The sequence below is a fragment of the Eriocheir sinensis genome, chromosome 33, assembly GCF_024679095.1.
Source record: "Eriocheir sinensis breed Jianghai 21 chromosome 33, ASM2467909v1, whole genome shotgun sequence".
Classification (NCBI taxonomy): domain Eukaryota; kingdom Metazoa; phylum Arthropoda; class Malacostraca; order Decapoda; family Varunidae; genus Eriocheir; species Eriocheir sinensis.
In genome coordinates, this window is record NC_066541.1 from 6,056,481 (window position 1) to 6,127,149 (window position 70,669).

A 70,669-nucleotide genomic window follows, 5' to 3' on the forward strand; every position below is an offset into this window, starting at 1 on the left:
AGAGAGAGAGAGAGAGAGAGAGAGAGAGAGAGAGAGAGAGAGAGAGAGAGATGAACAAAGGGTGAGGAGAGAGGATTGACACCTCAAAGAGAGAAGGACGCGCATACAGACAGGTGGATCTGATGAATAGCACACACACACACACACACACACACACACACACACACACACACACTGCTGGAGAACCTAACCATAACCTCACAAGCGTCATCTAAAGCCAGTAAGAGGTAACAGTGATGAAGACTAGTCGAGAGAAACTGTCGGGAAACATCCGCGATAAATAATGCTGCTCAGCGACACCTAGCGCAGGGTGGTTCAACTGTACGGGCCCCAAGCTCTGATATTGATGAACTGATATATTCATTAAAGAAAATAGCAAGGGATTTGCGATTATATGCTAGTATAGAATATACTAGGTTACTTGCAAGCCCGGCCGAGAACTTTTGTATCATTAAAATAACTTTTTTTTTAACTCGATTATGAATATTCGATCAATAACAGAAAAATTCAAAATGCACACATAATATAATTTGCTCATGGTGCAGTGGCGTAGCTAGGTGATTAAAAAAATAGCAAACCTTTTAAAAAATAAAAATAAAAATTCAACTCAACACCAAAAAAAAATGTATAACGTCTAAAATCTAAGAAAAAAAATCACCTCAACACCAAGACAAAAATCCAAAAATTCAAAAAAAGCATTACCCTATATAATCACCAAAAATAGTAAAACCCTTAAAAATCTCAGAAAAAATCAACTCAAGAGGAGGAAGGAAGAAGCAATGACGGTAAAAGACAATGTAGCGGCCGAGGAAGACAATGCAGCGACGGAAGAAGAAGCAGTGACGGTAAAAGACAATGTAGCGGCCGAAGAAGACAATGCAGCGACGGAAGAAGAAGCAGCAACGGTAAAAGACAATGTAGCGGCCGAAGAAGACAATGCAGCGACGGAAGAAGACAATGCAGCGACGGAAGAAGACAATGCAGCGACGGAAGAAGAAGCAGCGACGGTAAAAGACAATGTAGCGGCCGAGGAAGACAGTGCAGCGACGGAAGAAGAAGCAGTGACGGTAAAAGACAATGTAGCGGCCGAGGAAGACAATGCAGCGACGGAAGAAGAAGCAGTGACGGTAAAATACAATGTAGCGGCCGAGGAAGACAGTGCAGCGACGGAAGAAGAAGCAGTGACGGTAAAATACAATGTAGCGGCCGAGGAAGACAGTGCAGCGACGGAAGAAGAAGCAGCGACGGTAAAAGACAATGTAGCGGCCGAGGAAGACAATGCAGCGACGGAAGAAGAAGCAGTGACGGTAAAAGACAATGTAGCGTCCGAAGAAGACAATGCAGCGACGGAAGAAGAAGCAGTGACGGTAAAAGACAATGTAGCGTCCGAAGAAGACAGTGCAGCGACGGAAGAAGAAGCAGCGACGGTAAAAGACAATGTAGCGTCCGAAGAAGACAATGCAGCGACGGAAGAAGAAGCAGTGACGGTAAAAGACAATGTAGCGGCCGAGGAAGACAATGCAGCGACGGAAGAAGAAGCAGTGACGGTAAAAGACAATGTAGCGGCCGAGGAAGACAATGCAGCGACGGAAGAAGCAGTGACGGTAAAAGACAATGTAGCGGCCGAAGAAGACAATGCAGCGACGGAAGAAGCAGTGACGGTAAAAGACAATGTAGCGGCCGAAGAAGACAATGCAGCGACGGAAGAAGAAGCAGCAACGGTAAAAGACAATGTAGCGGCCGAAGAAGACAATGCAGCGACGGAAGAAGAAGCAGCGACGGTAAAAGACAATGTAGCGGCCGAAGAAGACAATGCAGCGACGGAAGAAGAAGCAGCGACGGTAAAAGACAATGTAGCGGCCGAGGAAGACAATGCAGCGACGGAAGAAGAAGCAGCGACGGTAAAAGACAATGTAGCGGCCGAGGAAGACAATGCAGCGACGGAAGAAGAAGCAGCGACGGTAAAAGACAATGTAGCGGCCGAGGAAGACAATGCAGCGACGGAAGAAGAAGCAGTGACGGTAAAAGACAATGTAGCGGCCGAGGAAGACAATGCAGCGACGGAAGAAGAAGCAGCGACGGTAAAAGACAATGTAGCGGCCGAGGAAGACAATGCAGCGACGGAAGAAGAAGCAGTGACGGTAAAAGACAATGTAGCGGCCGAAGAAGACAATGCAGCGACGGAAGAAGAAGCAGAGACAGAAGGAGACAATGCAGCGACGGTAAAAGGAGAGACGATAGGAGACAAGCCTGTGACAGTAGGACAACAAACTCAAACTTTTTCCTGTCACCCTGCCATCATTCAGTCACCTTGTTCCTTGTCACCTTGCCATGGCCACCCAAACCCTGCCACCCACACAAACTCGTCCCTGTCACCCTGCCAGCAACAGAAATTCTTCTCTGTCACCCTGCCAGCCACACAAACTCTTTCCTATCAGTGTGCCATCCATACAAACATTTCCCAGACAGTTACTCAGAGTTTCCTGTGACCTTATCAGCCATTTTAAATCTTCCCTGTCACCCCTCCAGCCCTTTAAACTTTTCCCTGTCAGCCTACCACCCACTCAAACTCTTTCCTGTTACTCTGTCAGTCACCCAACCCAAACTCTTTCATATTACACGGCCAGCCACTAAAACTCTTCCCTATCATCCTATCAATCGCTCACTCTTCCCTGGCATCTGGCAAGCCACTCTTAAATGTCACCCTTTCAGCCACTCAAACTCTTCCCTATCACCCTGAAAGCCATGCAAATTCATCCCTGTCATCCTTAAAGCTACTCAAACCTTTCCCTGTCACCCTGTCAGCCTCTCAAACTATTCAAAGTCACCCTGCCAGCAACACAAACTATTACCTGTCATCCTGCCAGGCGCGCAAACTCCTCCCTGTCATACTTAAAACTACCCAAACTCCTCCCTGTCATACTTAAAACTACCCAAACTCCTCCCTGTCATACTTAAAACTACCCAAACTCCTCCCTGTCATACTTAAAACTACCCAAACTCATCCCTGTCATACTTAAAACTACCCAAACTCCTCCCTGTCATACTTAAAACTACCCAAACTCATCCCTGTCATACTTAAAACTACCCAAACTCATCCCTGTCATACTTAAAACTACCCAGACTCATCCCTGTCATACTTAAAACTACCCAAACTCATCCCTGTCATACTTAAAACTACCCAGACTCATCCCTGTCATACTTAAAACTACCCAAACTCCTCCCTGTCATACTTAAAACTACCCAAACTCCTCCCTGTCACTCTGCCAACAACGCATCTTACCAGCGTTCAGTCTCTTCCCTGCCACCCTGACAATATATCAAATTTATTCCTGTCACTCTGCTAACCACGCAAACTCTTCCCTGCGAAAGAATATCTTCCTTGTCACTCTGCCAGGAATTCAAACTCCCTCCTGTCACACTGCCAGGGACTATAATTCTCTTCCCTTTCACCCTGCCAAACTCTTCCCTGTCACCCTGCCAGCCACTCAAAGTTTTCCCTGTCACCCTGCCAGCTACTGAAACTCACCCTGTCAGTCACTCAAACTTTTATGTATCATCATGTTACCCATGGAAGCTCTTTCGTATCACACTATGAGCTGAACAAACTCTTCCCAGTCACCCTGCCAGACACTCAAAGTCTTCACTGTCACCCTGCCAGCCACTCAAACTCTTCCCTATTACCCTACAAGCCACTCAGACTCTTCCCTGTCATCCTGTCAGCTACTCAAACTCTTCCCTGTCACCCTGTATATCCCTCAAACTCTTCCCTGTCAAACTGCCTGCCACCCAAACTCTTCCCTGTCACACTGCCAGCCACTCAAACTCTTCCCTGTCACACTGCCAGCCACTCAAACTCTTCCCTGTCACACTGCCAGCCACTCAAACTCTTCCCTGTCACACTGCCAGCCACTCAAACTCTTCCCTGTCACACTGCCAGCCACTCAAACTCTTCCCTGTCATACTGCCAACCACTCAAACTCTTCCCTGTCACACTACCAGCCACTCAAACTCTTCCCTGTCACACTGCCAGCCACTCAAACTCTTCCCTGTCACACTGCCAGCCACTCAAACTCTTCCCTGTCACACTGCCAGCCACTCAAACTTTTCCCTGTCACACTGCCAGCCAATCAAACATTTCCCTGTCACACTGCCAGCCACTCAAACTCTTCCCTGTCATACTGCCAACCAATCAAACTCTTCCCTGTCACACTACCAGCCACTCAAACTCTTCCCTGTCACACTGCCTGCCACTCAAACTCTTCCCTGTCACACTGCCAGCCACTCAAACTCTTCCCTGTCACACTGCCAGCCACTCAAACTCTTCCCTGTCACACTGCCAGCCACTCAAACTCTTCCCTGTCACACTGCCAGCCACTCAAACTCTTCCCTGTCACACTGCCAGCCACTCAAACTCTTCCCTGTCACACTGCCAGCCACTCAAACTCTTCCCTGTCACACTACCAGCCACTCAAACTCTTCCCTGTCACACTGCCAGCCACTCAAACTCTTCCCTGTCACACTGCCAGCCACTCAAACTCTTCCCTGTCACACTGCCAGCCACTCAAACTCTTCCCTGTCACACTGCCAGCCACTCAAACTCTTCCCTGTCACACTACCAGCCACTCAGACTCTTCCCTGTCACACTACCAGCCACTCAAACTCTTCCTGTCACACTGCCAGCCACTCAAACTCTTCCCTGTCACACTGCCAGCCACTCAAACTCTTCCCTGTCACACTGCCAGCCACTCAAACTCTTCCCTGTCACACTGCCAGCCACTCAAACTCTTCCCTGTCACACTGCCAGCCACTCAAACTCTTCCTGTCACACTGCCAGCCACTCTTCCCTGTCACACTGCCTGCCACTCAAACTCTTCCCTGTCACACTGCCAGCCACTCAAACTCTTCCCTGTCACACTACCAGCCACTCAAACTCTTCCCTGACACACTGCCTGCCACTCAAACTCTTCCCTGTCACACTGCCAGCCACTCAAACTCTTCCCTGTCACACTGCCAGCCATTCGAACTCTTCCCTGTCACACTGCCACTCAAACTCTTCCCTGTCACACTGTTAGCCACTCAAACTCTCCCCTGTCACACTGCCAGCCACTTTAACTCTCCCCTGTCACACTGCCAGCCACTTTAACTCTCACCTGTCACACTGCCAGCCACTTTAACTCTCACCTGTCACACTGCCAGCCACTTTAACTCTCCCCTGTCACACTGCCAGCCACTTTAACTCTACCCTGTCACACTGCCAGCCACTTTAACTCTCCCCTGTCACACTGCCAGCCAATCAAACTCTTCCCTGTCACACTGCCTGCCACTCAAACTCTTCCCTGTCACACTGCCAGCCACTCAAACTCTTCCCTGTCACACTTCCAGCCACCCAAACTCTTCCATGTCACACTGCCAGCCAATCAAACTTTTCCCTGTCACACTGCCTGCCACTCAAACTCTTCCCTGTCACACTGCCAGCCACTCAAACTCTTCCCTGTCACACTGCCAGCCACTCAAACTCTTCCCTGTCACACTGCCTGCCACTCAAACTCTTTCCTGTCACACTGCCAGCCACTCAAACTCTTCCCTGTCACACTTCCAGCCACTCAAACTCTTCCCTGTCACACTGCCAGCCAATCAAACTCTTCCCTGTCACACTGCCTGCCACTCAAACTCTTCCCTGTCCCACTGCCAGCCACTCAAACTCTTCCCTGTCACACTGCCAGCCACTCAAACTCTTCGCTGTCACACTACCAGCCACTCAAACTCTTCCCTGTCACACTGCCAGCCACTCAAACTCTTCCCTGTCACACTGCCAGCCACTCAAACTCTTCCCTGTCACACTGCCAGCCACTCAAACTCTTCCCTGTCACACTGCCAGCCAATCAAACATTTCCCTGTCACACTGCCAGCCACTCAAACTCTTCCCTGTCACACTGCCAGCCACTCAAACTCTTCCCTGTCACACTACCAGCCACTCAAACTCTTCCCTGTCACACTGCCAGCCACTCAAACTCTTCCCTGTCACACTACCAGCCACTCAAACTCTTCCCTGTCACACTGCCAGCCACTCAAACTCTTCCCTGTCACACTACCAGCCACTCAAACTCTTCCCTGTCACACTACCAGCCACTTAAACTCTTCCCTGTCACACTGCCTGCCACTCATACTCTTCCCTGTCACACTGCCAGCCACTCAAACTCTTCCCTGTCACACTGCCAGCCACTCAAACTCTTCCCTGTCACACTGCCTGCCACTCAAACTCTTCCCTGTCACACTGCCAGCCACTCAAACTCTTCCCTGTCACACTTCCAGCCACTCAAACTCTTCCCTGTCACACTGCCAGCCAATCAAACTCTTCCCTGTCACACTGCCTGCCACTCAAACTCTTCCCTGTCACACTGCCAGCCACTCAAACTCTTCCCTGTCACACTGCCAGCCACTCAAACTCTTCCCTGTCACACTGCCAGCCACTCAAACTCTTCCCTGTCACACTGCCAGCCACTCAAACTCTTCCCTGTCACACTGCCAGCCACTCAAACTCTTCCCTGTCACACTACCAGCCACTCAAACTCTTCCCTGTCACACTGCCAGCCACTCAAACTCTTCCCTGTCACACTGCCAGCCACTCAAACTCTTCCCTGTCCCACTGCCAGCCACTCAAACTCTTCCCTGTCACACTGCCAGCCACTCAAACTCTTCCCTGTCACACTGCCAGCCACTCAAACTCTTCCCTGTCACACTGCCAGCCACTCAAACTCTTCCCTGTCACACTGCCAGCCACTCAAACTCTTCCCTGTCACACTACCAGCCACTCAAACTCTTCCCTGTCACACTGCCAGCCACTCAAACTCTTCCCTGTCACCCTGCCAGCCACTGAAACTCTTCCCTGTCACTCTGTCATCAACATAAACTCTTCCCTGTCACACTGCCAGCCAATCAAACTCTTCCCTGTCACACTGCCTGCCACTCAAACTCTTTCCTGTCACACTGCCAGCCACTCAAACTCTTCCCTGTCACACTGCCAGCCACTCAAACTCTTCCCTGTCACACTACCAGCCACTCAAACTCTTCCCTGTCACACTGCCAGCCACTCAAACTCTTCCCTGTCACACTGCCAGCCACTCAAACTCTTCCATGTCACACTGCCAGCCACTCAAACTCTTTCCTGTCACACTGCCAGCCACTCAAACTCTTCCCTGTCACACTGCCAGCCACTCAAACTCTTCCCTGTCACACTGCCAGCCACTCAAAGTCTTCCCTGTCACACTACCAGCCACTCAAACTCTTCCCTGACACACTGCCTGCCACTCAAACTCTTCCCTGTCACACTGCCAGCCACTCAAACTCTTCCCTGTCACACTGCCAGCCATTCAAACTCTTCCCTGTCACACTGCCAGCTACTCAAACTCTTCCCTGTCACACTGTCAGCCACTCAAACTCTTCCCTGTCACACTGCCAGCCACTCAAACTCTTCCCTGTCACACTGCCTGCCACTCAAACTCTTCCCTGTCACACTACCAGCCACTCAAACTCTTCCTTGTCACACTGCCAGCCACTTAAACTCTTCCCTGTCACACTGCCTGCCACTCATACTCTTCCCTGTCACACTGCCAGCCACTCAAACTCTTCCCTGTCACACTGCCAGCCATTCAAACTCTTCCCTGTCACACTGCCTGCCACTCAAACTCTTAACTGTCACACTGCCAGCCACTCAAACTCTTCCCTGTCACACTTCCAGCCACCCAAACTCTTCCCTGTCACACTGCCAGCCAATCAAACTTTTCCCTGTCACACTGCCTGCCACTCAAACTCTTCCCTGTCACACTGCCAGCCACTCAAACTCTTCCCTGTCACACTGCCAGCCACTCAAACTCTTCCCTGTCACACTGCCAGCCACTCAAACTCTTCCCTGTCACACTGCCAGCCACTCAAACTCTTCCCTGTCACACTGCCAGCCACTCAAACTCTTCCCTGTCACACTACCAGCCACTCAAACTCTTCCCTGTCACACTGCCAGCCACTCAAACTCTTCCCTGTCACACTGCCAGCCACTCAAACTCTTCCCTGTCCCACTGCCAGCCACTCAAACTCTTCCCTGTCACACTGCCAGCCACTCAAACTCTTCCCTGTCACACTGCCAGCCACTCAAAGTCTTCCCTGTCACACTGCCAGCCACTCAAAGTCTTCCCTGTCACACTACCAGCCACTCAAACTCTTCCCTGACACACTGCCTGCCACTCAAACTCTTCCCTGTCACACTGCCAGCCACTCAAACTCTTCCCTGTCACACTGCCAGCCATTCAAACTCTTCCCTGTCACACTGCCAGCTACTCAAACTCTTCCCTGTCACACTGTCAGCCACTCAAACTCTTCCCTGTCACACTGCCAGCCACTCAAACTCTTCCCTGTCACACTGCCTGCCACTCAAACTCTTCCCTGTCACACTACCAGCCACTCAAACTCTTCCATGTCACACTGCCAGCCACTCAAACTCTTCCCTGTCACAATGCCAGACACTCAAACTCTTCCCTGTCACACTGCCAGCCACTCAAACTCTTCCCTGTCACACTGCCAGACACTCAAACTCTTCCCTGTCACACTACCAGCCACTCAAACTCTTCCCTGTCACACTGCCAGACACTCAAACTCTTCCCTGTCACACTACCAGCCACTCAAACTCTTCCCTGTCACACTGCCAGACACTCAAACTCTTCCCTGTCACACTACTAGCCACTCAAACTCTTCACTGTCAAACTCTTCCCTGCCACCCTGCCAGCCACTCAAACTCTTCCCTGTCACCCTCCCAGCCACTCAAACTCTTCCTTGTCACCCTGCCAGCCACTGAAACTTTCCTTAGCACCTTGCCAGCCACTCAAACTCTTCCCTGTCACCCTGTCAGCCACTCAAACTCTTCCCTGTCACCGTGCCAGCCACTCAAACTCTTCCCTAGCACCTTACCAGCCACTCAAACTCTTCCCTATCACCCTGTCAGCTACTGAAACTCTTTCCTGTTACCTTGTCATCCACTCAAATTCTTATCTGTCACCCTGCCAACCACTGAAACTTCCCTGTCACCCTGCCTGCCACTCAAACTCTTACCTGTCACTCTGCCAACCACGCAAACTCTTCACTGTCACCCTCCCAGCCATTACTTTTCCTTCTGCCGCTTCTTCTTCCGTTGATTTTCCTTCTTCCTCCTCTGCTTCTTCAATCATTGCTTCTTCTTCCGTCGCTGCGTCTTCGTATTCAGCCTCTGCTTCTTCCATCATTGCTTCTTCTTCCGTCGCTGCGTCTTCGTATTCCGCCGATGCTTCTTCCATCATTGCTTCTTCTTCAGTCGCTGCGTCTTCGTATTCCGCCGATGCTTCTTCCATTGCTACCTCTTCTTCCGTCGCTGCTCCTTCCATCGCTGCTTCTTCTTCCGCCGCTGTCTCTTCTTCCGTCGATGATTCTTCTTCCGTCGATGATTCTTCTTCCGTCGATGATTCTTCTTCCGTCGATGATTCTTCTTCCGTCGATGATTCTTCTTCCGTCGATGATTCTTCTTCCGTCGCTGCTTTTTATTATGCTGCTCCTTTATTTCCCGGCTCTGCTTCTTACACCGCTGTATGTTTTTCGTTGAATCTTCTTCCGTCGCTGCTTCTTCTGTCGCTGCCTCTTCTTCCGCCGTTCCTTCTTCCGTTCCCACTGCTTCTTCTTCTTCTGCCGCTGCCTTTTCTTGTCGTTGCTTCTATTTCCCTCGCTACTTCTTCTTCCGCCAAAGCTGCTTCTTTCTCCGTTGCTGTTTCTTTTTCTGTTCCCAATGCTTCTTCTTCGGTCGCTAGTCCTCTGTCGCTTCTTCTTTCGTCGCTTCCTTTTTTTTCCGCCGCTGCGTCTTCCGTAGCTGCACCTTCTACGAGTAGCCTATCGTCAGAGCTTCGTCTTCTGCCACCGCTATAGAGGTTTTGCAGCTGACGTCATCAGTGGGGGTGCGGGGGTAGCGCGGGCCTGCACGGCCATCTTGGTGGTCAGTGGTGGTAGTCACTTATCAAAGCAAACCTTGGTGGCGGCTAAAGAAGTGCTCTGTGTGTTCGTCATGGGATACGTATGCTGTGCGGTTGGATGTTCTAACTGACACGGGAGAGATGCTGTGTCATTTTATAGATTTCCAGCGAATCCAGAAGAGCGGGGGAAGTGGATAGCAGCTGTGATGAGGGAAAACTGGCGGCCGTCTGCTTCATCTCGACTCTGCAGTGCTCATTTTGTCAGAGGTAAATATTACAGGCAAGACTGATCAGATTATTACATGAGGTAACATTCATTTAGGTATTGCCCCGGGTCCCCAAGCTTATTGTGTGGCGGGGGATTACTCCGGAACGGGATGTACATGAGCTGGCGGAGGTAAACACCGATGGCGGCGCTCAAGCAGGGGAAGAAAATAAGAAAGGAAATTCAGTGGAGGCAAAGTGCACAGAGGGACAGAGCTCAATGCTGGGTGGAGTATATAAGTGTAAGCAGGGAAGTGATCAAGAGTGCGTAGTGTAAGGTGATTTGCCGTCACCTGCCCTCACCTGTTTGCCTGCCTGTGCTGCCTACCTGGGCCTACCTGGGCATCACTGGTCAGCAATAGATCGGCCAGGCAGAGGGACAGCCAGACAGTCAGCCAACCAACCAATCAGCCAGTCAACCAGCCAGCCAATCAGCCAGTCAGTCAACCACCCAGTTAGTCACCCAGTCAACCAGCCAGCCATCCAGTCGGTCAGTTAGACAGACAGTCACTTTACCAATCAGCCAGCCAATCAACCCACCAGGCAACCAGTCAACCCACCAGTCAACCAGACAGCCAGCCAGCCAGCTAGACAGCCAGTCTACCAGTCTCCGCCTCCAAAAGCACTGATTTTTTCGATGTATTTAGCTGCGCAGCATTCTCAAGCGATCTCGCGTAATCACTTAACACAAATTATGCTGAAGGTCCTGCCATTTGCCCGCGGGTAGTGACTTAGGGATGGGGCACACGTGGTGGTCTGCTCACTCTGCTGGGGAGGTGACCACCAGCGGGTTTGCAGACGACGCACAAGGTGCAGATGACGCTATTTCGGGACGTCACTGCAAAACCTCTATATTTACTTCTTCCGTCGCTGCTTCTCCTCGGGGCCTATGTTTCTTCCGTCGCTGCCGCTTCTTCCGCTATTGTTTCTTCTTCCGTCGCTGCTTCTTCTTCCTCCGCTGCATTGTTTTCTACCGTCGCTGCTTCTTCTTCCGTCGCTGGTTCTTCTGCCGTCGCTGTTTCGTCTTCTTCCGTCGCTGTTTCGTCTTCTTCCGTCGCTGCATTGTCTTCTTTCATCGCTGCTTCTTCTTCCGTCGCTACATTGCCTTCTTCCGTCGCTGCTTTGGCCCACAGCGACCGTCGATGCCGGAAATTTTATATAAATACCTCGGCCCGAGGGAATCTAAAGATGGCGGCTGCGGGCTTCAAGATCTGCATGGAGTTAACCAATCCATATATTTTGAAATCAGTGAGGTGTTACCGGCAGAAACTGATGACTGCAGTGCTCTGAGTACGACAATCTGGTAACGCTGCATCTTCTGACCTATTCCGCTTAATTTGTATCACTTCTTCGGTCCGCCTTAATTTTGGTACTTCTTTATATTTAGATACTTCACTACGTACACTCAATTACTCCATTGCGTACACTGATATACTTCACCCTGCACTGAGCTCTGTTTGTCTGTTCACTTTACTGCCATACTGACTTTGCTTTTCTATTTTCTTTTCCTTTGTTTTCTTCACTTTAGCTTACTTTTAGACTTTTCTTTTTGCATTTATATTTTCTGCCCTTTTGTTTGTGTGTACTATTATACCTTTCATTTTAGTTCTCTTTTTGTTATTGCTGTTCAAGTGAGCCCGGCGGCCAGGCTCTTCCTCCAAGCCCAAGGTGGCAGTACCTCAAGGTTACCGATGAGACGATAAGACCCAACGATATAATCTAAGGGATAAAAATGTAAATACATCGGCAAACAATATAGGTATACAATTGCTTTTAATATCCCAGTAAAAGAGTTGCATACTTGATAAGTATTACACTGCGTAACTTCTAATTAAAAAGATAATATTTAATTCTTGTAATACATACAATGAAAATCTGAATTGTCGCTCAGCCAGCCATGTAACCGATCAAGAAGGTTGGCCGTATACGCCAAACCTAACGTAATTAAGTATTTGCACAACATTTCTTTGGTATTTTGATACTCGTTTTTATCCCAGGAAACAGTAGAGAGGTACAAATAATAAGATTCAGACCCGGGCATAATCTATATATTTACCAAAACGAGTATGGAAAAAACAAAGAAATGTTGTGAAAACAATTAGGTTAGGTTTGGTTAGGTTAAGTTATTTTTGGTTTGGTTATTTTTTATGTGCCGCAGCACATTGTCAGAATTTTTTTGAAATTTCCAGAAATTTTGGCAATAGTCTCCTGAAATTTTACCGGGACCATCTGGCAACACTGGCCCAAGGTGGCAACACTGCCGGGCCAGCATGTGTGTGTGTGTGTGTGTGTGCCTCGCCGCCCCAAAACAACCCCGGCGAGGCGTGACTGAGACACAACCCTCAGCTTTGCCCCTCGCTGCTGCACCTTTGAGGGCGTGAAGAGCAGCCATGGGGAAGATAAAGCAGCGGCGACAACTGGGGCAGCGATATGACCCCACCGGAGTGTCCAGGAGGAGAGAGGACCGTGCGGAGGGTCAGACACAGTCCCCATCAGCTGGCCTGAGGCTGGTCGAGGAGAAGGTGAGCCCTCGAGTGTGTGGGGAGGCATCAAGGCACGGTTTTTGCTTTGACTGCCCGCAGTATCTGATTTTAATGGGTGGTTCTATATGAATTTTGTCATGTTTGTTATGTATGAATGACTAGTGGGATTCTTTTTTATGCTATGACATTTGGCACATCCTCCTGCAAACATTTCACACAGATCGTTGACAACTATGGAAGTGTTTGAGTTTTGTAGTAGCATTTACTATTTTGGGGGGGTTTGTTGGTTACTATTTAGTGGAGATAGGTTACTAATTGTTCAGTAAAAATGACTTAGTTTATAAATATATCGGAAGGTTGAGTCAGCTGATCCAGGGCTGGAGACAGTTGAATGATCTCTACAGCCAAACGTAAACTCAGAGGTGAAACACCCAAGGTCAGAACAGGAAACTGTGGAACACAACAACTTGCAAAGGTTATACTAACATTATGGATTCTATTTTGGTCCCTCTATGCAGTGCAGTAACGAATGGCTTCTGGAAAATTGAAGAAGTTCTGGCAAAGTAAATACTTAAAGTTTGGGATGTTTTTTTGTCCCTGAATGCAGGGCAATAACAAATGGCTTCTGGAAAATAGAAGTGGGAGTTGATGGAGGTGAAGCCCGCCCGTTAGGTGGGTTATGTTAGGTTAGATTACTTTAAATTTATTCGGCATGCAGTGTGGACCGACAGAAATATGCAGTGCGGGACGGGACGGCGCGTCAGCAGGGGTGGGTCCACTACGTAGATCGGTGATAACAGAGGGGAGCAGGGCAGTGGCAGCTGCACCCCAGGCACTGAAAAGTCAATCATTTAGCGATTTCCAGAAAACAAAATGATCTCCATAATGAAAAGTCAGTGTCTCAAAATTGGCTACCCTTTCCTTTGAGGGGGGCAAAGCCCCCCATTAGTTAGGATAAGTTATAGTACTCCCATTTGAAACTGGCCAGTGGGGTGCCGGTTGGTGCGGGTCAGCCCCACCCAGCATCTCTGCCACACACCCGCAATAACTCTTGCTTCCTCTCATATGTCAGCTATTTACTACCTTTAAATGAATTTAATTAAATAATTGGATAATCCAGTAAGGTCATATAGTGTTAAGACTGTTTCATTTTTAGGATAATAAAGATTTTGCATAAATACCATGACACTTGACAACATTGTATTACATCGTTGTCACTGCTCACAGCCTGAGCCAGGTCACTTCCCTCAAGGTCATGCACCAGAATGGAAGGAGGATTAGGTGGAAAACAAATGTAATTAAGAGTAGGTAGGGACTGTGAACCAATATATGAAAGACTCTGAGAGTGGCTTCCTTTCCACAAGCTGATCTGCTTATTCCTCAATTTCTCATTTTTTAAAATTCCTGGAATGCATGAAATCGAGCCTTAATATAGTCTTAGTATATGATGTCTTATGTGCAAAGAGAGAGAGGAACAAGAAGGAGGAGGAGGAGAAAATGATGGTGGGTCCACTTCACACCTTGGCTCAAATCCGACAATTGGAGACAGATGTGGCAGCATGGTACGGAGGGAGAGACCCGCACTGGCTGACACCCCACTAGCCAGATTCAAATGGGAGTACTATAGCTTAGGTTAATTTAAATTTATTCGGCATGCACGTGATGGGACGAGACGGTGGCAGGGCATGCGCACAATGGGGCGGGACAGTGGCGGGGATGAGCCCACTACGCTGGCAGGTGATAACTGATGGAAGCGGGGAGGTGGCGGGTGCATCCCAGGCATTGAAAAAGACAGTCGTTTAGTGGTTTCCAGAAAATAAAACAATTTCCATAATATAAGGCATCATATTTTGCCCAGAAGTAAAAAGTTAGTGTCTTCAAATTAGTAAGCTACCCTTTCCTCAACAACCCCCAAAACAACCCCAACCTGAGGAATATCAGGATAGCCCGGACTGAGTAGTAATCAAGGAGAGACAGACTCATGCCCAGCTGGCAGAGGAATAAGGCTACAAAAGGGAAGCTACTGGAAAGAGGGATGCAAGACCAGAGAAGAAAAATTGTCAGTGGTTTTAGTTCTAGAAAAAAAAGTTTAATTAGTGTACTATTGAATCTGGAAAATCCTCATATTATTTTCCTCACAGAAACTAAGTTAATCATAGATGTTACATTGTTAACTTAAAGAATCTATCATTATGATCTATTTGTGCTCTATGCCAGTCATTTCACAAAATTTTTCCCGTATCAGATAACAAGTGTACTGGCTGAGGAGCGTGTGTGTGGCCTCAACACACTAGCGTCTCTTGCCCTGGAGGAGCAGGGCCCAGCCTGTGTGGTCAAAACACAGCTGGTGGCCAAGGCATCAGCCCTCCTCAAGGACCCGAGTGTAGAAGTCAGACTGGCAGCAGCTGGAGCCCTTCGGTAATTATAATTTTGGGGTAAAATTTGCTTTTCCTGAACAATAAAACAAATTTTAAACTTGTGACATGTCTTAACCTGCCATGTGTGTGGTGCAGGAACATCAGTGCTGGTGGGTCTGACGAGGTGGTGGAAGCAATGGTGCAGCAGGAGGTGTTGGGGCCACTGGCAGACTTGCTGGGTGACTACCGAGAGTCCTGGAGCTCTGCAACCACTGACCTGGGGCAGGAGGCATCACGAGATGTTGATCCCATGAGCAACACTTTCGTGCATGCCACTCACCTCCTCTGGAACCTGTGGTGGGTGAAGAGTTTTTGTTTTATACCTGTATTTAATTCTACAATGCCAACCCCATTTTTACTCATTGCATTTTATAGTCACTTAAAAATTAATGTGCAAACTGTCAATTTTATAATCAATGAATTTCTTATGTGGAGAAGTATCGGTTTGTTTCATCTACAGTGAGTGCAGTGAGGAAGCCATGAATGTATTCAACAAAGAGGGTTTGGTCCACGTCCTCCTGCGCCACCTTGACCCAGCCGTCTGGGGCCACACTATGGCTCTGGCAGTGGCTGAGTGTCTCCTGTGTGTGTCAGAGAACAACCCCAGTGCTGAATCAGTGTTGCTCCCTGTGGCAGAAGACCTCGTGGGCTTCATCTCCCGTCCCAAGGAGCAACCCACTGACTTGCATTTTGCTACCACAGTCATAGGTTTGTGGTTATCTTTTCTAAAGCTTTTTTTTGTTTGTTTGTTTTGTTTTGCTTTTTGTAGACATTATAGTGTGTAATTAGACATCAGTCCATATTGTTTTCCTTTATGCAATTTTTAAGTGAGTATAGTGTTATTCATCCAACATTATATTTGCAGGAACACTGTTGAACATCAACTACTGTACTTCTGGGAGCAACAACTTCCAGCTGGTGTTGAAGGTGCTGGCCACTATGCTTGAGCCAGACCCACTGCCTCTGGTGACCCAGTATGCCAGTGACTCATCAGGCTGTGGTGGCACCCATCTCTCTATGACTCCACAGGAACTTGAACATCTCATTCTGGGGCAGCAGTTAGCACTTGAAATATTATCCAACATTTGCTGTCCAGAGGGTGAGCAAAAAGACTTCACTTATGATCATGGTAATTGAGTTTATGATGTGTTTTTACAGTTGTGATTGTAGAAAAATTATGTTCTGATGTATAATGAAGATTTATAAACAGCTTTCAACTGTAATTCAGATGAGGATGACTGGGATGAATGTGAAGATGTGCCGTCAGGAGATGAAGAGGAAGGAATGTGTGAAGGGGAGCCCATGGAGGATGACGCGTCTAAGAGCACATTGGCGCCGGAGGTAATGATAATTTTTAGCATTGATTCTATACATATCCCGTGTGTCTGGAAATATATGCAAATACATTACTCATTTCTCCCTTCATTTCAAATAATGATACAGCACAGTCTGGTCATTGAGGCCTTGTATTTGAATGTTCAGTGAAAATCATCAGTTTTTATTATAGTATGGATTCATGGTAATTGTTATTTTAGCTACAACATTATTAAGTACAATTATGGTCTGTGTTTTCCTGCAGGTTCATGAGGGCATTTCCCACTTCAACCTCTTTGAAAAAACTCTAAAGAAGGTTGAGTTTCCTGAAGAAAATGTCCTCCAAGCATTGCCTACTTTGAAATTTGGGCCATCTCTATTAACCAAGCAAGTTTTATCATTATTGTTTTCTTCTTGTCATGTATCTGCTCTATATCATTGCCTGCCTGACCCGGTGATTTGATTTTAGAAATGACAAACTTTGTTGTAGTTTCTATATTTATTGATCTACAAGGCCACAAATTGCTGTTACCAAATAAGGGATGTAGAAGTCACCCCAGACAATTTTTAGGTCTGAATCACCATAGGCAGCACTACTTATTGTAAACTTGCATTAGTTGGAGTGTAACAACCACCACCTTTCCAGCACTGAGAGCTCTGTGTAGTTAACGATCCTGTGTGTCTTGTGTGTACAGGCTTGGTGTGCTGAGGACCCGTGCCCTGCTGTGCCTTCAGAACATGAGCAGTGCCCTGGAGCTGAAGGAGCTGGGGGGGGCCGAACTTCTCTATTCCACATGGGTGAAGTTAGCAATCACCGTCTTCCAGAACACTTGCCCAGGTTAACAATGCACTTTTCTTCTTGCTTGTATTTCAGTAGGCAAAAGTTAGATATTTCTAAAGAATTTAATGGCCATAAATGTGATGCTTTCATATAGCTATTTTACTTTTCACTCTTATATTGCTGGTCAAGACTGTTAAGATTTACATTCACTTGGAAGTGTGTTTGTGTTTGTGCACAGAGACTGAGCTTCTGGAGGCAGCCACTGGGGCCATGCGTGCAATCATAGACCGACTCAGACAGGACCAGTGTGACATCTTGGCTTCAATATCACAAGATGAACTGAAGGTGGGTGATGATTATTCATTCTTATGACCAGTGCTGTCGCATCTAAGTAAAACAACTGACTCCAACCCCTTAGAGTGTACAACTTAAGCCTCATATAAATCAAAATATATACATGAAAGGAGCACCAGTCTCAATATATATCTCAGAATAACAAATTGTTCTCTCACCCTCACAGTCAATATTTCAAGCTGGTGTGTCATGCCCCATTGCAACTGTGAGAGCCAATGTAACACGCATGGTGGGTGCGCTGGGCTGCCTGCTAGTCACTCAGACCCCAGAGAAGTCAGTCAGCTCTGGCAGTGTGTTCGAAGTGCTCAACACCACCACAGAGTTTTTGTTTAAGGTTTGTAGTTGTGTTTCTTGATTTGTTGAGAGTGTTCCCCTATTGAAGAGTTGTGGGTAATTTCTCAGTGTCCAAATTTTCCAGCTTGCCAAGCATTCCTTGCACTCTCTTATTGCTCTTAACATCGCACACACTTCTTGGGCCCTCAGCATTCAACTGTTATTCTGTGTTAATGTCTCGTGTTCATGTACAATCTATGGTAGGTACAATGATTATTATACTATCTTGTAGTAATTTTTTTTCTCCTTTTAATGAGATGCCCTTGGACTCCTACACTTTCCTTTTATACCTATATCTTTTTTGCTTTTTTATCTTGCTAGCTTTAGTCTAGTGCAGTAGTTAGCATCCCTAACTACAAATCTGGGGGCCTGGGTTCAAATCCTGACCAAAGAACCAGCGTGCAGCTCACACACCTGCTCATCCTTCCTCTCAGGATGGTTGATAAATGAGTACCTGGAGAATGTAAACTGTGGTAACCTGGATGTTAAACTGGCCCTGTGTCCCAGGGTAATGGGTTCCCTCCCACCACAGGCTCAAAGGGCCAACAGTACAGAGATGAGCACCGCGGCCACACGCACCTATAGCCTATGCCCCCGACTTTACTTTTACCTATCGATCTTTTTCTTAGACCTTTTCTAAAAAAATATATATATATACACTTTTGCAGGTTGGTGCCCATGATGCAGAGCTGTGGGTGTCAGCTGAGGCCCTGGATGTCATCATTGATATGTATTCGGATGACAAGACAGACAGGCTGGCTCACCTTGTCCATCTGATAGACAGACTGAGGGGAATCCAGCCAGGCTTTAAGGCAAAGGTGAGTGCCCTACCCCCACACATCTTTTACAATAGTCTGGGTCTTTTCCATCTATTCCATCATTTGCCTACTAATATTGTTAATGTAGATTCCATTTCCTATTCTTAAGCATAATTGAAATATTCTCAACCTTTGTTCCCAAATCCATGGTGCTCACTTCCTACCTTTCCATATGACCCAGCTTTTTTCTCTTCATTCCTCTCTGTGCACTTCTTAGCTCTCTCTTAATCTTTTGTGAGGTGCCAAGTACTAGAATCATACCTTTTTCTTCAGGGAATGTGACAGGTTGCTATTCATATTAACCAAAAGTGCTCCATCCCATTCCTTTTCTTGTGATTTCTTTTATCATGGGGTGGATTTGCATAATTTTTGTCCTAAATATGTGTATTCCTCTACTCAAGGGTTTCATTCCCATTCATTATTTTTGTCCTGCCAACTAATTATTAAACATTACTTTTTTTCTTTCATAATCATCTTCAGACATACTTTCAGATTCTCTCTTTAGAGTTTCTCAGTCATTTCTTTTATGTTTTCCTCAGCATCACTTAATAAGACTGTACCTATATGTTAACATTAGGTTCAAGTCACAGTAGTAGCAAAACTCAGGTTTCAGGCACAATAAAAGTACAGTAATTGCTATTAAATCATTCCAATTTGTTGATGGCCTCATTGCCTATTAACTGTGTGACTGTTCCATTCTACAGCACCACCAACAAAGAAAGAGACTTGGGGACCACCGGGCACTGGTGCTGACAGTGAGGGACAATCTGGGGGGCTTCATAAAGTACAAGGGGCCCAGAGCAGGAAAGTTCAGTAAAACCTAACACACATCTGGCTAACATAGGGCAGGATTGGGTTTGTCATAATGTACACAGATCATTGTTAATTTTATCACAGGCTTGTTATAGTTCAGTAAAGATTCAGGAATCTCTATTTTATTTTTATTTCATTGAAAATTATCAATGAATACTAAGAACCAAGAATTTTCAAACAATTTATAGGTATATACTTTTTTTTTTTTTTTTTTTTTTTTTTTTTTTTTACTGATGTTACCATATTCATTCTGACCACCCACACATCAGTGCAGGGTAATAGTTTTTTTTATGAAATGTAATAGTTGCAGGAGATATAACTTATCACATATATTTATGACGTGTGTTATTATGAGGTTTAATATTGTACTTTCCAGTTTATGTACTTTACATATAACTTTTGTATGACTTCAGTAACCAGAAATGACATCATTATATTAAATATATCAATATAATAAAAGTGTTTTCAACCCATCCATGTGTTAATGTTGCATACAGTAGCATCTGTTGAAGGGTCTCTTGAAGTTACATCATCAGAGGTGTGTGTGATTGGGGCATCTATTACCCTCTCAAGGTATGTCATACATGAAAGTTGCCATAGCCAACCAAGAATAGGGGCTGTTGGGAGCCTTGGTAGCTATATATTGTTAGGGTACTAGTAGAAACAATGCCTTTACATGTCTTGCAGCTAACAAAGGTCGCCAATACTGGCAGTAAGCATTGGTATGTGGGGTAGGACAATCGGAGAACCGGGAAAATCTTGTTTTGACCTGCTCAGCAAACAAGTGACCTCACGCAGCAGGGCGAGGTCAAGTAGGAGCTGTTGTCAGTGCTGTGCTGTCTGGTGCACGATAGCACATTTTTGTGTGTAGACCAAGCTCCCGGGCAGGGCTGGTAAGTGCAATTCATCTCTCTTCTTAAGGGCGATTTGAGTCTTGTTGAATTTTCTCTATTGCCCTTCAGTCGATCGGTCATGTGAGCGGCCTGCTGGGCGGTATTCGGGAGCAAAGTTGTTACATGACATCAAGTAACGAAAAACAAACTTGCCGTAATAATCTGGCTTTCCTCAGTGGGAAGGAACTCCTCCAAAACTCATGGTTGATGAGGGCATTGAGGGGGAAATAGGGAAATGATGGTGGTGGTGGAGGTGCCAAGTCGCGAGTGCCAGTGGCACTGCGGTACGACAGTTTGGGCGGCTGGACAGTCTGCTCCGCGAGGATCTGTCGTCACTGCTCCTCAGTGAAAAATGGCCGCCATGGCCCCGAGTCCTGGAGGAAAAGCTGATAGGTCCGGGGCGATTTTATTGTTATTGTGTCTTCTAGTCGCATGTGAAGGAGGTGAGTAACTCGTAAAGTGTTGGGCTTTCCGTAGACCTGCTTTTCAGGCGTGTCGGCCGTGTTGCGTGGGAAATAAAGGCATTGTTTACATTAAGCCTCCTAGGAGCCACCTGGGGCTATGGGCCCCCTAAATACAGAGGTGTTTGTGGAGCCGTGGCTCTTTGCGGACGACAAGCCTCGGCCTGCATTGAAAAGCGGCGCCCATCGTAGTGCGTCCAGCCAGCACCACACGTTACCAGGGGCTGGCGGGGACGAATGTTCCTGAGGCCAATTTCTCTAACTGGATTGTGGCTCGTTTTGATATGTCAGGCACGTCATGAAAAAACAACCTCTGAACCCCAACACGAGGCGCCTGGACACGTAATTAGTTTAGGTGACCCCAGGGGCAGGAGGCATAGCAGAGAAGCGAGGTTCGGGCAGCATAGCCACAGTACAGGGGCTGGTGTGGGCTTGACTGGGGAGTGCAGGACGAAAATATAGCCAAATGGTTCCTGTCTAGACACACCTCACTTGGGTCACTCACCTGGCCAACACTACTCAGACATGTTTTTCAAGCACACTGCTGCACTCTGTTAATGTTGTACATGTTTGATTGTTATGCTGAACACTGTGGTAAAATATTTAATCATTGAATTATATTTATTAATATGACTTGTGGCCTCCCTTGTGAATCTTGATCACTCTACTTTCATTCCAGCACTAGGGGACCCTCTATACATTCCAGATTTTCTTAAATAACACATGTTCTATTTATTATCCATGCCCCTGCTTCCCTTTAAAATTCACAAGGAGTACTCTCCCTACCTGCTGCTTTTTTTCTTAATCCTTTTTCACATACTGTTCAACCACATCCTTGCTTGTTTTATCATCCATAACCCATGATGCCATCCATCTTCACTTCAGTCTTGCTCAACCCTTTTGGTTCATTTACTTCATCTACTTCAGTGTCCTCATTCAGCTTCATCCCTACCAAATCATCATTAAATCTCTCAATCAGCTTTTTTTGGCTTCCACCTCCTATCTTTACTCCTTTCCTCGAACTTCCTCTCATCGCTCATTCCAACTTAATTCATGCCAGTCATCTTATGGTCACTTGGAACATCAGTCAGCCTTTCCTTATCCACCCACATATTATCTAGTATGTTTTCTTGCATGCTCATTCACTAGTTTGTAATCTATTGCATACCCATTCTCTCTCCCTACCCATGTCAAATGTTCCTCTGCAATCTTCACTTTAAAGTTCATCCTACTTTTGTCTATAAATATGAACAGCAGTTGTCTGTTTACCTTCTGCTCCCAAGATTTCATTATGCCTATTCATGTCTCTCATTAGTATTATCCATTCCTTCTCATTATCTTCAATTATCCCTCTTAGGATCCCATACTTCCATCTGTTATCCTATCTTGCTTCTTTTCCCCCCAGTCATGTATACCTAACATACACACAGCAGGAATCATTCAACTTTACACTTGTGCTCCATGTAGACTGTCATTGTCATGTCTTCACTCATTTCACATGTTCCTACATTCAGGATCAACATAGAAATGTAGGCAGGCTCTGTTGATGCTGCCTACATCATGTCCATCTCCAGACCTACCCCATTCCTCAAAATCACTCCTCTCCCACCCTTCTCTATTCATTTACTCCTTTTTTTTTTATTCCTAGTCACGCTGTAACCCATCCCTTTTATGCTCATTCTTTTTCATAGCGGTTTCACTCTCCCCCGTACATCTAATCCCCAATCATTCCATTCACCACGCAAATCTTCCAATTTTTCCCCTCACGCTCCACCCACGCGCATTTACAAATCCAAGCCAGACAATTTTTTTCTTCTCTTACGCTCATTAATTTTTCATACAAGTATACTTCCTTGGTTGGGGTCGTCCCCTTGTCGAGTCTCGCCATCCCTCGTCCACACAACACTAAGCTTGCATTTATCCACTCACGCAGTCGTCGTCCAATCTTCTCATACTTAGCAGCATTCAATTGTTCTGTCTTTTGCATACATGTTTTGGTCTTAACACTCCGTCCATGGCCAGGTAACTCGTGTTTTTTTCTGCCTCGACCTGTTTATTTTCATTCACGTGTCTTCCGTGCGGATCTTTGTCTCTTGCCTCAGATAAACGTATTTTCATCCTTCTCGGGTCTCCTAAGAACTTAAACCACTGCCACATTAATGCCCTTTACATTTGTCTGTACTGCTGTCACAAGTTATACATCTTATAGTCGAGTACCTTCAAAACCATTCCTCGCGCAATATAGTTTATGATCACATCGTTTTCACATGCTTGTCCTTGTATTGATAATGAAATGTAAAAGTGATGATGTTTTTTATTCATACACAACCATGGTTATCATTACAAGGGAACGGAAAACTTCATTTTTATAGCCCAAAGGTGACCTTCGCAGAGAGACGGGTGTGTGCTCTTTCCCGTGTGTGTGTGTGTGTGTGTGTGTGTGTCCACCAGCACTTGCCTCAAACTCAGCCCAGGGCGACCATTTCAGACCATTAAGTGGGCAGTTATCGAATTTCATCTTGCCATTGTTACCCTCGAGGCTAACTGACCACTGGGAGGCAAGTGCCGCGCCCAGAACCACTGACGAGTATACCGACCAGTCGCAAAGAAGTTATTGAAAAAAAAATCCCCCCATTAATTTGCATTGCCACCCTCGACGTCACAATACGAGTAGTACATCATGAAATTAGAAAGTTTTCTTTTTAAGCTAGCTAATTAATACGCATGGCTTTGGAGCTACAGGAAGTGACTAAGCTTGGCCGCTTTACGTATCACCAATCATCATCGCAGCAGCTTGTTACGTGTTTTCATTTATCCTCGTGTGGGCGGGCATGCCGTGGGGTGGGTTGAGGAGCAGTATGGAGGCCTGTGAGGGGCACTCAGGAGAGGTTTGTAGCTCCGGGGGAGAGCGGGCCGGCAGGAAATGGTGTAATTGGAGCCTGTGTCGTAAACGGTCCACTTGTTGGGGGTAACAGAGTGGTGGTTGTGCCCCCTGCCCGCCACGGCGTGCTCCTGGTCCGCCCTCCGAGAGCCGCTACTGTCCGCCTGCTCTGAGGGCTCAAGAGGCATCACCACCGCCTTGCTCAATCCCTCCCTCACACAGTAACTCTCTCATTTACTACCTCTCCCTCTCCTCACCTCGCTTACTGAGTCCCTCTTACTTCTAACTTCTATGCTCTTCCGTTCGTTCGGGCCTCCTCTCCACGTTTTCAATCCCCTCTCACCCACCAACTCGCACATTTTCCCTTCTATCACTTCACCTAATGCCTGCTGAAGCCCTCCTTTCAACTCCAGTGATCTGTACTCTATTGGTTTTCCTCACACCTCAATTACAGCCTGTTCAGCCCATCCCTCCCACTGCAAAACTCCCATACAATAAATTTTCCTCCTGTCACTATCTACTGCTTGCTCAATCCCCCTCTCACCCCTCCCTCTTACCAAACTTTCCCTCTCACCTCACCTACTGCATGTTAAATCCTCACTACAATGCTCCCCCACTTATTACTCTCACTTCAAAAATCCCACTAAAACTTTCCTCCCCATTTTATTCAATGCCTGCTCGATCTCTCAAGGTAACGCTTCATTTCTTAGAAACTTGCCTTTCTCACAGAATGACTTTATTTTCCTGTTTTCACGTTTGTACTGAATCCGTCTCGCAGCAACCTCTTTCCCACTCACTAACTTGTCTTTCCCTTTCTTTGAATAGACTTTTACTTCTCGTCTCATGAAATGGCTTTCTTTTTCTGTCCACGATTGTAGTACTGTATCCCTCTCGCAAAAATGCTTTCCCACTCAATAACTCGAGTCTTTCACTCTCAGAATTGCTATACTTCCACATTCATGATACACGGCGTTAGGCCCGGATTATACTTTGTTTTGGGTGCCCCAAGGCCCCACGTATAGAAGGTGTCCTGTTAGGCTTACCCAAGGCTCAGGTTCCAAGGGCGATATCCCATTCCATGATTTTAACTGACGTTTAGGTCTCTCTCTCTCTCTCTCTCTCTCTCTCTCTCTCTCTCTCTCTCTCTCTCTCTCCTTTTATCCTTATTGAATGTTCAAAGAAGTGTTTACACTGACAGTACCGTACAATATTATTATATTTATATTGTTTGATTACGTTTACGTAAGTACTTCCATAGTCGTGTAGTTTACAGTAAGGTAGGATTTCGTGTTAGTAATGCGTTCGAGACTCAGTATTGAAACAGTAGAAAGGAGTTTGCACGCCAAATATCGACCGATTACTTTTTTTAAGCGTTACGAAGTATACAGTGATGCATGCAAATGCATACCTACGCAAATGTTGTCCTAATATGGTTTCTTCATAATCGAGTGTGTTTAGAGGTGTTAGCCTCGTGCCAATGTTTTTGTTTCACTGACGTCTTGAAAGGAAGAGTTAAGCACGCGGATTGAATAACAGCATTCACGGTTCCGCAGTACAAGAGCCATTATTCCACAATTCCCTTGGGTTGGGCCTGGCGCCAGATTGTATCGCGTCCGTTTTAGCGATGTTGATCTACGAACTAAGGCCACTGGGTTAGCAAATGCCATATCAACTTGACGTTAAAGCTTATAATTGTGATGCACTAATAATTCTCAAGACCTTCCCGATGATGATGTATCTGAAATTGTGTTGATGTAATAGACATGAAGACTTGCAAGTTTTAGTGGAACTCGGACACGGTTTGTGGGCAGAGCCGACCTGTCGTCATTTGCCCATCGCCTAGCTGCCAGCCGCACAACTAACACATGGTTGTTACTTACGAGGTGATGCCTGTAGTTGACCTGTCCATTGGGGTATGATAAGATAACCACTGTACTAGTATAAAAAATAAAAGCCGTCCTTCATTAATTATACTTCTCCACAGTATCAGGAACAGATCGTCTTCACCTGTCGCCATGAAGGGCATGGGGCGCCTGTGTGACGCCTTGCACACGCGAGGTGCCAATACGCAGAATTTTTGTCACCGATGTACAGGCGTGCGGCAGTGAGCGAGTAGGCTTTTTATCGTCGGGGATGTACAGGCATTCTACATGAAGACTACCATGCGTGTTGTAAAATACATACTCCTTGCCTCATGTTTGCGGGCGAGTCCGGATTGGCGCAGGGAATGCGTCGGGGCGTGCCGGAGGAGGGAGGGAGGGAGGCTGCTGGCTGAATGTAATAAGGGCAGAATAGGGTTTCATTGCCTTTGATCGATGTAGTTATTGGTTGAGTAGACTCTGAATTTGTAAAAATAGAGGGAGAACTTTTCACACACACACACACACACACACGCGCGCGCGCGCACACACAGTCACAGAGAGAGAGAGAGAGAGAGAGAGAGAGAGAGAGAGAGGGAGAGGGGGGGGGGAACGCATACCGTGGCAAAGTTTTCATTTGCACATATTATATATTTTTTAACGCGTGAAAGTGGATAGCTTGTCACGTGTGATTGGTTACACACACACACACAAACACCTCTTAAGACCTCTTCTATTTACAAGGATCCGTTTTAGATCACCGATCTGGCTGGAGGACCCGTGTTCTATTTACCACTGAGATCTGGATTCTCATGATCTGGGTGATCCGGATCCGATCTGCCTGATCCAGAGGCCGAGGTGGGTTGTAGCAGATGACACCCACGTCCAGCTCTCACGCGGTTATACTCAGCATCTCCAACTTTATTTCGAGTATACAACCCAAGAGCGGCTCCCATAATGAGTGAGGAGCATATAATAAGATATGATGATGTTGCAGAAATGGTTTTGTAGGCAGTAAAGATGTCAAATAGAAGTATTACACAACTAAATTTTGGGAGATATACAGGCCACACCGACGTGAGCAAGTCCTCATTATCGTCGATCTCTGGGTACTGCCAGGACCTCACACACCCCATCTGGTTACTGTCCCCCCTTGCTCAAGGGGGGACAGTAACCACTCCTAGTCTACGGAAAGAATCCGGCCTGAGCGGGTCTCGAGCCGCCGCCTGTTTGGCCGTGAAGCCTTGCAGCGCGGAGCTCTGACCGATTGAGCTACCGGAGCGGTGTGTGTGCTTTGTTTTGATCTGTTGCTCTGTGTTTTACTCACCCAGAGCGAATCCAGATCAGATTCAGATCCGGGCCAGTGATATAGAGCTGATCAGTGTTCTAAATAGTTTCATGCGTTGTTCCACACGCTTTTAGGTGGAAGGGTCAGCCGTAGGGGTGCGGACAGGTCCTCCAGACCAAGATCAAGAGAATAGACCAGGTCTTTTCACGCGCAGGTTTTGACGTCATCAGAAGTATGATAGAGAGCAGGCGGAGAATAATAAGGTAAACGAGATATTTCATGGGATACTGAAACATTTTCAGTTTTCGTGTGTGTGTGTGTGTGTGTGTGTGTGTGTGTGTGTGTGTGTGTCACTTGCTCACTCTCATACTCTCTCGCACTCACACACTCACTCACACTCGCACACTTACGCTCTGACACTCACTCACTCACACTCTGACACTCACAGTCACTCACACTCACACTTACACTCTCACACTCTCACTCTCTCTCTCTCTCTCTCTCTCTCTCTCTCTCTCTCTCTCTCTCTATATATATATATATATATATATATATATATATATATATATATATATATATATATATATATATATATATATATATATATATATATATGTGTGTGTGTGTGTGTGTGTGTAATGAACCTTCTTATCCAAGTATTTCTGGACATATTCTTACTCGCCACAATCACCCTCTTTTGAACAGTTCTCCTGTCCACCCTGACACCCTCTGTAATACTTTAACCTCTTCAACCCAGTCTTTTCTTACCCCTAGCTGCCCATTAATTGTGTGACTGCTTCAGTTCCTTAATCCTAAATACTAAAGTCACCCATCGAAATCAAAGAAAATGGAGCACACGGGATGCATCTACTCCTGTGGTCAGGTGAAAACTGGTGGGTAGGTTTTAGTTGAATCAGTCTGAGGGGCTACAGGTGACGTCAATGCGCAGAAGAGGAAGAGAAATCTGGTGCGAGGTTGAGAAGACCTGGTATATTCTGTTGATCTTGCTCTAGACACCTCGATCTTGAGGGTACTACCTGACGCCGTCGCAGAATGGTTAAAACTTATATGTACATTTTGAAAGTATTATAAAATGTATTGTTACAGAAACATTCAGGTTTCGTGCACATTGTCATACTATAGTTTCTCTGAGAATACCTTAAGGAAAGATATAATTGTATTTCTTTAACATTTCTGCATTGCATCGCACGAACGTCATTTGTCAATAAAATCACAGACTTACTAATTTCTTTCATTTCATCTGTCCACCAGCAAAGCGGGAATTTTCATGGATGTGGCACCTGGGCATTTCTAGTTCGTGAATACGTGAAAATCAACTGTTGTGATAGACATTCATGCTTATTTTTCAATAATATATTTGAATGTTTATGTATACCAAAAACAACTCAGTCGTTTGCATCGATAATCTAACATACAAGCACAGGAAGATGGGTATTGAAACAAGAGGCCCGTTGTGCTCCATATACCTATACCATGACGGGCTGGGGCCGATTACCAGAAGATGGCGCCACTTTAAACACTTGCCTGCGCCATGACGGGCTGGGGCCGATTACCATCCAGGCCCCTCAGGCAAGCCTGCCGTCGCTATAGGCGTACACATAAAAAAAAAAAAAAACTTAAATCTGCTTGCGTCAACAGAATTTAAGGTGTCACGAGGTCAAAACATAGTGTATCGTTGCCAGCAATATTATAATAGGCTCAAAGTCTATATATTCCAATACAAGTCACTCTGCCTTCAAAACTGCGACCAGCACGCTCAGGGGGCGGTTTGGGGCAGAGCAGCGGGATGACGTCACGAAGCTGGTTCACGGGTGACTAAAGTTGCGGCCGTGTGTGCACTGTGGATGTGCATTCTCGTCTTTCACCGCGCATTCAGGCAAGCCACTGACGAAAAAATATGCCTTTTTTATTGTGCTATGCGTGACTGTAATTACAATGCTTACAAACGGCGGTGTGGGTTGTGAGAGGGGGCATGTTGAAGTGATTTATTTAAATTAGTCCGCCTTTCTTCGTTTTCTCTAAATCTATTTTTACATTACATTATAGTTTGGCTCCAAGCAACGTCACGCATAAGCCACGCCTCTGCCGTGTCTCCTCCCACAAAGCTGCGTATGACTTGACTTGGTATATATTGACTTTGAGTAGGCTATTGAAGGGACGCACGGATCGACACTCCGCCGTCACGGCGAATGTTTGGAGGCGATTTTGACCATATGTATATTTTTAGCTCGTGATGTACCCTACAGGCCTTCACCATCAGAATCAGAAAAGCATGCAGATTTAGGATCTGTGCTTATAAACGTGATGCGACGAAAACCAGCTTAGTACTAAGGAGTTGAAGGGAAATAAGTGCAAGAAAATATGCATTCCCTTCTTCATTTAACTCTGATTTTTGTATGTGTGTTTACATTATTATTACAATTTTATGCTATAGTCGATCGAATCTAATTTGAGCCCTGTGGCTTGGCCCGGGAAAAAACCCATTGCTTATACATCTAGCGATGACCTGCACATGGCGATTTGTCTGACTGTTACTCTGTACATTATCTAGTTCCGGAATATATATATATATATATATATATATATATATATATATATATATATATATATATATATATATTATATTATATTATATTATATTATATTATATTATATTATATTCTTAATACGACTGGATGGTGTTATGAATGGCTTAAGATTTGAGGGAAAGACAACGACTCTGTAAACCTTCCATTTCACTTGGCAACGTGGCTCATGCGATGGCGCCGCACCATTCACCCTTCCGCCACTTCTGGCAACGTGGCTAATGCGATGGTGCCGCACCAATCACCCTTCCGCCACCACGGAAGACTGACGTAGGTCTCACTCTCGCGTCCTGCACAGCCAAGCAAAAGATATTATATATAACGTAAATAAGAGAGAGAGAGGGGGTGGGGAGGGTAGCAAGCTCCTCTGAGGAGAGTGATGGGGTGATGTGGCATTAGCGCGGCTCAGGGGAGCCGTGCCTAAAGGCTCAAGTTAGATTTGATAGACTTTAGTGTGATGCAGAATTTTCTCAGGAAGATGATGGTGGTCTCAGTTTTTCTTAAAAATGAATGTTGTGGTCAGGAAACAGGGTGGGAGTGAGGTGTGTGAAGTCGTTGGTTTTGGATGAACTGGGCACACCCACGGCCGCAGGCCGGCGTCACTTGGAGGGCCTTGGCGATCAGTCTAGTCTGTGCAATAAAATCTCAAAAGAATGTAAAATACTATTAAAGTGATAAAAATATATAGAAAACAGTAAAGGAAAAATGCAAGTACAAAATGCAAACCAGTGTTGTGTGCCTGTAATTTCACTTGGCTGAGGATTATTGAGTTAATTACCGCCATTCAATAGCCAGTTTTAATTTGCACCATTCATTAGTCCAGTTTTAATTTCCACCATTCATTCCAGTCTTAATTTGCACCATTCAGTACCTCATTCCGGTTTTAATATGTACCATTCACTTTCCAGTCTTAACTTGCACCATTCACTATTCCAGTCTTAACTTGTACCATTAATTATTCCAGTTTTAATTTGCACCATTCATTATTCCAGTTTTAATTTCCACCATTCATTATTCCAGTTTTAATTTCCACCATTCATTATTCCAGTTTTAATTTCCACCATTCAATATTCCAGTCTTAACTTGTACCATTCATTATTCCAGTTTTAATTTCCACCATTCAATATTCCAGTCTTAACTTGTACCATTCATTATTCCAGTTTTAATTTCCACCATTCATTAGTCCAGTTTTAATTTCCACCATTCATTAGTCCAGTTTTAATTTCCACCATTCATTAGTCCAGTTTTAATTTGCACCATTCATTATTCCAGTTTTAATTTCCACCATTCATTAGTCCAGTTTTAATTTCCACCATTCATTAGTCCAGTTTTAATTTCCACCATTCATTAGTCCAGTTTTAATTTGCACCATTCATTATTCCAGTTTTAATTTCCACCATTCATTAGTCCAGTTTTAATTTGCACCATTCATTAGTCCAGTTTTAATTTCCACCATTCATTAGTCCAGTTTTAATTTGTACTATTCACTATTCCAGTCTTAACTTGTTCCATTCATTATTCCAGTTTTAATTTATGCCATTCAGTATTCCAGTTTTAACTTGTACCATTCATTATTCCAGTTTTAATTTATGCCATTCAATATTCCAGTTTTAACTTGTTCCATTCATTATTCCAGTTTTAATTTATGCCATTCAATATTCCAGTTTTAATTTATGCCATTCAATATTCCAGTTTTAACTTGTACCATTCATTATTCCAGTTTTAATTTATGCCATTCAATATTCCAGTTTTAATTTATGCCATTCAGTATTCCAGTTTTAACTTGTTCCATTCATTATTCCAGTTTTAATTTATGCCATTCAATATTCCAGTCTTAACTTGTGCCATTCATTATTCCAGTTTTAATTTATGCCATTCAGTATTCCAGTTTTAACTTGTACCATTCATTATTCCAGTTTTAATTTATGCCACTCAGTATTCCAGTTTTAATTTGTACCATTCATTATTCTAGTTTTTATTTGTACCATTCATTATTCTAGTTTTTATTTGTACCATTCATTATTCCACTTTTAATTTGCACCATTCATTATTCCAGTTTTGATTTATGCCATTCAGTATTCCAATCTTAACCCGGTAGCAGCGACGGGCCAAATTTGTGGCTTCACCGTGTAGCAGCAACGGGCCAAATTTGTGCCATGATATTAACCACCCAAAATAGATGATACATAATCTGATCACAAATAGTTTGTGTGAGGGGTGATTTTTTCTCATTTTTCTCGCTTGGAGGGACCACTAAGAAACATGATCCCTGCTGCTACTGGGTTAATTTGTACCATTCATTATTCTAGTTTTAATTTATGCCATTCAGTATTCCAGTCTTAATTTGTATCATTCATTGTTCTAGTTTGGGGACTTGTGTGCTACTGTGAATTGAGCTGCCCTGATCCTCATGTCTTCAACGGCACTTGCATCGCAAAGCCCAATTCGTTCTGCTTCAGTGCTATCAGTACAGTGTTTGATGAGGAGACACATGAGTGGCGGGATGAGAGGACCTATGGCTGCCTGGGCTCAGATGAACTCGGCTTTATGCAGGTTGGTGGTGGTGACTGTCAGTGGTATGGTTGCTGCCAGCCAACTTGTTCCCTGCTCCCAAGACTATGTTGTCCCAAACCTCTTATATGGGTGGATGTTTTCATGCTTTTAAGGTGGTTATTTATTCCCAACAATAGTATAAATTTGATTTGGCCAACAGCAGTGACACCTAGAAGGGAGTGGGGATGAGAGAACAGGTTGTCTGGCATTGTCTGTTGTGGTGCTGGTATTGGCAGCAGACATGGGGCGATTACTTATGTTATGTAATCGATTACGATTACTTGAAAAACTGTAATCGATTACGATTACCTGTTGTTCCACTTTTTGTTCCCCAGTCTCAGGACTGTTTGTTCAAACTCCAACGTTCAAAGATTACCTGCAGAAAGACAGATAAAAGTAACTATGTGTCACTATCTCACACTGCTATTCAATTTTTTATCCCTCAGTGTCAGGCCTATTTGATCAAACATCAACGCCCAAAAAACATCTCGTGCTGCAATGATGCAGACAGGTGCAATGCGGCCCTACGGCCAACGCTGAATATCATGAAGGAGCCAGACCCCACCAGAAGCTTTATGGAGAGCATGCTTCTTGTCACCTTGCCACTTACCTTTGTGGCTGTCCTGGCGTTAATCATGAGCCTGTGGTTCAGGTAAGTTTAAATGTTTCCATGTATATATTATTCTTTCAAACATAGTCCATGAATGCAAACTCCAGGTATATGGGCATGTGGTATGTTACCCAGCATTGACCCTGCTCACATGGTTGTATCTGAAAAAGGTAACCCTGAGTGGAGGAGGTCAAAGGGGGTGGCCACAAACTTTGAGGCTAGAGAAGGTCAGTGGATACTGCTGGGAGATACTTGGTATGGGAAATGTGCCTGCATGGAGACTTGCTCAGAGGAACCTCCATGGATGGCATCAGTGTATGCCCCATTCATTTATCAATTATTTAAAACTTTGTATCACATTACTGATATAAAAATGATCAGTTTAATCTAATTCCATGTAGTGGTGAATATTTCTTCATATGAATTACTCTGGCATTGAAATTCTCTATATATTTGCTAATATTAAGAATAAACGGTCTGAGTCTGCTTTTCTTGAAGAGCTGCAGCCTCACTTTGTCTCCATCACCAGGTTTCGTCAACGAGAGTCAGATGCCAGGGCATACTGCAAGCCCAAAAACCTCTTCATGGGCACCAGTGAAACCCTCAGTGAACTAATAGAACAGTCATCAGGCTCTGGATCTGGCTTGCCCCTCCTGGTGAGCATTGCTAATACATTGAATAACTTTAAAAAAAAAAAAAAAAAAAAAAAAATATATATATATATATATATATATATATTTATATATATATATATATATATATATATATATATATATATATATAAGTTTTTGCATATCATAAGTAGTTTTATTTTCAAGTAAAACTAGTATGTTGATACAGTATTTTGAATGAAATATATGAACGAGCTTTATTAGATAGTTGTATATGTGGATTCTGAATAATATAATGTAGTTTTCTTATATAAAGTATGCAAATATACTAGATTGTACCTGTAGTCAAAATTATGTGATGTGGAAGTTAGTGATTATGAAGTCTATGAGAGAGTTTGATGTAGCTATACAAAATGTGGTCTGAATTCTGTAACAAAAATTCACTGGACTTGGACACTGAGTGATGTTCTTTTGGGTGGTGGTGCAGGTCCAACGCACTATCGCCAAGCAGATCAACTTGGTGCACAGTGTGGGGAAGGGCCGCTACGGGGAGGTGTGGCTGGGCAGGTGGCGCGGGGAGAAGGTGGCCGTCAAGATCTTCTTCACCACGGACGAGGCCTCTTGGTTCAGGGAGACAGAGATCTATCAGACAGTTTTGCTACGACATGAAAATATATTGTGTAAGCTGTTCCCGATGAATTCCTTACTTCTCTTTTGTGGAGTGTGAATAGCAAAAAATATGTTCTCTGCCTCTTCTTATTTGTGAAGTATGGACGGATCAAATCCAGTCTAAAAGAAAATCTTCCAACTACCTGAATACATACAACCTGTAGAGTGCTAATCTCATGTTCATTGTTGCCTTGGTGGTGAAATATTATTAATTCTTGTGGATGCTACAGCTAGGGGTTACATGCATCACATACAAGGCTGAATCTGTTATTTTCCCAAGTATATTCAGCATTTTCTTGTTACAATGCAACTTTCCTCCTTCAGGGTACATAATGTTGAAGTTGTTATTTTAGTGAGTAAGCTGTATATTCTTGTCAACTTTTTTTTATCGTCCCAGGTCACAGCTGTCATTTTGACTAGTCTAGTTGTTTTATCTTTATCGCAACACATCTTTCCTACCACAGGTTACATTGCTGCTGACATCAAAGGGACAGGTTCCATGACACAGATGCTGCTCATTACTGACTATCATCCGCTGGGCTCCCTTTATGACTGCCTGCAGAACACTACACTCAACTACTACTCCATGATCCGCATGTGCCTCTCTATAGCATGCGGCATCTGTCACCTCCACACAGAAATATTTGGGACTAAAGGAAAGCCAGCAATAGCACACAGGGATATTAAGTCTAAAAACATTCTTGTCAAAAGGAATGGTGAATGTTGCATAGCAGACTTTGGGCTTGCAGTGAAGTATGTAAGGTAAGAAGATTTGTGTTACTGTAGTATTTTATAAGTGTTCAATTATTTCATATTTTGGTTTTTTATATTTATGAATGTTGTATGATTTATTATTATTATTATTATTATTATTTTTTTTTTTTCAGTGAAAATAATGAGCTTGACTTTGGCACCAACCCAAAAGTTGGCACCAGACGGTATATGGCTCCAGAGGTCCTCAGTGAAACAATAAACATGAGCTGTTTTGAATTCCTCAAAAGGGCTGACATGTACTCATTAGGACTGGTCCTGTGGGAAGTTGCAAGGAGGTAAGTGTGCTGTTAAAATTCTCTTGTATAAAGTTACTAAAATAATATTTATTACACATTATTGTGCAATGTGGAACTTATACAGGGTTGATGTGGTGCATGCAGAAGTTATATGACATACAAATATAGGAATGCACATATCAGTTCTGCTGCTATATCAGAATGAGAGACAAGTGGGTATCAGAAGGAGGCAGGCTGCATGAAGTGGTGTGAAATAGAATTGGAAGACTGTTTTTAATCCTAGAGACAACAGTTTATGCACATCATAATCTGTTGATGAGCTAATCAAGATAATGCCTAAGCTAGATATTGATGTTCCATATTTTTACTCACAGATGTGCCAGTGAGAGTGGAGGCAAATATTTATTGGTGGATGAGTACCAGCTGCCCTACAGTAACCTCGTCCCACCTGACCCGTCCTTCGATGACATGCACGAGGTGGTGTGTCAGAAGGGCTTGAGGCCAGAGATACCCCTGCGCTGGCACTCAAATGAGGTGAGTGGCAATGAAGCACAAGAATTTCTGCTCTCAGGTTGCTTATGCCATTTACTTTCTTGCCTCAGCTTATCAATAGCCATCCTTCCTATTGGAGAGGGGTCCTACACACAAACTGTGCCTAAGAAGGTTGATTTCTCTAATCCTTTAGCAATTATTAGTCTAGCAAAAATTTTATACTTTCATCACAATTTTTTTTTCAGGCCTATCTATTTCTGGTGTAGCAGAGTCACTGTTCTACTCCTTAACCTCTTCAGTCTGGTGACGTATCTATACGTTATACCATAAATAGTATACTATAATAAGAAAACAGGGTTTTAACTTTCTGCGAGTTGTCATCTTCAGAAAACTGTTGTGAAACAAATGTATATATGCAGAAACCTGAGTGACAGAGGGGAGGAAGTGTTGTGTGTCTGTAATCATGATGCAGTGTGGAGGGGAGATGAGTCTCTCTATCTCTCTCTCTCTCTCTCTCTCTCTCTCTCTCTCTCTTTTTTTTTTTGCTGAACCCACCCTGGGTCAAAGTGGTTAACCTATAAACAGAGATAATCTACAGCACCTTGTTCCATCCCCCTATCTCTGTTGTTCATTGGTGATCTTACCAGAGCAAACTGTTCTATCCACTCTTATGCTGATGACCAGTGGTGGGCACCGCTACCCGAAAAGTTAGCTTTGCTAACTGGTAATCCTCTGTAGTGTGGCAACTAAGCCTGATGGGCGAGCCTCCCATAACTCACTCTGCGAGTGTGGTACCTCTTTGGCCGACTGGTTAAGGAGTGGCTCTCCTGTCTTGCTTGTCGCGGGTTCGATCCCCGGAGCCGGCAAAACCTTTCCTTGTCTGGATTAATTTCTAGTGTGTTTCGTTATAAGCGGTGGTCGTGTTGGAGTATAGAAAAGATAAAAATTCTGGCATTTCACCATTAACTAAAAGGTTAGCTTCGCTTACGCTAAACTGATAAAGAAATTAGTGGTTTGGTTTAGTATTTTGGCTCTAAAACCCTTAAAAACAGACCTAGTGACCTGAAATTCCAATATGCTGTAGCTTAGGAATAGAGCTTTCCAGAAAGGTATAGCATGCCAAAATCAGATAATGATAAGTTTATTTCTTGTCAGGTGGAATATATCGAATTTTTGTTATTAAATCCCGAGTTCAAAGAGTTGGAAATGGAAGATGCATTACCCTAAAATACCAAAAGGTTTCCCTAACAATTGTCGAATTACCCTACTTTAAGGCATAATTTACCCAGCAGTGGAAACCCTGGAATTATTGTGCCATGTGTCTCAGCTGGTGCTGTGTCTGCCCACAATGGACAAGAATAAACCTGTCTGAATTTTTAGTGAACTTAAAGTTAGTGGAAGAGGAACTACATTTAACGGAAGCTAATTGGTCTGCTAACTGTTTCCACAGTTAACGAAAATGCTGATCAGCTAATGAAAAAGTTAGCTTCGCTAATTAGCGGATCCGTGCCCACCACTGCTGAGGACTACTCAGCATTACTGCACATTTTTCAACACAAGATCCTTACATGAGGAATTACATAATTAAACTATGAATGCACACTCCTGCTGCTGGTATTTCTAATACAGGAGTTAATCAGTATCTTCATTCATTCATCTTTATCACTGGTTAAGTATGGAAAAGCCTTCCTTTGTCTATACTTTATTCTTCCTATGACTCTGATGCCTTCAAATGGGAATAGCATCATGATAATCTCTCCAACTGAATCTAAGCCATTTTGGGGGGATTACTTCCTGTCCTCTGTTTGCAAGAGTAGAGCAGTCCCATAGCAGGCTTTTTTCTCTTTCTGTTTCACCTTTGAGCTGCCTCCTTGTAGTACAATGAATAATGAAGTTAGGAGTGAAATTTTATGGTCATGGTTGTTGGAAACATGTAGCTAGATATGCAAACATATGAATTTTGCTTCTTCTCTCAATTTCAAGAGAGATGCAGCAACATCGTTTTTTTTTTTTTTCCCAACTAGAACCCCATGTTGAAAGTGTGCCATGCATTATTAGAAGTTATATTCTATTGAACATGAGTTTATATCAACAGGTACTGAAGACCATGAGCAAAGTGACGCAGGAGTGCTGGCATGCCAATCCTGCTGCACGTCTTACAGCGCTCAGGGTGAAGAAGACACTGTCCAAGCTTCATGTTCCTGATGGCACCAAGATTGTCTAGTTCAAACAGTATCCTAATAAGGTAGGGCTCAAGACAGAAAGGGACTCTTGGCAAAGCACTGCAAGCCAAAACGAGTCTAGCAAAGATGTGTGCCTTTTGGTTCACATCAAAATGTGGAGGAACTTTTCCTTCAAGTCGGTTTAGCCCATGAGTGACAGAGGGAGATAATAAAGGGGAGGGAAGTGAAGTGAAGTGGTGAGCAGACTTATTACCCTCCTACAGACTTCCTGCTGGTCCCCATGGCTGGACTGGACATAAGTGCCTGATGTGTGGTTTAGTGCATGTGTGAGTGTGTGTGTGTCTGTAACCGTAGAGTGAACCTAACAAAATGGTATGCATTATAATACTTTTGTAGAGTAGGGCATTTTAGTGGATTAGGACATTTTATGGTTTTCAAAAGAATGCATTCATGTGATTGAGCAGGTGCAATGGACAGCATTGCAAGCACCAGTTAAACATATTTACATTAACCATATGATGCCAGTTCTTTGTGCATCACTTCACTGGTTGTGGCAATGACTGCTGCCATTGTTACCAGCGTTGTTTTGTCTTGGCCATCATAAAGTATGCTGACCATCACATCTAATATATTGTCCTGATGTCTAGTGCTTTTCCAACAAGTCATATGAAACGTGCCATTGGTTTATTAGGTATATTTATAGCAATATTATGTACCATCTAATTTAGCCATATCAATTACAGTCTTCCTCATCTATTGGTTAGTGTTTTTAAATATTTAATGTGATACATTATCAGTATGTTTAATTCTTTAGCAAAATTTTCCCATTTGTAATGCAAGCTTTACAAATATGTATTATTAGTTTCTTGAAAGTTACCTCTTACTCAATACAGTATATTTTATAAACAATAAGCTTAAAGGATTATGAGGGCCAATAATCAAAGCACAACCCCAAGTAAGATGATTTAGTGACTCACTCACTGCCGCCTTCACAAATGAAGCAGCTGCAGGAGTACATACACAGCAAGGATTAGTGCTGCCTCGGGGCACTGAACAAAGGGAAGAAGATTAGTACCTGTACCTGCATTGAATGATATTAAGGGTTAATGATGGAATTTTCTGTGTGTGTGTAAGCAAAAATTATCCCGTTTCTTTACTCTGGATGGCCTTAAAAATATGAAGGGATACTCAAACATTTGTGTTTTGCCTTAGGTATTTATGTGCCTTTTGATTTTGTAACATTTTCGCCACTGGTTTGATTGGTGAATGATAAAATTATATAATTTTAGTTATGTTGATTTGAATGTTAAAATAGTTAATTTATAATTTTGCCTTGACGTTTACTTTCACATTCTTGATAAGAAAACTTTGTGCAACTTTAGGGAAATAGGTATAGTCCACCCTTTGAGTCTTATGAAACAAGTCACAGGTACTTGGGAGATCTTAACTGTCCACCTTCCTGAGTTCATCCACACAATACAGATACTGTTTGCCGAGGCCACAGCTTAGGGAAGTTTTTATTTCACTAGTAACACAAGATATATTACCATGTATTTATTATTTTAGTTTTTTGCACACTTAGTTATATGACAGTAATAATGGGTGTTTGGGGTTGCCATGAGTATTTCTGAAGCATTAACTTGGTGATTCTATATGTTGATATCTGTCTTGTCACATGTTATACTTAGCAACACTGGTTTCTATTATCACTGACCCTTTTTATGTTTTCTATGTCTCACATCTGCATAGCTCTGATGCCTGTCTGTTGAACATGCATTGTCGTCATTTCCATGTTGACCATCAGGTATTTCAATTCTTTGAAACTAATTAATGCATATCATTTCCATAATCATTTCTTAATTTCTTGACTAAGGTTGTATGTTTAAGTGTCCACAAAGTTCATTTAGCACCTGTTATTAATATTAACAATGTAAATTGGTAATGCAATTCGCTAGTTTCAGTTTCGAAATATTTATCCACTATTTTTAATACACGTAGTTATATCTTATTAATATCAGTTTTGTCTTGAAACAGGTTAGCAGGGAATTCATGCATATTGTAGTATGACTTTGTCTTTGCAATGTTTGTCAGTTATTCCTCCTTCCTGCATCTGAGACTGTGTGCCATAGCTTCTTACTTGCCAAACATTGTGCCACCAAAGGAGTATCCTGGTTACTGATATGTTTGTTGCTTGCACAAAAATATTTAAGGTATTACATTTATTTAGGAATTGTGAACTGTTGATCAGTAGTATATTGGTATTTTAAGATTATTTTAGAAAAAGGTAATTGCTGCTGTGCAGATTTTCTTTTATTCATAAAATTGCTTTTATATATTCACATACACCATTACATTTTATAGCTGACAAGTTTACTCTATTGTTATGATTCTCTTAGTTTTAAAATTTTGGACAGCTTTCAGGTATAGTTATCTTAGTGGGGAGAGGAGATTAAATAGATATCCTAAATGACTTCATATCAGTGGTTAAATGAATTAATTAGTTATCTATTTTTAATTCTGGACTCCCATGTCTGGCAGCTTATAATTTCTGTAATAATTCTGCACCTCTGTTCATCTACTATGCAATATTTAAACATTCATAATCATGTAAAAAAAAAAAAATTTTTTTTTTTTTACAATGATTTGCAAGGCAATCAGAAACAACCATGCAAATATTTATATTATGCACCAAACAGGTACACCCCTTTTGGGAAGGTCTTATCTTTGAATAATTTTAATCATTGGTGGCCCTATATTGCAGAGAGGCAGGGTGGGGGGAACAAGTAATGTGTTTTTTGTAAATTATTCTAACTTTGTATTTGACATTCAAGACAGACTGAATTGTGCAACATGCTACAAAGTTTCAGGGCGACTTGTCCGTAGCAGCTGAATAACTGGGTATAGGATGAGAGTTTTGGACTTGTATCAGCAGTTGAAATCATTAATTCATTGAACATTTTAGGTTGCTTTGTGAAGTTTTAGCCATTAACACAGCTCAAAATCACTCATTACATGTAAATTTATCTATGTTTCCTTGTTTAATGGGCCATGTTGTAACTTAATCATCAGCAACAGGGAATGAGCATGTCTTTTTACATGTGTTTGTACAGTACTTTGATACCCTATTTAGTATAACTTTGTACATAATCATCAGAGATTTAACTGTAAATACTTTATGTCATGATATTGACTTATGACAATGTAAACAGCATATTTACTAATGCTTTTTTAACAATTTTACAAGGGCTTTTCCTCAGTGTACAGAAATATATGATATGCATTACTACAATCTATGACAAACTGAAAGATGTCTAAGTGTTTCTTGCCAGATTGTGTTCAGTGAGTTGTATTCTGCTTTGTTGAAACACGCCGAGTGGTGGGATGTGAGGCAGCCATGCTTAATCAGTTGGGTTGTTAGTATGGTTTACTAAAATGATGATTGGAGTGGTATGAAACTTAGTTTTTGTTAAAACGAGACACTTCATAGAGTAGAATGCAACACAGGGTTCCTATGCTTAATGGTTCACTGACACTTTTATTTTGGGATGATAGGATTTTCAGTGCCTTGCAAAACCAGCTTGGTTGAAAAAAAAATGGAATGTAGCACTTGATTAAAATATTTTGACTATAAATAATTAACATTATTGTTATGGACACAGTATAATTGATGGGAGAAACAGTGGATAATTACATCAACCACCTTATTAATTCATCGGCTAGGCAAGAGTCAGGGACGCAGGCAAGCTTTCTCGCTACAGTCAGGCACAAGTACAAAGTTGTTCTTCAGCTACCTGTGTTGGTGTCACTGAAAGACAAAGCAAAGCACAAGGCCAAAGAAAATTAACTACTACTTAGAAGTGATGTAACAATACCAGTGTATATTGTGCAAGCATAAATCAAGGAACCCAACCAAAACACAACTCTTGTATAAGGTAGTCTTTCACAATTTTAATTTTTACACAGCCATCAGCTTAATTTGACCATAAGTGCCATATTTTTATAAATTTAGCTAAGTTGTTAGTCATTCATCATATCTCATTACTGTTAGCACCACGTTTTGTAGTTTATTTTCTGATTGAGCATAGAAAGTGTGGGCTACCAAGTGTGTCTCCTTATGGCTTTTTCATACAGGTAACATTATATCAGATGAGCAGCAGACTGACCTCGACATATATCAAGAGTAGTTCTAGAGTTTTCTTTTTTTTAATAATAGTGCCTTGAGTATGTCACCATTGTTTTCTAACATTTCTAAGGTTTCTTTTTGTAAGAAGAGTATTAAGCTTATGTACAAGTTCTGTAATACTTTCCCTGCCAGCAGCAAATCTCAAGCACTGTGTGTTGGTCACTTTGTTGCATGATGTTACCAAGGGAGGAGAGGCAGAACAGAAGGGCAGGCGTGGGCCGGGGCCCCACTAGGGTGTCTGCTGGTGATCACCTCACACCAGTCAGGGGTCAGGTCACCTGCTGGTTGCAGTTTTCAATTTGCTTAACATATCAGTTCCTTCATCAGAAATATATTTTTCATTCCTTATCAAAGAACTTAATTTTGTAAGATTAATTTTCAACTTCTAGCTGATTACAAACTGTGTTTGTATAAATTACTGTATGAAAATGTTATATTTCAGATCATACTCATGAAGGCTATAATTTTTATATTAATAAAAATTTTACTGGAAAATTGTGTATTCTTTGATAAGAGGATTTGTGATTTGTCAGGAACTATGCACCTTTACCCCATACTGTGGGCTGGATGGTAGGAATCAAGCCCACCCTCTTCACATTTAAACCACTGTGCTCAGGGACAACAACAACATGAGGTAAGGCAGGAAATGTGAAGAGTTCATCTAGTATATGTGATTTAGAAAGCAGTATAAAGGCAAAGTCAGGATCTTATGACAAACTGCTTCCATTCCATATGTTCAAATGAACTTGCCAGGGCATCCAGGCAATCCTAATGGACAGGAAATTCAGTCTTCCAGTAAGAATTTATATTATTGACAGCAATGCTAGATGGTAAGTTATGCTGGAATCCCCTGAAGCCACAAGACAAGGTGTTCTTTGTTTACAGAATTAGGAAGGGACTTCTCAGTATGTCTGATACAGTCCACATTAGAGCTACAAGATCTTTACTGTAATGTGGTGCACTTTGCATGTCCCAAGGCACCATTTTCATTACAACAGAAATATAAGAATCTGGAATGTTTTATGTTTACTATGTAAGTTAGTACAAAGGGAGCAGACTTCTTATAAAAAGAAAAAAAATATGTACATATTCAAATACAGTAATAACTTAAATGTAAATACATCACTCAACATCATATAGAACCCCTTGTATTGCATAAGCAGGATGGAAAAGACTAGCCAGTTTTATTTAATCTGTCCACTCATAGAGCGTGAATTTTGGGAGATGTGGCACAGGCAGCTCAGGAGTGGTTAAAAACTAGCATGTCCGATATCATTGGCTATGTGTGATAAATATTCAAACTATTTCTAAAGTAATATATTTGAATGTTTATTTATATGTACAAAGAACCCTCACACATTCTCATGTAAATCCCAAACATGCTGATTTGAATCGATAATATACCATACAAGCACATAAAACACTAAGCTTGTATCAAACAATCAAGTCAGATCATATGTGAATGAACAATGGGCTTTAATTAATAAGTTTATCTCATTCCAGGTACAGAAAAAGGCATCCGGTTCTGTGCGAGTAAATGAAAGTTATTTCAAGAATTCATTGAATGTAAATCACATGGGTAATATTGGTAGCATGAAACATCATTGAATGTGATGCTGTGCTATTTCTAATAGTGCCTATGTTTATCACATGCAATAAATAATTGAAATACCTTTTATTTGCACTTACAGAGGCATATGATTTTTCATGTACGGTACCTGAAATGAGCTAAATAATTGTAGGTTTTAAAAGGCTATCATTTGTTCGTGTATGATCTGACTATAGGCTGTTTGATACAAGCTCGGCTTTTGTGTGCTTATGTGGTATATTGGTGATGCATATCAGTATGTTTGGGATTTTTGTAAGAAAGTGGGAGGGTTTTTTGTATACATAAACATTCAAATATAATATTGCATGAAAAGGTTGAATATTTATCACAACATTTGATTTTCACTCAATCCTGAGCCAGCAATGCACGTGTGCCACGTCTGCACTCCCAAGTGGACAGATGGAATGAAACCAACTAGAGTTAGGGAGGAAAAGATTGCCTGATGAAATGGGCCACACTACACTTTCTCTCACCCTGTCACTCACGCCCTGACATGTGCTGTGATCACATTAACACTAAAACTGTATGATACTTCACAGTCCATCAAGGTTTGAGGTCTATTAGTAACATGCAAAATAAGCTATACAAATGCAAAATACTGAAGTAAGCATAGCTCCTTCATTTTATGACTCACTCAAGAATGACCAGATAACATACAAAAGTATTGGTATAAATAAATAATTACTTAAAAAAAGTTCATACCCTCAAACAACCAATGATATAAGAATTATTCGTTGGATGCAAACTTCAGCTTCAGTGTGAGAGCATTCTGTTCCCGGATGTTGGCATCCTCTGGGTACTCATATGCCTTCTGTGGATTGGGCAGGTAAAAGGGGTAGATGAAGGCTGTAAAGTAGCGGCCAATGAGAGGGTTTTTAATGTGTTGCGGCTGGTGTGCATGACGGAGATTCTCTTGTGCTAAATACCGAGCTGACCCGCCATCAGTCAGGACACGGTAGAAGGGCTGGTCAGTGCCATATGCCAGCCCTGTCTCGCCCATCAGCACTAGGGTGTCTTCACTCTCAACACACATAGAATCCCAGTCATACACCACACACAAGTCACCTCCACGCTGCTCCAGCACCTCCCCAACAGCAAACTGAACTTGCCAGCTCTTGCGGTCAACTCGTCTCTTCTGCACCATCTCCCCACCAGGCCAACCATGAGGCCAAGGAACACTGGCCAGGGGGTTGAGGCTGGTGTAGCTGGCCAACCCTGATGAAAGGAGGGACTTCAGTTCTGTCACTCTGGTCCGAGCACGCTTGTCCACACTGGCTAGCATACGCAGGAGGTCTCGCATGGTGTTGGGGGGCTGGCCCATGCTACGGCGGAACTGCAACAGCTTCTCCAGGGTGAGTTTGGAGTTGATGCGCAGGAGGATGCTGAGGTGGAGGATCTTGCCTTGTGTCTGGTTGCTGCCAGTAACCCTGAGAAGCTGGTTCATGTAGTGGTAGAGGCGGCTCATCTTCCAGTGCTCCACGTGCTGCCAGGCAGTGAACAGAAGGCGGATGGGCTGGTTGTAGGTTTCCTCATCCAGCAGGTCATACAGAACTGGCTCCCCCGCTTGCCAACGCTCTCCCTTCAGCCAACATTCTGTTAGGAACACCACCTGCTGAAGGATAGCCTGACACATCCCCCGGGCATCCACAGCCTCACCTTCATGCCATTCCTCCACCACCACTGACATGGATGACAGATCTTTCTTGCACAGGTCACAAGCATCCACATACCCACTCATCCCATCCTGTCCAATATAATAGAGTTTCCAGGTGGCCAGGACATGATCGCTGAGGGTTCGGTGCAGCACGGCAAGCACCCCAAGACGTCTGGCCACACACAGTTCAATACCCAGGAGGAGTTTAGAGCTGCCTTTGCGGTGTTGCAGAACATAGTCAATGCAGTAGTGGTCTGGCTCACTCTCACACAGACTGTTGTTAATCCTGAATCCAGATTTGTGCTTCAGGACATGATGCACAGCCTGGAGGATCTCAATGCAGTGCTCACCCCGCATGAGACTCGCATCCTTGCAGGTTAAGTCGTCTTTGGCAAACGCTTTGCTGATCACTGGGTTGTCTGGGTAGGCCTGTTTTATGTGTTCAAGGGTCTCCTGGGCCAGTCTGTTGAGGCAGGCCAGCACAGCTTTCTCATTGCACATCTTTGGAACCGGTCGCAGCGCCACTACCACCCACAGCAGCCCCTCCTCGCAGTAGCTCCCTAGCGCCAGGAACTCCTCCCACTTGGTTTTGATCACCAGGCGTTCGTAGGTGTGTCTGTGGAGTTTGTCTGCATAGTACTTCAGGGTGAGCTCCATGCACGGATTCCCAGAGTTTAGTATATTGTGACACTCGTCCAGAACATAGTGGTTGTTGGACTCTCCTAGCGCCTCGGAGAACAGGTTTTCGTAAAGAGCTAAGGCACGTCTTGGGATGTCTGGCCACTCGTAGTCATGGTACATCGACCACACGAACGTCCGTGACAGGGCTAGGATACACTGAATTAGTTTTTTCTTACACCGATGTTGCGCTATGTACCTCGCCTTCCAGTCCTTCCGTTCTTTGCTGAGGATGTACTGATACGTGTAAGGGTACTGGAAGCTGAATTTCGATCTCCAGAGTGAGTTTCTTTGACATACGCCATTTAGGTATTTGCAGGCTAAGGAACAGCTTAAAATATTTTCCACAGTGACACACGGGTTGCTTAGTATCCTCTCCAGCACCTCGTACGGCAGCCTCTCGATTGTCACCTTCTCTTCCATGCTGGGGAGGTGAGGGGCAGAAACACTGGCGGCAAGCTAGTGCTCCCCCTGCCCCATCTTGCCTTGTGTTTACATCTTCTTCTTCTCCTTCTTCTTTTGACCTGTTCCGCTTTATGTCGCTTCTTAGGTCCTCCTTGGTTTTTCTTTACATTTACTACCACCAGGATCGTCAAATTACCAATGGAAATGCTCTAAACTCCTGCAAAAGCCGTGTCATATGAATGTGCGGCGCCGAAATGTTTAAAATAAGAATGCGGCCCCCTGCTGGGAGATTCGTCTTTTCATTCAGCAATAGATTATTTTTATTACTATCTCCTTACATCAATTTAATAGTCTATATGTATCGAGAGTGGCTAAATAGGGAACTCTGGCTCGGTGATTATTATTCATGTGTATTGGTTTGTGTGGAGAAGGTACGAGTCTAATTGTTGTTGTTGTTATTGTTGAGTTTGAAGTAACAATAAGAATGCGTAATGAAGTATCTAAATGTAAAGAAGTAGCGAGGAGGACCTAAGAAATAATACATAACGGAACAGCTCAAAAGAAGAAGAAGAAGTTTGAAGAAGTGCAAGTCGCCGGGGAGCCTGAGCTGAGTCAGTCTCTATACATGAACAAGTGAATCTCAGCAATAGTGTCACCAGGAACCGATGTAGCGATAGACCACTACGGCTGCACGGCATGGACCTCCAGACAACACTAATAGGTAAGTAATTTGTTAAGAGAATGCCGTAAGCCACCCTTTTGTTGCCTCCTCGCCGTTGCCTCCACTGGCCGCCATCACCCACATGTTCACTGAGCTTGTAGTCCTAAGTATTTTTGCAGAATTATCGAGTGTATGGGATCTTATACCTTGTTCCAACTACGTCATATTTCCAAGCACATAGCAATTTTTTTTACCCAAGTCCAAGCACGAGTATGATTGCATTCACGTCTGTACTCAGTGATATTGCGGCAACGTGTCCCAACACTACATATTCCCATGTATAGAGCTTTTTTTTTTTTTTTTACCCGGTGTCCAAGCACGAGTATGAACTATGAACGCATTAAAATGTGTACCCAGTGACATTACCGAAACTTGCCCAAACTACATCATGTTCCCAAGTATAGAGCAATTTTATTTTTTTATCCCGAGTCCGAGTATGAATACAATTACTCAATGATAGGTCGTTACTCTAACTTGTCCCAACTACATTATGTTCCCATGCATAAAGCAATTTTGGTCTAGATTCGTTTCAGTGCCGTGCCAGTATTTCGTTACCTACCTTATGAAACATCACTAGCTCTTCATATATCTTTTCTACAAACGTTCAACAATCATGGAATCGCTTTCAAAATCCAATTCAAGGACTATTTATTGTTGAAAATAGGGGATAATATTCACGAAAGCGTAGCCTCCTTTGGCGGCGGCCGCGGCGACGATCCCGCCGCCGCAGCCGCAAAATAGCTCGCAGAGGGTTTTAGGGTGGTGGAGCATATTTAAACTACTTCAACCGAACTTTACGACTTGCTAACGGGGGGAGCTTCGGCCCCCTCGACCCTCCCTTCTAACCAGGGGGGCTGCGCCCCCCCCTGGATCCCCCCCCCCCACACACATGTATATGCGACTTATTTCTGCGAGGAGGTATTTCTCGCAACACCGGCTGCACCGCCGCCGCGGCCGCCGCCAAATGAGGCTACGCTTTCGTGAATATTATCCCCTATTTTCAACAATAAATGGTCCTTGAATTGGATTTTGAAAGCGTTACCATGACTGTTGAACGTTTGTAGAAAATATAAATGAAGAGCTAGTGATGTTTCTTCAGGTAGGCAATGAAATACTGGCACGGCAGCCTACTAAAACGAATCTTAACCGCAATACCCAGACTCCAGGTACGAGCATGAATGCATCAAAATGTGTATATACTCAATGATATTACAACACATTCGTGCAGGCCTGTACCAGGTTATAACTTTTACGGGCACGTCTTTTTACCCCAATGTACCGACGCACCGATAACTTACCGAGTTCTTTACTTTAAATTAGCGTGGAGGACGGGGATAGGCAGGCGCCCAGGCGGAAGATTCTTGACATACTTTTGTCTTGTTTGGGCACGTATGTTCTTAAAATATAAGTTGATATTGGCAGAAAGTGTTCCTGGTGTCTGTGTTGTGTGTTGGCGTTGAAAACGACCCAATAAACGGTAGTGAAGAATGAAAAATAACATGTAAACACGGTACAGACTTCTTAGAAAATGCCACATTTATTCATTTTAATCGCCATGCATCGGCTTACATTGGCAAAAAGTGTTTCTCTGGTGTCTGTGTGATATGTTAGAACTGAAGATGACCCAAGAAACAGTAGCATTTAATGAAAAATAGCATGTCAACATGATACAAACTTCTTTCTCCAAACTGCCACATTTATTAATTTTAATGGCATGCATCAATTTACACTGACGGACAGTGTCTGTTGTGTGATGTGCTGGAACTGAAAATGACCCAACATACAGTAGTAGAGGATGAAAAATTGTATGTTAACATGAAACAAACTTCTTTTTTTGAAACTGACACATTTATTCATTTCAATGGCTACACATTGGCTTATATTAGCAGAAAGTGTTCTCTGGTGTCTAGGTGCTGTGTTTCAACTGAAAACGACCCAAAAACAGTAGTAGAATGAGGTGGAGTATTTAAAAGGTTTCCCGCGGGACGAATCAAGACGGGGAAAATTTGGGTACAAAACAGCGGCATGCCATAAAAAAGGAAGGGAAGCGCGGGTAATCACTTTTAATATTAAAGAGATGAGCCCCACCTTTTCGCGACGTTACTAAAGGTGGTGGGAATGTGATAGCGTTGCGCTCTTGAACCTGGAAAGAAAAAGATGATGAAGAAGGAGAGAGAGAGAGAGAGAGAGAGAGAGAGAGAGAGAGAGAGAGAGAGAGAGAGAGAGAGAGAGAATTATAACACCTGAACAATGCTTATGATTTACGTTATAGAATCAATCCAATACAACACAATATAGCACAGTGACGTACTTCACTTCGTCTCTGTGGAAGTGCACCGCGTCCGAGTCGTCGTTGTCCGAATCGAGGGTCGCGGAGGCCGTGGACAGCCCCTCGTCGTCCACAAAGGCTTGGTTGTCGTGGCTTCGAAGCTCTATCTCCGCCGTCACGGGAAAAAAAATATATATATATATATATAAATATATATATATATATATATATATATATATATATATATATATATATATATATATATATATATAATGAAAGAAAAGGGGAAATAAAATAAAAAAGAAAAGAAAAAAGAGAAAGCAGATGATTACAGAGATGCAATGAATAGATAACTAAGTATATGGCAACAAACATCATAATGACAGTAAATTAGTACACGAATTAAAAAAAAAAAAAACTCAAGCAGGCAAACAAAACGAAAAAAATGATCATACAAAATAATAATTATTTTTATTATTATTATTATTATTATTATTATTATTATTATTATTATTATTATTATTATTATTATTATTATTATTATAAGTAGTAGTAGTAGTAGTAGTAGTAGCAGTAGTTGCAGTTGTAGTTGTAGTAGTAGTAGCTGTAGTAGAAGGAATAATACTAGTTATAGTAGTAGAAGTAGCAGTAGTAGAAGTAGTAGTAGTAGTAGTAGTAGTAGTAGTAGTAGTAGTAGTAGTAGTGGTGGTGGTGGTGGTAGAAGGAGTAATATTAATAGTTGTAGTAGCAGCTGCAGCAGCACTCACCTGGCAGATTGTTACGCATAGGGGGCAGGGCTATAGCATCGGGGTCATCAAGGGTCACACAGCCGAGGTCCTGCGAGGAATTATAATGGTATCAGTAACAGTCTATTACTATAATATAATAAGTCCGTTCCAGCGACTCTGTAAACGCTCACGATGTTGTAACAGCTTCGTCCCCTCGTTTATTTCGGCTGTTAAGAAACGTTCGCTTGAAAATATTATCATTCACAGGGGCAAAATCAAGCACAACACAATATACGTTTTATTTCCCTTCCCTCCCCGAGGACTGTCGCTGAAGGGGAGGGAGTAAGACAAGGCCATTAAGAGCACATCCTTCACGCTTTAGCTCCAGCCCCCGCCCCTAGACCTCCTTCATGCCACATGGCAGTTTAAGTCTTGGGAATTGAGTTGGCAAGTATCATTATATCAGTGTTCTCCCGTTCTCTGGCACAGGCAAGTGTACGATACAGAAAGATAACAGGGCCCGTGTTCTCAGACGCTTCCGCGTCTCACATCAACTATTCCCAAAGGCCGAAAGGGAGATTAATCGGGTTCTAATTAGTGTTGTTTTCGCGTTCAAGATACAGAAGAAGGGTCAAATTACCTTTAGTACCATAAAACTACCCCTTGGAAATGCTCACAATCCATAAGAAAGCCTTGTCAAATATGTGTGCTTTGGCGCCGAAATGTTTAATTAGGGCCGCATTGCTAAACATTTCACCCCCCAAGTACACACATTTGACAAGGCTTTCGTATGAGTTTTGGGCATTTCTAGTAGTAGTTTTATGACCCTGGGGGTAGTTTTGCCCTTTCTCTGTACCGTGAACCTATAAAAAAACACTCATTAGAACCCAATTGATCCCCTCTTTGACCTTTAGAAATACTGATGTGAGAAGCGAAAGTGCCTTATAATACCGACCTAAGGATATGACCCCAAGTAGCTCCAGCACCTCAAGCCCGCGCAGACTGTGACGTCAGCAAATATCGGAGAGGGAAGGAAGAGAAAGAAAACATACATTACTACATGAAATAAAGTGAAAATGAATAGAGACCACGTATAGGTAGGAAGTTCTTAAGCGACTGATCTCACTGTCTTCATCAGACCCGCTGTTCGTCTTCTTTTTTGACATTATACGTAAGTAGAGACACATTCTGACCCAGCATCCCAGCGTGAAACTATATAAAAAAGATGCCTTCCATGTCTCGGGAAAATGCACCCTCCGATATTTCCTCCAGGCTCCAGACACAAACGCGATTCTCTCTCCCCTCGTCGCAACATCCACACGACGCACCTTATCATCATAGTCTGAGTCGGAGTCGTTCTGCACCCCCTGTCCCGGGATGGGTAAGCGTATCCTCTGAGACTTCCTCGAGGCCACGGATCCATACACACCGAAGATGGATGTAGCCTCAGACCTCCTCCTCTTCCGGTCCTCCGCTCTCTCCTCCTCCACCTGGCTGTACTTCTCGTTCATCCTGAAGGAGGGGAGGTAACGAGTTGTAGTAATGGTGGTGGTGGTGGTGGTAGCAGTTGTTACCGAATTGTTAGAGAAATATATCGCAACAGTTCGTTTTATCTTAATTTGTAAGGTGAAATAGTAGTAATAGCAGTAGAAGCAGTAGTAGTAGTAGTAGTAGTAGTAGTAGTAGTACAAGGAGGAGGAGGAGTTGTAGAAACATTATCGCAACAGTTCGTTTTCTCTCAGTTTGTAAGGTGAAATAGTAGTGATAGCAGAACCAATAGCAGACTAGTAGTAGGAGTGTTAGCAGTAATATAAGTTAGTGGTGGTGGTGACTTACATTTTGATGCTGGATTCCTTCTGCAGTATGAACACCGCGGCATTCACCACCACCACCAGGAGAAGCATTGTCCCCAGCACTGCCCAGAGAGTCAGTGTCAGGTAACTGCCCCCGCCACACACCTGTTTAGTGATAAAAAAGAATATAGATAAACAGATGCAGGGGAGGAGGAAGAAAGGTGAACAATTAATATCACACACACACACACACACACACACACACACACACACACACACACGGATCAACCCACCCACACTTCCCCCGGCACATTGTCAGCCCAGTAGTGATGGAGGGAGTCGTCAGCGAACAGAGTGGTCAGTAGGTCCTTCTCGCTGGCCCACGTCACATCTTCCCCTTCTCTCACCACACAGGTCACGTTGTAGGCCACGCAGTCACTCGCACATGTGTTCCAAGGGCATCTCCTCGTCTCCAGGATCACCACGTCCTCCTCCCTGGTGAGTAGAAAACTTATTCTTCTGATCTTCGTGTTATGGAATGTCGAATGTGGAATCTATTATGAAGCGTCGACCTGTTAAAATCCTTGTTGAGAATTATCGTTATTATTATTGCCATCATCACCATTAACTCTTTTGGTATTATCGTTATTATCACTATCATTATCATTGTTTACTTTTATTGTCTGATTACACAAGGAAATGATCAATATAGTACAAAAAAGGCTTACGTGACGGAGATGGAATAATTGTGTTTCTCTATGTGCTGGGATAACAGGGCCGCCACCGCTTTTCTCACTCCATCCATGTACTCCGTCTTGGGCCCCTGGAAGAGCGAACCACCACCTTTCACTAACAACCACCTCACGCTAACAACCATGCACCCGTTAACTATTACCAAACGTACCTCTTATTACCTAACCCCAATTTTCCTTTATCACAACTGAACTGAATCTGCAAAGCCCCACGTACAATATAGAGGTAGTACAACTCATAAAAAAAAGCTATCAACTACTCCTCTGTTCATGACGTCAGCTGTTGACAGTAACGTCACAGCTGTATTAGAGAAAACTCACCTCTTGAAGGGGGACTCCGTTAAGATCGATCCAGGCGCTGTGGTTTGATGGGTTTATATCTGGCGCTGGCGTAGTCGTGGTTGGGGGAAGCGTCGTGGGTATTACTGCGGTGAGGGTAGTGGATGTTGTAGTAGTAATAGTAGTGGTAGTAGCAGCAGTAGTAGTAGTAGTAGTAGCAGTAGTAGTAGTAGTAGTAGTAGTAGTAGTAGTAGTGACGAGGAGGAGGAGGAAAAAATCAGTAGATGTTCAAGATACTAAAAATTTACATGCATAGGGAAGACACTCATATATGAAACACACACATAAATGTAAATAAACAAATAAGTAAATAATTAGATAAATAGGTACACACATAGAAACCCCACCTGTCCTCTCGTAATCAATCCTGAGGGACACATTGCGGACAGGTATCTCAGGTGAGGGGGCGTGCAGGTGGAGGTAGACGTGAGCAGACTGTCCCATCACCCTCACCACTCCCACCTTATTCCTCACCCCGTAGAACATGGCTTCAACGTTACCGATGAAGAGGGATTGGCCTGAAGGTGTAATAGTAGTAGTAGTAGTAGTAGTAGTAGTAGTGGTAGTAGTTATAGGAAAGAGGGAGATGAAGAGGAAAACGAGGAAGAGCTAGAGGAGAAAATAGGAAGATTAAAATTGAAAAATAAACTGAATTATAACAGATACAAAAGTAAAGATAACTCAATTAAAAATTATATATTCACAGATTATAAACTCGATTATTCGTTCATTTGTCACCCTGTTTGTTTGTCTTTCCATTTTTCTGTCTGTTCAGCTGTCTATTTGTCTGTTTCTGTTCAAATGTCTCCCCGTTTACCTGTGTCCATCTGTCTGTCCATTTGTCTATATGTTTGTCTGCTTAACTGACTATCCGACTATCTGTTAGCGTGTATGTTTGTCTCTGTTTATCTTTCTACCCTTTTTTTTACTGTGTCCGTCTTACCTGCGCCAATCAACAGAAAGTCTCCCACAGTATTATTGGAACCATTTTGGTGGAGGGTGGTGAAGGAGGGGAAGTGGAGGTGTGTTACGTTTATATCCATGAAGGGTGTCTCCCCCTCCGGGGGCAGCCCCTCCAGCACCCACAACCTCCTCCCCTCCGCCTGCACCTCCTCCTCCACGGTTATGTTTCCCGAGACGTCGGTTAGAATCAGTGGCGTGATTCTTGACTGTCGTGCTTCATTTGTTTCCTGTTGATAGACTGTCCCCACAAATAAGGCTGAGGAAAGAAGGAATTATATACTAACTCGACTATTATGTATAAATTATCAAGCAAAATTAGACTACGTGCAAATCCTTATTAGAAACCATTATATTCTGCCCTTTTCTAGTAACTGATATATCTTATTGAGCTAGAACGTATTATATACATAATCACCTACTAATCAGTCAGAGATAGACTACATGCAAATCCTTATTACAAAACTAGTTATATTTTGCATTTATCTAATCTTTCTATAATACATCCTAGCCAGGGATAAAGTTAGGCTATGCACATTATTTCGCCAACAAATACTGTATTTCTGCAGTTATTTAACGATTAAAATACGCTTTCTTTGCTAGCAACGAACAAATTATCTACCGGCAGCAAAATATCCTTTACAGTTATCATCTTCTCAACAAAAGCGCCACGTTTTCAGCCTAAGAACAAAATTTCCTCAGCAATATTAACTACACTGCATTTCCTTCGTTACGATAAAACATCTTACCAGCGGTGACGAAGACCATCATCGCTACATTCGCCATACTTGAGGGCGAAAAAACAACTTCAAAATATAGTAAAATAACTTCACGGAAAACACCAAACTTTCACCTCTCGTCGAAGTTAGAGTGATACTGAAGCATTCAATTCCTCCTCGGCAGGTATTGGTTATCTCTGTGTCATATGAGACAAATAACCATAAAAAGACCCACACCAGTACTAGTTCAGCTCTACAATATCACGAAAGTCATAAATGGATAAGATAGACGCGGGAAGATTACGAAAACACGAGGAAGTTGAGGATTTTTTTTATTTGTTCATATTTTGGGGGGTTTCGTTTATTGGGGTCTGCGCGGTACTATACTGGAAGTGCTTGGTCACAATTATACGACCAAGGGAAAGTCAGTCTTGATAGTGAGTGCCAGGGGTGAGGAATTACGTCCTTATTCTTAAACGTATCGGGTTTCCATGACGACTACTTTCCAAGACCACAGAGAAGAGTACCCGGGTTTTCACGAGTGGTTTTCCCGTTCAAGGTGTAGTTGTGTAAAACTTATCACGAAAATCACAAAACAGTCCATTGAAAGCCAAGGAACTTCTACGAGAGGCTTTTCAAACAGGTGAACTGAAGCGCTGATACGTTTGAGAATACGGACATTAGTCTCCTTGAGTGCCTGTGTAAGTGTGATTGTGCCAGCGTCAGTGTGAAGGAAGAGCAGTCTGTGGTGCGGCGTAGAGGGGAGTGCTGTGGTTGAGCGGCGTGCTGTTAAAAAAGGTTAGTGGTGGTAATTAGGTTAGTTAGTTAGCTTTTTAGTCAGTTAGGTTAGTGGTGATATTAATTGATTATGTAGACTGATTATGTTCACGTCTGAGGCTGGCTTGTAGGTCACGGATGCAACGAGACATACTTTAGTCACCGTGCACTATATGTTGGTCCAGAAGCCCCGCCCTTTTTTTTCACAGCCACGAGAGCTGACGGGTTGGATGAAAGGAGCTTGGAGAGGAATCAGTGTAACTATGGAGGGAGGGTGAGGGAGGGGGCGGGGCTTCTGGACCAACTAAGGCCCCTTTCACACGGGGACGCTTAGCAGCCTGCTAAAATTATGCTCCTTTCACACGGGAACACTTGGCAGCGCTGCAGCAGCGCTACTCACACGCGTTAGGCGCACCTAACATCATCGTAGCCGATCCAGGATTCAGTACGTTTCCTAACTTATTGGCAGTAATGTTATAATAATTATTGTATTTCGTAAAGAATCCTTATAACCAAAAACTAACTAATATTATAAGTATTCTCTTTCTTGAACAGAACATTGAATAAACAACAACAATAATATGAAAATACGTATATATTTCATACGGCAGCTGTGGCCCGAGGCAGCAGCACACGCCATTTTGCAGGTATCAGATACCTTAAATAAGCATATTTTTACTGCACAAAGCAGGTGATGTCACTTATTGTGACATCGTGAGCTTTCATATTTATCTATTTGTGTATATTTCATGGAGGTAAAACTTACATTACTAGTTTCATTTTTACTAGTGACACGAATTTCACTCAAATAAGTGAATCAGACACCACATAAATATTACCAGTGTGTGTATGAATGAATACAAAGATAAGCACATACTTTGATTTAACTCTAGGATGTCTCGTGGATCATTAACAAAAATCCGGATAGGCTACTCTTTGGCCCACTACCGCCTCTCGCGGCACAAAAACAGTCCCTCCGGCAAGTTTGTACCCCACATTTGGTGATGTTAGGTGCTCCTATTTTATCAGCGATAATTGAACTCCCGGCATTGTATGGAAACAAACAACAACACTTTAAATGACTAGATAAGTTTATTAGACGTACAGAAGTCAAATCAGCGTCATGTAAGTCATACAATGATTATTATATCGGTCGCTCGCACATAAACAATTAAGATTTTTATCATCTGACCACAAATATGGGAACGCAGAAAGCAGAAGTTGAAAAGAGTTAATGAGACTGGTTCCCTTTCAGGAGTAGGAACAACTTGCAACCATTACCGTATCTCTCTCTCTCTCTCTCTCTCTCTCTCAGTAGATTCAGTGTCTGAGGTAAAGAAAAAAAAGACTAATAGGTCAGTCTCCCTGTCAATGTCAGCAGAGCAGAGGTTGCGGCACTCCCTTCATCAGCGCTGGGTCAAGAATGCATTAAAAGGCTGTCTCTCCTTCGTCTTGGTTGTGCACGTCTGCGGGAACCTCGATCTGGTTCTTGGGTGTTCTGTGAGTGGCCAAGGAAAGGATAAGTTAGTTTAGTTAGGTTAGCTGTGTTGAAATATATACCATCGAGTGCCGGGAATTAAACTTACGCTTTCAGAATGGGTCACGGCAATATAGACCAACTGAGCCACTGATAAGCTAAAAGGTCTCCGTGGCACCGCGACACTTAACTTGATATCTCTACACTGTGGGCATGAACCTAGGACTGGGGTGCCAGGTTAAGTGCCGCAAAAGTGACCTCTTGCAGGATGACCTTTTAGCTCATCAGTGGTGTAGATATCATTCTGCCCTGACTGTATTCTACTGGCTCGGGTTCAATTTCCTGCACTCAGTGGTGTGCATTTCGATATTTTTACTACGTCATTGCAGTTTCTCTGTTGTTATAGATTTGCTGAGATAGGAATGAGATGTGACAAATGGTATTGAAAGCAGCAACAACAAGTAAACAAACTAAGAAGTAAACGAAAACCGTAAAAGAAAACTGAAAAATCTAACGGTAACTCTACATACAGTTCCCTTCTTTTCGGCCTGAAGCTGAGGGCGCCGCCGTTGTCAGAGTCACTGGAATCGCTGTCGTCGGCGAAGGAGGCGCGCTGGAGGGCCAGGGCGTTCTCCTCGTCCACCACGAAGGCCTGGTTGGTGTAGGCGTGCGACTCCTGGCCCTTCCGCGTGAAATCCGTGACCACTGGCGAAGGAAGCGAGACGAGGGAGTGAGGGAGGGGAAGGTTAGGGCGGCGCGTTTTCTTTTTTAGATTAGGCTGGGAGTGTTTGAGTGGGTGGTGATTAGCGTTGCCAGATTATCGTATTCACCACATTGTATTTATCATTTTTAAGCCTCAAACTTTCGTACCTGCACAAATGACGATAGAAAATTAAAGTTAGCGTTAAAGCTGTTATTTATTGATGCTCTTTTTTTTCTTTTTGCCATAGTTATCGGTCCAAAACTACGAAATTCAATGCGGTGAATACGATAATTTGGCAACGCTGGTGGTGATGGAGGGACTGGTGGTGAAGTCATGTGGTGGTGTTCACAAGACTTACGTAGAGGTTGCAGGTATTTCCATGGGTAGGAGTTTTATGAGCCTATAGTGATAGTTTGGCTGAGTATGACAAGACTTCTGCATCATGAACGTGAACAAAAAAACAATCCTGAGAACCCGACTATAGTGTAACCAAATTGTCGAGTCTGTTTTGGCGTTGGCTTCCGCTGGTCCATTTCTCCCCTCTGCTCTGCCACACAGTCCCAACACCTATTTTTTCCTCTCATATGTTACCTATAGCTTACATATGAGAGGAAGGGATAGGTGTTGGGACTGTGTGGCAGAGCAGAGGGGAGGAAAGGACCCGCGGGAGCCTACGCCAGACCGGCTTCGACATATTTGGAAGATTATAATATCCTCTATGAAGACTATATAATCTCCTCTATGGCCTCTGAAAATATTTATTGTGAGCCGAAAGCGTCTGAGAAAACGGGCCATTGAGATACGGAATTGTGAGTTAGCTGGGAAGTCGCTCAGTGTCTCACCTCCTCCTAAGCCGTACTGTGCCGGGTTAGCGATTCCGAGGTCAGGGTCGAAGTAGGTGTAGCCCCCCTCCTCGGCAGCCTCCTGTAGGGGTCAAGGAAACGCTCATGAGGCTGCACACACACACACACACACACACACACACACACACACACACACACACACACACACACACACACACACACACACACACACAGCTTGTCTTTCATAATGTTCTTGTTTTATATTTGTTTCCATTTTATTCTTTAATTCTCTCAATCTTTTTATCTCTTATCTTTCCTTCATCGCTCTCCGCATACCTTCTCTTGCCATTTGTCTTACTTTTCATCCTCTTTTTTTAGGGGGGGATTCTCAAGGTCAGTTTTGTTGCCCTGGGGGATGGATTTCAACTACTAATGGAAAATAAAAACAGACATAAGACACCGGACCATATTGGATCGTATAGGACACAAGATCATAAGACCGTAAGAGGCGTAGGACCATACAAACTTAATCTCTCTCATGCCTCTTCCCCTGTCCCCCACTTACACACCAGCTCCCCCTTCCCTTATCCTCCCGCATAACACACCTTCTCTAACTCCTCCTCTATGTCGCTGTCTCCGTCGCGTTTGGCTTTCGGGAAGGGCATAGTGAAGCGTCTTGAGCTGAAGGAGCCCTGCGAGGCGATGGACCTGCCCCCGACACCAAGTATGGAAATGTCCCCTGAAGAACGCCGTCTCTGGTCCTCCATCCTCTCCCTCTTCGTCTGCTCGTACTTATCTTGCGATCTGAATGCGATGAAGAGAGTCAGGAGGGATGGGATGGAGGGGACAGGCGGCAGAGAAGGGTGATATAAGAGATTTGAGACGACGACCACGGAAAAGAAGAAGATGAGAAGGCGCTGTGATGCTGTAATAGTAGTAGTAGTGGTAGTAGTAGTAGTAAGAGTAGTAGCGGTAGAAGGGAGGTGCTTACTGGCTGAAGGATGATCTGTCGGTGAGCTTCCATGCCCCGACAGCGAAGACGACGCCGAAGATTACGAAGCAGATGGGGATGAGCGTGTAGGAGAGGATGGAGAGCTTCGGGTCCTCCTCACAGATCTAGTGGATTAGGTGAGAAGAGGTTACCTTGTTGAGGTTTGGTCAGGTGAGGAGAGGTTAGCTACGTACGTGAGGTGAGGTTTGGTTAGGTGAGGAGGGATTTGGTTAGGTTAGGTGAGGTTAGCTATGTAGGTGAGGCGAGGTGCGGTTTGGTTTGGTGAGGAGAGATTAGTTAGATGAGGTGAGGTGAGGTTTGGTCAGATGAAGTGAGGTTTGGCTAGGTTAGGAGAGGTTTGGTTAGGTGAGGAGAAGTTAGCTAGGTGAGATGAGGTTTGGTTAGATTGGGAGAGGTTAGCTGAGGTGAGGTTTGGTCAGTTGAGATGAGGTTTGGTCAGGTGAGATGAGGTTTGGTCAGGTGAGATGAGGTTTGGTTAGATTGGGAGAGGTTAGCTGAGGTGAGGTTTGGTCAGGTGAGATGAGGTTTGGTTAGATTGGGAGAGGTTAGCTAGGTGAGGTGAGGTTTGGTTAAATGAGATGAGATTAGGTTAGGCTAGGTTAGGTGAGGTGAGGTTTTAGTAAGTTTGGTGAGGAGACGCAAGATGAGGTTTGATTCGGGTAGGTGAGATGAGATCAGGCTAGGCTGGGTGAAATTAGGTAATGTGAGATGAGGTTAGGTGGTACGAGGTGAGGTTAGCTTAGGATACGTATGGCCAGTGCCCCAACCCCCCCCCCCCCCATCTCTCTCTCTCTCTCTCTCTCTCTCTCTCTCTCTCTCTCTCTCTCTCTCTCTCTCTCTCTCTCTCTCTCTCTCTCTCTCACCTGACACTCTGCGCCGAACACCTCTGCAATGTAATCGTTCGCCGAGGGGTCCGCCAGCATGTCGTCCAGCTCCCCTTGGCTGAACACCACCTCGTCATCCACTATCGTTGCCAGACTAAAGTCGTAGGCCACACAGTTATCCATCGGGCAGAAGTCAGGGTGGCAGTGCTTGGCGTCGTTGATTATGACGTCAGATTTCCTGTAGTGGGAGAATAGGAGGAGAATAGATTGGAGGACGATGGGAAGGAACGAGAAGGAGGAAAGAAGAATAGAAATAAAATGAGGAAATAAAAACGAACGAGGATACGAAGAGTAGGAGATGGGCATGAAGGAGAAAATATAGGAAGGGGAAGGGCATATTGAAAAGAAAGTAACACAGAGGACCAGGACACGGGGCCAGTGTGGCACCCGGGATACCAGTTTACCTTCCCCAGGTATCTTCGAGTACCTATTTTTCGACCACCCCGAAAGGGAGAATGAACTGCTGGGTGAGCTGCACATCAACTGCCCGGGCCGGGATTCGAACCCGGTGCCGGAGATTCATAGCTAAGCACGCTAACTACCAGACCACGGAGTCGAAAATATCTACTCGAACCCCTGGGGGCACACGGATCCCCAATCCCTGATTTAATAAGCCAATACCTTAACCATTAGGATAAAATATCAAAAGAAGAGAAGGAGTGAAAGTTGAGAAGGTGGTGAGCGATGAGGATTAAAAGGAATAGGAGGATATGAGTAATTAGAGGGAGGAAGAAAAGTATGAGAAGTAGGGCAAGGAAGAAAAAAGATAAAGCAGAGGAGAAAAAAAAGGGGGATGGACGAGAAGAAGTAAGGGAAAGAAGAGTAAAGGAGATTAGAGGGAGGAAAGTGAAGGGAGGAGGAGGCAGATGAGAATGAGAAAATGAAAGTACAAGAGAAGAAGAGAAAGACGAGGAGAAGGGTGAAGATATGTAGAATTGTTGTTTCGCAATTATCGCTACATATTGGAAGACAAAAATTAGTGCATAAAAGTGACCTTATTAATGGTAGTATGAGCAGTAGTTGTAGTAGTAGTAGTAATAGTAGGCTTGTTTATCATTTTATTGTGCCCTTGCTGAACCTATTTCCCCGTTAAAAAAAAAAATGTTGTAAGTGTCTTGGTCTGCCTCCTTTACCTGATTTTTGAACGTCGCATTAGTCGTAATCAACATTAATGTGGCTAATTTGCCCTTTTTGACCCGGTTTTCAAGGCGTTGTTAGTGTTTATTAATGTTTGTATATCACTTTTTCATGACTGAGTTTGTAACATGTCAATTAAACTCTGAAAATCCAAGACATTTAGCAAACTCTGCCCTCTGAAATGGAATGAGTTTATAACATATCAATTAAACTCTGAAAAAAACACATTTACACTACACTACCCCCCCTGAATGGAAAATATTTAACATATTAAACTCTGAAAATCCAACACATTTAGCAAACTCTGCCCTCTGAAATGGAACTAAAAAGCCAAACTAGCTACATAACTGTTAATAAATACGAACAAGACGTTTAAGAAATCTGGCGTAAAGGGAAAGGTTAGGAAGAGACGAAGCTTGTGCTGGACTTACGACACATTCACTGTGGTCATGTTGAACTCCGGCTGCGGGTAGTCTGTGGCCATCCTCGAGATAGCGTCCTTGAACGAGTCGTTGTAATTGAACCACTGGCGAGGCGTCGACGAAGAGGAGACAAGTGACGGGAGAGATGCGTCAGGGTTAGATATGGCGATAATAACAGTAGTGAATATAATGACTCATGTATTTTGTTGGGGGGAGGGAGGTGGAAGGGAGGTGACCAGCTGGAAGACCGAAGAAAGCCTGAAGATGGTGTGTGGAGGAAGACATATGAAAGATTGACATCAGAGAGGAGAGAGCAGGCAATCGTCAGGAGTGGGAGAGACTTTGAGCCCGTAAGTGAAAATAAGGACATTAAACAAGAAGAAGGAGGAGGAGGAGAAGAAGAAGAAGAAGAAGAAGTGAAAATAATGAAAGTGACGGAAGAGGTGCGTCAGGGTTAATAGGAGGAGAAGAAGAAGAAGAAGAAGAAGAAGAAGGGTTAATAGGAGTAAATACAATAATAATAATAATAATAATGAAAAGACAAGTGACAGGAAAGATGCATCAGGGTTAGTAAAGACAATGATGATAACAATAATGAAAACGATATTGATGTTGGTAATAATAATGATGATGATGATGATAACGCTCTTTACCTGGTCAACGGGAATGCCTAAGATGGGAACATAAGAGCTGCTCAAGGTCGGGGGCATCGGGGTGGTGGTGGTGGGGGCCTCCGTGGTGATCTTGGCTGAGGGGAGATAGATAGATAGAAAGTTAGACAGATAGATACATAGGTTCGTAAGTAAGTCGGTAGGTAGGTAGGTAGATAGATAAGATGCATAGATAGTTATTTATTTATTTATTTATTTATTTATTTATTTATTTAGAGAGAGAGAGTGAGTCACTAAACGAAATCTCTTTGTTTACAACTGATAATAAACAAAGCGACGGCATTTGTAACCACAGACACAAAAAAAACAGTAATAACAACAATAATAATAAGTCAATCATCATAATACTTTTCTGGGGATTAAACTCACCCATCAGTCTAGCATTTATATAATCATAGCATTTGAAGGGTCAACTTTATTCATGAGATCGACTTTTTCTTCCTTTTTTATTTTAGATCCATTCACTAAATATTGTTAAAAGCGCTGTACCTGCTAACATTGCTTTGGGGTCGGGATGGCAAACACCTTTCTTATTAGTTATATACATTTTGACAACACTAAAAAGAATCAATCTGTTCGTAGGGGAGGCTTTTTTTTTTTATAGCAAAGGAGACAGTGCAGGGTAGGAAAATAAGTAGTATCAGTAGGAATTAAGTAGAGTCAGTAGGACGGTAAGTAGGGAAGTAAGTAGGAAGATGATTACGATCCGTAGGAAGTAAGTAGGATTAGTTGGACAAACAAGTAAAGAAAAAACACGAACGAAAAAAAAAAACGATATCCGTATACAGAGCCTTTGCCTCCACTCTGTCAGAAGAGCTGTGTGAGTGGAGCCCCCCACACATGCATACCCCTGTATATGGACAGCAACTGTGCCTGCAAACCTACACACACACACACACACACACACACACACACACACACAGCCCACCACCACCGCTTCTTACGTACCCGTCGAGTTGAAGGTAATGTTGAATCCCGTGGCATTGATAACACTTTGGGAGGAGTAGAAAAAGATGTGACCAACGCCGCTCCGAATGGTCACCGTCGCCGGCTCGTACCTCCTGCCGAAGAACATGATCTCGTCCCCTTGCAGAATATCGTTACCTGAAGGAGTAGAGGAACATACTTAGTACGTAGCAAGGAAAGCATGGGAAAGAGAGGGAGGAGTTAGGGAAGCGAAGTGAAAAGAAGATTATGGAAGGATGAGAGGATGGAATTAGGGAAGCAAAGGGAAGAAGGAAAGGGAGATTGTGGAAGGAGGAGAGGAAGCAGGGAGGGAAGGAAAGAAAGATTATGGAAGAAAGAGAGGGAGGAGTTAGGGAAGCGAAGGGTAAAGAAGATTATGGAAGGATGAGAGGATGGAATTAGGGAAGCGAAGGGAAGAAGGAAAGGAAGATTATGGGAGGAAGAGAGGAAGCAGGGAGGGAGGGAAAGAAAGATTATGGAAGGAGGAAAGGAAGGCGTAAGGGAAGTGAAGGGAAGAAGGAAAGGAAGGTCATGGGAGGAAGAGAGAGGAACGGAGGGAAAGTAGGGAGGGAAAAAAATATGAGAGGGGAAGGGGAAAGAGTTAGGAAGCGAAGTCAGGAAGAAAAGGAAAATTATGGGAGGAAAAGAGAAAGCAGTAGGAGAGAAAAGCAGGGAGGGAAAAGGGAAAAACAGGGATTATGGAAGGAAGAGAAGGAAGAGTTAGAGAAGCGAAGGCAGAAAGGAAAGGAAGAAGGGAGGAATGACAGAGGCAGGGAGGAAGGCAGGCAAAGTAAGGGGAAAGGAGGGAGGATGGGAAGGGTAAGGGAACAGTGAGGGCAGGAAGAAGGAAGGCAAGGAGCAAGAAAGGAAGAGAAAGTGGAAAGGAGTTGTGAGTTAAAGGAAAGTAGGGTGAAAAATGGAATAAAATGTGAAATGAAACGAAGCGTGGAAGGCAGATGGGATGATAATGATTATACGAAACAGGATGATAAATGAGAGAAGGAGAATAAAGATCATGGGTGAACGTAATCAAAGGGATCAAATGAGATAAGAATTAAGTAAGCTCATTAGAAGATTAGCCGGATAAGGAATTAGACGAGATATGAAGTGAAGAAATAGAAGGTTATGAAATAATGACGTGGTGACATGTATAAAATGTATCAGATATTAAGAAGAAAAATGTAGAGGAAAAAAAATTAATAAAATTAGGATTGCAAAAAAATAGAAAAAGAATGAGGACGACACGTAATTGAAAACCAAAATCGGGAAAGAAAAGTTAAACGATGAAGAACAACAATAACAAAAACAGCAAAAGAGTCAACCTGGGGTGAAAAAAATTATAAAAGCAATCAAACAAACGAACAAAATATTCCAAACGATAAAAACTCGTAATTAGAGCCGAAATTAGGAAAGAAAAGTAAAACAATGAAGAGCAACAACACGAGAAACACCGCAAGACATTATTATCATTATTATTATTATTATTATTATTATTATTATTATTATTATTATTATTATTATTATTATTATTATTATTATTATTATTATTATTATTATTATTGTTGTTGTTGTTGTTGTTGTTGTTGTTGCTGTTATTATTATTGATAATAATATAATTATTGCTGTTGTTGTTATATTAATATTATATCATTATAATTGTTGTTATTGTTGTTGTTTTAATTATTATTATTATTATTATTATTATTATTATTATTATTATTATTATTATTATCATCATCATCATCATCATCATCATCATCATCATCTGTTATTATTGCTATCCATGAAAGGGTACCAAGCGAAAACAAACAAAAATTATATAGACGCAAGCAAAGTCCCTTCGACGAGCAGACATGGATATGAAAAATGAAAAACAGTGATAGTAAAGTAAACGGAAAATAGAAAAAAAGAAAAGGGGGCGGGGAAGGGGGGCAGCAACAAACAATCACTCACCAGCACCAACCAGCAGGAAGTCACCCGCCGTGTAGTTCACCATCGAATCGTGAATGCTCGTGTAAGGCATTCCGAGATCGACCATGTTCAGACTCACTTCGATGTTCACCTCGCTGTCCTGCATGTCCAGAATCCACAGGTACCTGGCGTTGGGCTCGTACCAGCCGCCGCCGGTAGAGTCCGCCGGTGCCTCTATGATCCCGCTGGTGTTGTATATCGTCACTGTCAGGGAGGGGTCAGTTAAAGGTGTGATCATGTGGGAAAGGGTCTTGGTATTACTGTGTTGCGGACTTCTTCTTAGGGTATTCGTGTATTTGTTGATTTGTACTTCTCAATTTTCACACACACACACACACACACACACACACACACACACACACACACACACACACACACACACACACACCGACTTGCTCAAGCCACAAACTCTGGGCGTTCCCTTGACTTCCTCCGCTCAGGATTGTCTCTTGCTAAGACAATCCATTGATCATGGTCAGTTTCTGAGTAGCGTGCCACATGCCCCTGCGTATAGCCGGAGTTGGCGTTGACGGATTATGCAGGTAATATATGTGGAATCAGTCTCACGGAGTAGTCGCCGGTTTGACACAAAGTCATTCCAGAGATATCCAATGATTCTGCGTCGACACTCGACACTTATTACCAGAGGCATCAATCCGCTTCTCCAAGTACCTATTTCGTGTCCATGTCTGACAGCCATAGAGTAAGCACAAGCGACATGAAGATCCGGATCTTTGTCCTACACATGTATCGACTACGCCATACACTCATGCTGATCGAGTGCATAACACCGTGGGCCAAGCCAATCCACCGTAAGACTTCCTGGCGAGACCCACCGTTGTTTTGAACTACGCTACTTAGGTATGTGAAATTTTCAGAGACCTCAGTGTCCTCGCCACACGCATGAACAGACTGTACTGTTTCGTCTAGCAAGCCTCCAAACACCTGATCTTGACCCAGGAGACCTGAAGTCCCAAGGGCTTCACCTCTTCGTGCAATGCCTTGAGAGCCATCATCAGTACCTCCAGCGACTCCGCAAGGATTACTGCATCATCGGCAAAACAAGGTCAGTGACCCTAGTATTTCCAATAGATGCTCCACAATGACTGGTCCACAACTCTCCCTAGTACCTGACCATACAAGTGTTGAATAGTGATGGGGCAAAGACACAGCCTTTCCTCACTCCCGCGTTCGCGGGAAGGAAGCTGGACATGCCCCTCACACATTTAACAGTAATCTCAGTCCCAGCATACAGGCGAGTCAGCAAACCAAGAGTCCTTGCAGAAATCCGCCAGAGTCGCAGGAGTTCCCAGAGTGCCTTGCGATGCACTGAATCAAACGCCTTATTGAGATCGACATAGGCTGCAAGCATCCGAGTCGAAACTCACGCCGGCGCTCCACCTGTACGCGAAGCGCTAGGATACGGTCAGCTGTCGACTTGTTAGGCGTGAACCCAGACTGCTCAGGTCTCCGTAGCTTCAGCAGCTGGCTGCGAATCCGCATCAGCAATAGGTGGGCAAGCTCCTTGCTTGGCTTAATGAACGGTGTAGTACCACGGTAGTTGTTGCAGTCCTGATGGTCTTTTCCTTTCCAGATAGGGACGACCAACCCCCTCTTCCAGTCAGGAGTAATGGTATTGGATTGCCATACGGCAGTCAAGACCGCATGCAACCCGCGGATCATGGCCTCACCTCCAGCTTTGAGCAGCTCCGCACTGATGTTACAGATACCAGGTGCCTTTCCACCCCTCAACTTTGCCACAGCCTCTCTGACCTCGTCAAGAGAGGGTGGGCTTTCGTCGATGGGTGGATCAGCATCCGCTATCTGCAATCCAGCAACTGGAAGCTACCCACTCGGAGGGTCCGCTGCGTCCAACTGCTCAAAGTACTCAGCCCAGCGAGGCCTCTGCTCATCCATGTCCAGCAGGGGGCAGCCATCAGCTATTCGGATAGCCCTCATCTGAGAGGGAGGCGCGGAGTGGAGCTTCTTCAGGGCTCAGTAAGCAGGTCATTCGCACAGTACCAACTTCCTTAGCGAGACCCCTGACATACTTATCCTTGCATCTCTTCAGGAGAGCTCTAGTCCCACGCGACAGAGCCCAGCAAACCTGGCAGCGCGACTCTTCTCTCTATTCTCCAGCATCTCCCCCAAGGCAAATCCACTCCTACTATAGTGAAACGATAACATATGAGAGGAAGAAATTGGTGTGGCAGAGCGGTGGGGAGGAAAGAACCCGCGGTAGTCAACGCAAAAATTATCTCGCCAATATGGTTTCACTTTAGATCTTGGACGCATCTCGAAGTGTCTCACGTTTGAGGGTATTCCACAGTTCTTCAAGGTCCTCAAGGGTACTGAACACATTGAACCTATATGAGACTGTCACTGGATACTCCTGAACACATGCCAGGTCTTTCAGCCTCTCGAGATGGAACACAATATTGTTGCATCTCGGGACTCTTTTTGACCTGACATGAAGCTTGAGTGTTGCACCAAAAAACTCAGCACTCTGCACTTTCCGGAAAACCCTGCACACACACACACACACACACACACACACACACACACACACACACACACACACGCGCGCGCGCACACACTGTACCAAACTTACCACTGTTCAGTGCCAGCGTCGGTGCCGCTCCTGAAAAGATGATAATAATAATGATAATAATAATAATAATAATAATAATAATAATAATAATAATAATAATAATAATAGGCTTAGCTCATGTATAAGGAGACGGATGTGCGTGTCAAATCAAAGCGCCTTCTAATTAACTTCGAAATATTAAACCTTCACTATTTTATTCACGTTTCGTCAGCCTATGGAAGCCACACTTGCGAGACTAATTTCCCTCCCATGGGTCTCACTACATATCATTAAGTTGTGCCGTGTCTTTGTGCTCCTCAGGCTACTAACTAAAGAAACTCGATCCAATGACGATGTCGAACCGAAATTGTAAACTATCCTCATCCTAATTGATACACTAGCTCTTAGTAAATGGATGGGCAGGCAGCTGAACACAGAGAAACGAAAAGAGTAAATGACAATGACAAGAACATTGAAGAAAATAGCAAAACAAAAGAAGAGGATGAGCAACAGGAATTCATAAGGTACCCGTGAATGTTTGAGTTAGAGGAAATTAAGGGTGAAGGAAATATTCATGAAGAGGGACTGAAAAACAGCAATGGATTTTGTGACTGGAGAGAGGAAGTAAATGGAGAAGGTGAACAGATGGGTGCAAGGGAGGTAGGAAATCAACCTAGCTCCAAATAAATAGTGACCTATCCCTAATTAAAGACTAACTAAACCTCCTTAACTTTATCAGCTCCGCGGTAAGACGTGTAATACTTCCTGGATTGCCGTACGATAACTGTTACACAATCCAAGGCGCTGAGGGAAAGGAGACGTAGCTAACAGAGATACCGAGAATAAACATTATAACCCCGACGGAATGGTAACTTCGCTCTCTTAAAAAATAACTTTACCCGTAATAAATGGTATCCTCGCCCCTTAAACAGTGTCCTTGTCCCTTTTAAATGGTAACCTCGTTCGTTGGATTTTCAATGCTTTGTGTGTTTGCTGTGTTTGCCGAGGGTCGTAAAACAGCGTCCGGGCTAACACCACCACCGCTAATCGAAAAAGGCTGTACTTCGTTATGTAGGTCTTCACTGGTTTATGTATTGACTGTTACTGGAAAATAAAATAAAATTCAAAGCATTCGCTAAGCTCCATGTGGCCTAGGTGCTCCTTTCCGTCACTGGAGCCCTTGAGCTTGCGGGGGGTAAGAACTCAGGGCCTGGGTAACATCCAGGTTATCACAGTCTTCCTTTCCCAGGTTTCCTCAGTTAAGAGGTTATCACACTGGGCTATTTTTTCTCCAACCTCCGATTAATCGGCGGTACCGCCCACCTCCAGCACTTTTTCCGCCAACTGTTGGAGCAGATTTGCAGCCCGCAGCTTTCGGAAAGGAATCCGTTTGCTGGAGGAAAATTCGAAGTCAACTGACACTCTATGTAAATTGTTGAGAAAACAAAATAGTTTGCCATAGTGATTTTATTTTTTTGCAGTACTTGCAATAGAATAAGGATTATGAATAAGAAAAAAAGAAACCAAAACAAAACATTATAAAAGAACAACATAAATTGTCAGTTGACCTCTTAACATAAACAACCCCAAACTGTTCTCTCCTTGCTAACCACTCCACACCCACACACTCCACACACGCCTCTTTTTCTTGGCTTTAAGCTCATTCCAGTGAAGAAGTAACAGTGCTGCGGCGACAATTCTTCTCGAATAGAAGCCTGTCGTCCTGAAGATGGTCGGCCATTGTTGCTGGAGCTGGAGAAACGTAAACAAACGTGTGTGCTAGGAGGTGTCGGCGGTACTGGCTGAAATCGGAGGTAGGGGGTAGGATGTCGGAGGAAAAATAGCCCAGTGTGATACCCCTTTTTTGTTTTACCCATTTGCTGTCCAGCCCGATTGAGGACGGACAGCTGGGTGAGGTGCGCGTCGACTGCCCAGGCCAGGATCAAACCCAGGCCTGCGGATTTATAGCTAGGCAACCATAACCACTACACGCGGAGACGCATGCCTATAGCTGAGGGTCATGATGACATGCTCCGCTGAGAGTGGTTTAAAGGAAAAATATGATATAATCTCGACGCTATAAACTCTCTCTCTCTCTCTCTCTCTCTCTCTCTCTCTCTCTCTCTCTCTCTCTCTCTCTCTCTCTCTCTCTCACACACACACACACACACACACACTCACTCACCCAGGAGCAGAAGCACCACGCCAACACGGACCTCCATCCCTGCTTGTCCTTCTGTCTTTGCCTCCACAGTGTTGCCAGAGCCTGGTCGTCGCGCACCAAAACAAATGAACAGAGGCAATTGTTCAACCTGTCCACTTGTAAGCCACTCTATCGTAAACCCCCAAAAGCGTGTGGCGCTCTGAACGCCTTGTTAGGGGCGATGTTTGAGGTTGAATATCAGAGTTTTCGATTCTAACAGCTTCGTTGTTTAGCGCTGTGTGTCCTGCTGCCGGGTTATTAATCTTATCGTTTTATCAGCAGTGATGAAATTTTGTTAACTCAGTTTTCTTATCTAACTGGAATGCCTGACATACGTCACCTTGATTATTAGCTGGTTATCTTGTTTCCCTGTATATTGTCATTACTTGCCCAACAGGATAAAAAAATGAAGTCGTTATGAAGTTCGAAAAGTTTTATTTGCACCGCAACAAGGCAGAAAATTATCCGCTCAAATTATGAAAATTAAAATAAAAAACTTAAACTATGTGAGAAATTATAAAGCAAAAGAAAGAAAAAAAAACTGATATTTTGAAAAGGTTTACG

The 70,669-nt window shown here is 43.6% G+C and overlaps 5 protein-coding genes across 8 annotated transcripts; 2 read left to right on the top strand and 3 right to left on the bottom strand.

Annotated features, from left to right (window-relative positions):
- Positions 1–12,504: 12,504 nt before the first annotated feature.
- On the top strand, positions 12,505–20,005 carry LOC127006620 (HEAT repeat-containing protein 3-like). Of its 3 annotated transcripts, none has more exons than XM_050876732.1 (12): positions 12,505–12,772; positions 14,979–15,151; positions 15,247–15,447; positions 15,611–15,858; positions 16,016–16,279; positions 16,361–16,491; positions 16,730–16,851; positions 17,160–17,302; positions 17,484–17,590; positions 17,766–17,933; positions 18,601–18,750; positions 19,455–20,005. In XM_050876732.1, exons 1-12 carry the CDS (start codon positions 12,641–12,643, stop codon positions 19,572–19,574), a joined length of 1,959 nt encoding a protein of 652 aa, XP_050732689.1. In that variant the 5' UTR covers positions 12,505–12,640; the 3' UTR covers positions 19,575–20,005. The 3 variants fall into 3 exon arrangements, with proteins under 3 accessions (XP_050732689.1, XP_050732690.1, XP_050732691.1); XM_050876733.1 differs by having other exon boundaries at positions 16,379–16,491; XM_050876734.1 differs by having other exon boundaries at positions 12,506–12,772; positions 16,016–16,249; positions 16,379–16,491; positions 19,455–20,003.
- Positions 20,006–20,734: 729 nt separating this feature from the next.
- Positions 20,735–42,357, top strand: LOC127006623 (bone morphogenetic protein receptor type-1B-like). Its single transcript, XM_050876737.1, has 9 exons — positions 20,735–20,899; positions 31,917–32,104; positions 32,551–32,756; positions 33,244–33,370; positions 33,813–34,005; positions 34,459–34,756; positions 34,882–35,043; positions 35,379–35,538; positions 37,592–42,357. Exons 1-9 carry the CDS (start codon positions 20,809–20,811, stop codon positions 37,718–37,720), a joined length of 1,554 nt encoding a protein of 517 aa, XP_050732694.1. The 5' UTR covers positions 20,735–20,808; the 3' UTR covers positions 37,721–42,357.
- A 514-nt stretch (positions 42,358–42,871) lies between these two features.
- LOC127006619 (uncharacterized) lies at positions 42,872–46,311 on the bottom strand. The gene has a single exon (XM_050876731.1). The coding sequence runs from the start codon at positions 46,224–46,226 to the stop codon at positions 44,199–44,201; it is 2,028 nt and encodes a 675-aa protein (XP_050732688.1). The 5' UTR covers positions 46,227–46,311; the 3' UTR covers positions 42,872–44,198.
- Positions 46,312–48,550: 2,239 nt separating this feature from the next.
- On the bottom strand, positions 48,551–54,652 carry LOC127006626 (uncharacterized). Of its 2 annotated transcripts, none has more exons than XM_050876740.1 (11): positions 54,520–54,629; positions 53,754–54,011; positions 53,158–53,328; positions 52,793–52,896; positions 52,448–52,542; positions 52,013–52,214; positions 51,763–51,884; positions 51,255–51,438; positions 49,966–50,035; positions 49,241–49,361; positions 48,551–49,072 (listed from the first exon to the last, which is right to left on the bottom strand). In XM_050876740.1, exons 1-11 carry the CDS (start codon positions 54,554–54,556, stop codon positions 49,033–49,035), a joined length of 1,404 nt encoding a protein of 467 aa, XP_050732697.1. In that variant the 5' UTR covers positions 54,557–54,629; the 3' UTR covers positions 48,551–49,032. The 2 variants fall into 2 exon arrangements, with proteins under 2 accessions (XP_050732697.1, XP_050732696.1); XM_050876739.1 differs by having other exon boundaries at positions 48,552–49,072; positions 53,754–54,029; positions 54,520–54,652.
- A 1,687-nt stretch (positions 54,653–56,339) lies between these two features.
- Positions 56,340–70,240, bottom strand: LOC127006625 (uncharacterized). Its single transcript, XM_050876738.1, has 12 exons — positions 70,088–70,240; positions 67,924–67,953; positions 65,295–65,516; positions 63,324–63,479; positions 62,358–62,452; positions 61,714–61,808; positions 60,125–60,323; positions 59,241–59,365; positions 58,855–59,053; positions 58,289–58,370; positions 57,274–57,448; positions 56,340–56,764 (listed from the first exon to the last, which is right to left on the bottom strand). Exons 1-12 carry the CDS (start codon positions 70,122–70,124, stop codon positions 56,695–56,697), a joined length of 1,485 nt encoding a protein of 494 aa, XP_050732695.1. The 5' UTR covers positions 70,125–70,240; the 3' UTR covers positions 56,340–56,694.
- Positions 70,241–70,669: the final 429 nt, after the last annotated feature.

Excerpts from the sequence above, each read along its gene's own strand:
- LOC127006620 (XM_050876732.1), top strand. The coding sequence starts at position 12,641 with ATGGGGAAGATAAAGCAGCGGCGACAACTGGGGCAGCGATATGACCCC. Across the intron at positions 16,280-16,360 it reads AGACTTCACTTATGATCATG|CTTTCAACTGTAATTCAGAT; the intron begins GTAATTGAGTTT and ends ATTTATAAACAG. Across the intron at positions 16,492-16,729 it reads AGAGCACATTGGCGCCGGAG|GTTCATGAGGGCATTTCCCA; the intron begins GTAATGATAATT and ends GTTTTCCTGCAG.
- LOC127006625 (XM_050876738.1), bottom strand. The coding sequence starts at position 70,124 with ATGGAGGTCCGTGTTGGCGTGGTGCTTCTGCTCCTGG. Across the intron at positions 61,809-62,357 it reads TAGGCATTCCCGTTGACCAG|TGGTTCAATTACAACGACTC; the intron begins GTAAAGAGCGTT and ends ACGCCTCGCCAG. Across the intron at positions 57,449-58,288 it reads ACAGTACGGCTTAGGAGGAG|TGGTCACGGATTTCACGCGG; the intron begins GTGAGACACTGA and ends TTCCTTCGCCAG.
- LOC127006626 (XM_050876739.1), bottom strand. The coding sequence starts at position 54,556 with ATGGCGAATGTAGCGATGATGGTCTTCGTCACCGCTG. Across the intron at positions 53,329-53,753 it reads CTTTCTGTTGATTGGCGCAG|GCCAATCCCTCTTCATCGGT; the intron begins GTAAGACGGACA and ends TTACACCTTCAG. Across the intron at positions 52,543-52,792 it reads ACGGAGTCCCCCTTCAAGAG|GGGCCCAAGACGGAGTACAT; the intron begins GTGAGTTTTCTC and ends TCGCTCTTCCAG.
- LOC127006619 (XM_050876731.1), bottom strand. The coding sequence starts at position 46,226 with ATGGAAGAGAAGGTGACAATCGAGAGGCTGCCGTACGAGGTGCTGGAG.
- LOC127006623 (XM_050876737.1), top strand. The coding sequence starts at position 20,809 with ATGGCCGCCATGGCCCCGAGTCCTGGAGGAAAAGCTGATAGGTCCGGG. Across the intron at positions 34,757-34,881 it reads CTTGCAGTGAAGTATGTAAG|TGAAAATAATGAGCTTGACT; the intron begins GTAAGAAGATTT and ends TTTTTTTTTCAG. Across the intron at positions 35,044-35,378 it reads CTGTGGGAAGTTGCAAGGAG|ATGTGCCAGTGAGAGTGGAG; the intron begins GTAAGTGTGCTG and ends TTTTACTCACAG.